This window comes from Nicotiana tabacum, chromosome 12, assembly GCF_000715075.1.
Source record: "Nicotiana tabacum cultivar K326 chromosome 12, ASM71507v2, whole genome shotgun sequence".
NCBI classification, from domain to species: domain Eukaryota; kingdom Viridiplantae; phylum Streptophyta; class Magnoliopsida; order Solanales; family Solanaceae; genus Nicotiana; species Nicotiana tabacum.
Genome location: NC_134091.1, coordinates 116,430,298 through 116,502,386, shown reverse-complemented (window position 1 = coordinate 116,502,386; position 72,089 = coordinate 116,430,298). Strand labels below are relative to the sequence as shown.

The window sequence follows — 72,089 nt, the reverse complement described above, 5'->3', positions numbered from 1 at the left end:
GAAAATCACCCAATGGAGCTAATAGAACTGACGAAACTCAATTCTAGAGTCGTCTTCCCACAATTCCGACTACGGTCAAACTCCTAAGACTTAAGCTTCTGTATTAGGTACTAAGTGTCCCAAAACACTCCAAAACCAAAAATAAGACCTCCCGGCAAGGCACATAAGCAGAAAAAGATACGGGAAAAGTAGTAAATGGGGTATCGGGTCTAATACACTCAAAACGACCGACCAAGTTGTTAAATCCCCCCCTCTTAAGACTATCATTCGTTCTCGAACGAGCATAGAGACATACCTGAAGTGGTGAAAAGATGAGGATAACGGTTGCGCATATCATGCTCGGTCTCCCAAGTCGCCTCCTCGACCGACTGACCTCTCCAATGAATCTTTCCAACTGGACTGAGCTGAAATCCAACACGCGAGACGATCGTCGTGATACTTCCAGAGCATAGAAACATGGAATATTGGGTGAACTCCTGCTAGACTGGGAGGCAAGGCAAGCTCATAAGCAACCTCCCCAACACGTCGCAATACCTCAAATGGACCGATAAACCTCAGGCTAAGCTTGCCCTTCTTTCCGAACCTCATGACCCCCTTTATGGGTGACACCCAGAGCAAGACCCGCTCTCCAACCATGAATGCAACATCGCGAACCTTCCGACCCGCATAACTCTTCTGTCTGGACTGGGCTGTGCGTAGTCTATCCCGAATCACCTTAACCTTTTCCAGAGCCTCCTGAACCAAGTCTGTACCCAATAATCTAACGTTGCCCGGCTCGAGCCAACCCACTGGAAACCTACACCGCCTACCATACAGAGCCTCATACGGTGCCATTTGGATGCTCGACTGATAACTGTTGCTGTAGGCAAGCTCCGCTAGTGGCAAGAACTGATCCCACGAATCCCCAAACTCCATCACACACGTACGAAGCATATTCTCTAATATCTGAATAGTGCGCTCGGGCTGTCCATCCGTCTGAGGGTGAAATGTTGTGCTTAGCTCCACTCGAGTACGCAACTCATGTTGTACGGCCCTCCAGAATCGCGATGTAAACTGCGTACCCCGGTCAGAGATGATAGATACCGGTACGCCATGAAGCCTAACGATCTCATAAATATACACTCGAGCCAGCTGCTTGGAACAATAAGTAGTCATCACAGGAATGAAATGAGTTGACTTGGTCAGTCGGTCCACAATAACCCAAACAATATCGAACTTCCGCTAAGTCCGTGGAAGCCCAACAACGAAATCCATAGTGATCCGCTCTCATTTCCACTCAGGAATCTCTAACTTCTGAAGCAACCTCCCTGATCGTTGATGCTCATACTTCACTTGCTAGCAATTTAGGTACCGAGCTACATACCGCGAACCGTGAGCCTCCTAGAGAATCAGCCCACGGAACCCATCTACATTGGGCACACAGAGCCTGCCCCGCATCCTCAATGCACCATCATCCCCAATAGTGACATTCTTAGCATCACCATGCTGAACCATGTCCTTACGGACAAGCAAATGGGGTTCATCACACTGACGCTCCCTGATACGACAATAAAGAGAAGACCGAGAGACCACACAAGCCAATACTCGACTCGACTAAGAAATATCTAATCTAACAAACTAGCTAGCTAAGGCCTGAACATCCAATGCCAATGGCCTCTCTACTACTGGAAGATATTCTATGCTCCCCAAACTCTCTACCAGGTGACTCAAGGCATTGGCCATCACATTGGCCTTCCCGGGATGGTACAAAATGGTGATATCATAGTCCTTAAGAAGCTCCAACCACCTCCGCTGATGCAAGTTAAGATCCTTTTGTTTGAACAGATGCTGCAAACTCCGATGATCTGTGTAAATCTCACAATGGACCTCGTACAAATAGTTTCGCCAAATCTTCAAGGCATGAACAATAGCTGCTAACTCAAGGTCGTGGACAAGATAGTTCTTCTCATGGGGCTTCAACTAGCGCGAAGCATAAGCAATCACTCTACCCTCCTGCATCAAAACATACCTAATACTGATTCGCGAGGCATCACAATACACTGTGTAAGAGCCAGAAGCTGATGATAGAATTAGAACTGGAGTCGTGGTCATAGAGATCTTGAGTTTCTAAAAGCTCTCCTCGCACTCCTCCGACCACCTGAAAAGAGTACCCTTTTTGGGTCAATGTAGTCAAGGGTGATGCAATGGATGAGAAGCCTTCCACAAAACGATGGTAATGACCAGCCAAATCGAGAAAACTCTGAATTTCCATGGCTGAGGACAGTCTGGGCCAACTTTGAACCGCCTCTATATTCTTCGGGTCTACCTGCATACCCTTACTGGACACCACATGTCCCAATAACGCCACTGAACTGAGCCAAAACTCACACTTGGAGAACTTTGCATAAAGCTTCTCCTCCCTCAATCGCTATAACACAATCCTCATATGCTGGGCATGCTATTCCTGGCTGTGAGATTACACCAGGATGTCATCAATGAATACAATAATGAACGAGTCAAGATAAGGCTAAAACATCATATGCATGGACGCTGCTGCGGCGTTGATCAACCCAAAAGACATCACAAGGAACTTATAATGGCCATATCGAGTCTCAAATCTTCAGTTGGTGATACCCTAACCTCAAATCAATCTTGGAGAACACTATCGCTCCCTGAAATTGGTCAAACAAATCATCAATACGCCGCAATAGATACTTGTTCTTGATTGTGACCTTGTTCAACAGCCTGTAATCAATGCACATTCTGATAGTACCATCTTTCTTCTTTACAAATAGAACTGATGCACCCCAAGGTGACACACTAAGCCGGATAAACCCCTTATCAAGGAGTTCCTGAAGCTGCTCCTTCATTTCCTTAAACTTCGCTGGTGCCATACGACACGGTGGAATAGAAATGGGCTGAGTGCCCGACAATAAATCAATACCGAAATCAATATCCTTGTCGGGCTGCATGCCCGACAGGTCTGCAGGAAACACATTCGGGAAAATTTGCACCACCGGAACAGAATCAATTGTAGGATGTCTCTGCACTAACATCCCTCACAAAGGCCCGATAAGATAGACAACCCTTCTCAACCATCCGCTGATCCTTCAAGTATGAAATCACTCTACTAGGAACATGGTATATAGAGCCACTCCACTCCACCCTCGGCAACCCCGGCATCGCCAATGTCACAATCTTAGTATGACAATCTTGAACAACATGACATGGAGACAACCAATCCATACCCAATATGACGTCAAAATCGACCATACTAAGCAACAAGAGATTTACTATGGTCTCCAGACTCCCAATAGTCATCACATATGACCGATATACACGGTCCACAATGACAGTATCACCCACCAACTTAGACACATGAATAGGTGAAACTAGAGGCTCTCGGTGCATATCTAGATAATGAGCGAAATACTAGGACACATATGAATAAGTGGAACTAGGGTCAAAAAATACAGAGGCATCTCTATGGCAAATTGAGACAGTACCTGTAATCATAGCATCCGAGGCAATGTAATATAGTCTGGCAGGAAGAGCATAGAAATGGGTCTGGCCACCCCACGATCGGCCTCTCCCTCTCGGGCGGCCCCTAACTGACTAGGCTCCACCCTGAGCTGGCTAAACGGGTGGTGAAGAAATTGGTGTTGACGTCATAGACTGGATCCTCTACTGAACTGGACCTCCCACTAGGCGGGGACACTACCTCCTTACGTGACCAAACTCTCCACACTCATAGCAACTCCCCGGTGCTGGTGTTGGGGACTGAAGGGAGCCCCGGGCACCGAGATAACTGGTATAAGGACCTAGCATAGACGGGAACTGATCCGATGGAGCACGAGACGAACTTTGAGCTGGGAGAGCACTGAGATATGAATGGCCTTGCTGAGAACTGTGTGAACTATGGCCAGATGATGCACCACAGTGAACTAGGCGAGCCGTTTGAGCATGTCTGAAAGGACATCCTCTACCGTGGTGGAACTGACCCCCAGAAGGAATACCGCTAAATCCACCCTGACCATGAGGCCTCTTGGCCTCCCTCTCGACCCTTTCCTGGCTGCGAACCATCTCAATCTGACGAGCAATGTTGAAAACCTCATCAAAAGTAACACCAGACACACTCTCTCTAGTCATAAGCAATCGCAGCTGAAAAGTGAGGCCAACTATGGACCTCCTAATCCTCTCCCTGTCTGTGGGAACCAACCAAATAGCATGACTAGCCAACTCTAAAAATCTCATCTCATACTGCATCACGAATATATCACCCTGACAAAGCTGCTCGAGCTGCCTGCACAACTCCTCTCTATGGGACTTTGGCATGAACTTCTCCAGGAATAGACCGGAGAATTGTTGCCATGTAAGTGGTGCTACGCCGAACGGCCTATGCCTCTCGTAAGCCACCCACCAACTGAAGGTAGCCATAGAGAACTAAAAAGTAGTGAATAAGACCCCACTGGCCTCTAGAATACATGTTGTACGGAGTATCCTCTGACACCTGTCCAAGTAGCCCTGTGCATCCTCTCCCTCGGCACCACTGAAAGATGGAGGCTGGAGTCTCCCAAACCTCTCCAATCGATGTTGCTCATCATCAGGCATGACAGGAACCACATAGTCCTGAGCAGCTACAACCGGCTGGGCTGGTGGTGCCCCCGGTGTCTGGAATCCCTGTACCACCTGCATTGATGTGCGAGCGGCGGGAGTCTGAGAACCTCCCCTGGCATGAGAAGTGGTTGTTGTGTCTTGAGCTGAGACCTCCTAAGGAAGACTGATACACGCAGTCCGGATCTGAGCTAAGGCCTTCTGAAGGACTGCAATCACAATAGGCACAGGTGGTGCCTGAGCCGGTCCCACAGGCTCATCCACATCTGGAGCCTACTCCTGAACTAAGGCAACTGGTGGATCTACAGGTGCTGCCTTAGCTGCGGTGCGAGCTGCACCTCTAACCCTACCGCGGCCTCTACCACGACCTTGGCCTCTCGCGGCCCTGACTGGTGGTACTGGTGGTTGTCCATCGTGCCCTATAGTATGCGTCCTCACCATCTGTGAGAGAATTAGAACAACAGAAATTTAGTTACCACAATCAAAAGATTCGCACGACATGAATTCAAGAATGTGAAATTTCCTAAGGGTTCGGTAGCCTCTCGAAGATAAGTACAGATGCCTGTACTGATCCGCAAGACTCTACTAAACCTGCTTGTGGCTCGTGAGACCTATGTAACCTAGTCTCTGATACCAACTTATCACGACTCAAAACCTAACCCGTCGTGATAGCGCCTATCATGATACTAGGAAAGACGACGTTTCCAAACACTCTAAACATTTAACATAAATGAATCAAGACATTTAAAATAATCGGAGTTTTTCATAAAAATGGGGTAAAACCTAAAGCATAATTGCGGAAAACAATAGCCCGACATCGGGGTGTCACTAAGTACATGAACATCTATACCCGGAGCAGTTTAATACAATATCTAAGGAATAAGAACTGAAATGCGACTAAGATAATGAAGGAGAGGCAAGGCATGCGAATTCCATGCAGCTACCTCGATAGTCTCCAGAATCGGCTGCTCAAATATCAACACCCGCTACGACCGGGGAACACCTGGATATGCACACGAAGTGCAGGGTGTAGCGTGAGTACAACCAACTCAGTAAGTAACAAAAATAAATAAAGGAATGAGAAGGTAGTGACAAGCTATACAAATACAGATCATTTTCAACAATTTCAGCAAAGAATAAACATGCTTTCAAATATGGCAGTTTAAGTCAAATCAGTTTTATACAGTTAAAGTGCAGGTAATCCACATATAGAATCTTTCATAAATTTCACAACAATGACATATAGCAACTAAGTGCATCAACAAATGAAAAACAAGTACAGCCTCTCATGGCAACGGTCGCTCAACTCGTCACAACAGCTCAATCAGTCGGCTCTCAGCCCTCATTACTCACACTCAATAGGTACCTATGCTCACTGGGGGTGTGCATACTTCGGTGGGCTCCTTTCAACCTAAGCACTATATCGTTGCGGTGTGCAGCCTGACCTAATCATATAAGTAACATAAGGCTCGTTGCGGTATGCAACCCGATCCATATACCCTCACATAGCTCAAAGCTCGGCACTCAGGCCCTATCTCAGTAATAACATCTCCAGCACTCTCGGGCTTTCAGAAATCATACAAATCAGCCAAAAGAGATAATATCAAGTATCAACAAGAAAACAAAGGAAACAGAGATATGACTCGCAAGTAGCAGAGTTCAAGATAACAAATAGTAATTAATTCAACAAGTACTCGACCGCTGCGGGACCCAACAGTGATAACATATGGCCTAAGCATGATTTCTAACATGAATGGCAGTCAAATTTCTAGAAGACAGAGGGAACATGTAATTAACAATAAGCTATTGGACTTTACAGTCTCACAGGACGGACCAAGTTCCAATCCCCCACGGTGCATGCCCACACGCCCGTCACCTAGCATGTGCATCACCTCCAAAATAATCACATCATATCAAAATCTGGGGTTTCATACCCTCAGGGCTAGGTTTAAAATTGTTACTTACCTCAAACAACGCAAAATCCTACTCTGCAATGCCTTTCCCCCTCGAATAAATCTCCAAACGCCCCGAATCTAGCCACAAGCAGTACGATATAAGTAATATAGGCTAAAATAATCAATTCCATAAGAAAAACACGAAATTATATGCCAAAATCCGAAATAGGCTCAAACAGCCCTCGCGCCCACGTCTCGAAATCCGAAAAGTCACAAAATATGAACACCCATCCACGCACGAGTCCAACCATACAAGAATTACTCGAATCCAACCTCAAATCATCTTTCAAAACTCGAAATTTAAGACTGAAGTTTCTACCATTTTTTCCAAATTTACAACTCAAATCCCTAATTAGGTGATGAAAATAGCAATAGATTCATGAAATATAGTCCAATTCGAATTGGAATCATTTACCCCAACAAACTCCTTGAAGAAACCTCGAAAAATAGCCTCACACCGAGCTCTCAAGTCCCAAAATCGAAATGGGAATCAAACCCTCGAAATCCCATTTTATGCCCAATTCTTCCGCATCTGCGGACATACTGTCGCACCTATGAGTGCGCACCTGCGGACAAAGGTCTACTCCTACGATTTTCCTCTCCATCTCACTCTCCACATCTGCGGAGCTTCGAGCGCATCCGCGGGCTCGTAGATGCGGAAATGCCCTCGCACCTACAAACCCCGGCCATCTCCTCAACTCCCGCTTATGTGCTTCTTCATCCACACGTGCGAGTATGCACCTGCGGTCTCCCCACCGCAGGTGCGAAACCACCAGATATCAGAAGGCTTCAACCATTTGGCTAAGTCCAAATTCAAACCGTTAAGCATCTGAAAGACATCCGAGCCCCCCGGAACCTCAACTAAATATACCAACAAGTCCTTAAATACCATACAAACTTAGTCGAGCCCTCAAAACATGTCAAACAACAACCAAAAACACGAATCACCCTCTAATCCAAACTTAATGAACTTCGAAATTTTCAAATTCTACGAACGATGCCGAATCATACTAAACCACGTCCGATTGACCTCATATTTTGCACACAAGTCATATTCAACATTACAGACCTACTCCAACTTCCGGAATCGGAATCCGACCCCGATATCAAAAAGTCAATCCCCCGGTCAAACTTCCCAAAAAAAATCGACTTTCGCCATTTCAAGCCTAAATTAGCTACAAACCTCAGATTCAAAGTTCAGATACGCTCTAAGTCGAAAATCACTCAACGAAGCTAACAGAACCAACGAAACTCCATTACAGAGTCGTCTTCACACAATTCTGACTACGATCAATCTCCTAAAACTTAAGCTTCTGTTTTAAGGACTAAGTGTCCCAAAACACTCCGAAACCAAAAATAAGACCTCCCACCAAGTCACATAAGTAGAAACAGATACGGGGAAAGTAGTAAATAGGGGATCGGGGCTAATACACTCAAAACGACCGGCCTGGTCGTTACAGCCTCCCACATCAGCAAATTCATTTTGGGGATTTTCAGACTGTTGTCTACCTTTATACCTTTATCGGATACAATATTCCCCAAGAGTGCTACATACTTCAACCAAAACTCATATTTAGAAAACTTAGCATACAACCTACAATCACGTAGGATTTGGAGTACAGTTTACAGGTGGTCTGGATGCTCCTCCTCTGAACGTGAATAAACCAGAATATCATCAATAAATACTATCACGAATAGATCTAAAAATGGACGGAATAGGTTATTCATCAAGCCCATAAATTCGGTGGATGCATTAAAGGACATGACAAGGAACTCAAAGTGTCCATATCGGGTCCTAAAGGCTGTCTTCAGAATATCATTCTCCCAAACACTGACCTGATGGTACCCCGACCTCAAAACTGTCTTTGAAAAGCATCTAGCCCTCATGCTACAGATCAAACAAGTCATCGATCCTGGGCAGTGGATACTTATTCTTAATAGTTACCTTCTTCAACTGCCTATAATCGATACACATCCTCAGCGAGCTATCTTTCTCCGCACAAACAGTACTGGTGAACCCCAAGGTGAGGTACTGGGCATGATGAAACCTTTCTCTAGAAAATCTTTTAAATGCTGCTTCAACTCCTTCAATTCGGCAAGTTCCATTCTATATAGAGGGATGGATATTGGCTAAGTTCCTGGAAGTAAATAATTGCTAAAATAAATCTCTCGCTTTGGAGGAATACCTGGAAGCTCATCTGGAAACACATCTACGTACTCTCTGACTACTAGAATAGACTGAAGTGTAGGTATCTCAGTATCTGCATCTCTAACTCACACAATATGATAAATGAACCCTTTCGCAATCATTTTCCTCGGCTTCGGATAGTAAATAAATCTACCTCTGGGTGTCGCTGTATTACCTACCCATTCAAGGACTGGCTCACCCAGAAAATGAAATCTGGTTGCCTTTGCTCGGCAATCAATTATGGCATAGCAAGGTGCCATCAAGTCCATGCCCATGATAGCATCAAAATCCATTATCTCTAGCTCAACTAGGTCGGCTGAGGTCTGACGACTCCAAACTGTCACCGTACAACCTCAGTAAACCTTTCTAGCAATAATCGGTTCTCTGACCGGTGTAGTTACCGCAAAAGGATCACTTAGTATTTCAGGCATTATACCAATCTTCCCAGCGACAGATGGGGTAATATACGATAAAGTAGATCCTGGATCTATCAAGTCATAAGCATCGTGAGAACAAATGGTCAATATACCTTTCACAATGTCCGGTGAAGACTCCTGGTCCTGTCGACCCGCTAAAGCATAAATACTGTACTGATTACCACCTGAACTGGAACATATACCTCTGCCTCGACCCTTACCAGCCGAAGATTGAGACTCGTGCCCGGAAAGATGCACGGACATATATGATCCTGATATTGAACTTGTTGGTTGTGTCATACCCCCAAAATCTTTATTTGGGCAATCTCGCATCATATGCCCTGGATGCCCACATGTATAACAAGCGTTGGGACCTGCTCGACATTGTCCCAAGTGTCCTCTACCACAGATGTCACACCGCGGCAGAAATGACCATGTCTGCCCTGTACCTAGTTGTCGCTACAAACCCGATGCCGGTGAGCTCTTACTTGGTCCTGACTGAGTATAGCGGTCATACCTATAACCTTGTAACTGAGGTGGTGGAGGCCTCAGTGGTCGTCTGAAGTACTGGGCCTATAACTACCCTAAGACTGCTCTTGAGACCTGGAAAATCTCATCCTCTTACGCTGATCTTGCTCAGTCCTCTCTGTACCCTGTTGCTGACACCTACCCCTTTCTCATATTCTGGGTGAATGCCTAAATCCGGGAGATATCCAAACTATCCTGCAATGCAGCAGTGGAACATGCCTTGGTCAACTCTAGTGCCTTCCCAGCTATAAAGTTGTGGATCATGTCTCGCATTGTAGCAACTATGAATGTAGCATATCTAGCCAATGAGTCAAAATGGAGACTATACTCTCGAACACTCATACTGCTCTGCTTGAGGGCTAGAAACTGATCGACACGAGCCTGTCGGCTTAACTGCCTCTTTCTCCGAAAGATCCTGTGAAGCTGATCTATGAAATCTTGTGGGTCCTCCCTCTGATCTGTCCCCGTGAACTCTATGGGACTCAAAGCAATAAACTCTCGGACCCTTGAACTCCCAGACCCCTCAGAAGATCCTGCACTAGCTGATGCCCTAGCCTGTTGCTGGGTAGCTACCAACTGTATCAACAAATGCACCACACTCCTCAAGTCCTGATCGATGGAAGTGGAGGGGGAACTAGAGGTGCGGTATCCCTAGGAATATCCTCAGGTGGTGGAGCCGGTAATGGCTGAGTAGGGGTCTCGCCCTCGGCCTCAGACTGGGCCCCATCTACTGGGGGTACCCTGCTGGTCCCCTCACCTGCTGCTATATCTCTCCTCTGGCTAGCCATAGTCTTCCTAGTCACCGTCATCTGTGCATGCAAATACCAACACATAAGTTTAATTCAAATTTCCTATAACTCAGTTCTATGGCACGATTTAGATTTCAAAGAAGGGTAACCAACTCCTAAATGCCCTGTAGTTCCCTGCTTATATAATGTGGTGCACAACACATCTATAAACAAGACCCTACTAGACACGGCTTGTAGACTCCCTATGATAGAACTGCTCTGATACCAAGTTTGTCACTCCCTGAACCTGGGGGCGATACCGGTACCCGGTGCCTCACTTAACCTAGCATACCAACTTGTGACTGAGGGATTCTGAATATACAATGTCATACTTTGGCCATGAGGCCAAATTTCAAGATAATTTGCGAAGAAAAATACAAAACAGAACGGAAACTAGCTTTGACTAAACATCAATATAAAGTTGGGCCGACATTGACAAACCAACAAAATATACATACAAATTCTGCAACCCCCAATATGTTGCACTAAATGACAGGATATATCTACAAGCCTCTACTGATGGATGTACTGTGAACGGAGCAGGGCCCCGAACTACCCATAACATATATACATATATACATAATATATACACAAAACCCTAGACCCGGCAACTTCGAAGGACGTGGAGCTTACCGATCAAGTTGAACTCGAGAAACACCTACTGAGGAGGTCTACCTGCCTGTCTATCTAAACTTGCACGCATGAAATGCAGCATCCCCAGAAAAGAGACGTCAGTACGAAATAATGTACCGAGTATGTAAGACAATAAAATAACTTAAAGCTGAAACTGAACTGATAATATAATAACTGAAAGTAACTGGGAGTCAAAGATGATCTGGAGATATACTTACCTACTGATACTGACTCAACTCTCTCAATATAGTAAGTTAAAATAAATGTCCGGCCCTATAAGGCTCGGTACGTGTAACTTCTCAGCCATAGTAGGCTCGCTCATAGGCGCTCGGCCATACTAGGCTAGGTATCTCGGCCATTCTGGGCTCGCTCATAGGTGCCCGGCCATAGTAGGCCCGGTATATGACTTACCATCTGATCAGAGGTTGCCCAATAGGGGCCAGCCCATCCATTATAGCTAGATGGTGTTGAAAAGATTGTAATACTATATATATATATATATATAGACCCTCTGCCCTCTTGACTGAAAGAAGACAATACTTAACTGAATATAAAATCCCGATATGGGAGAATACTATAACTTATGAAACTAGGATAATGTACATAAGTTCAGGAATACGAACTTCTCTTTATGCCTCGTTCTCAAACTCATGTAGTTACGGGATCATGCCAAAATGAAGAAAGGTTTAGCCTTAACATACCTTATCACAATCTTTCCAATCACCAAGTTGAACTCGCCTCTTCGCACCATAATATGAAACAGTGATAATAATGCTATCATTAAGTTACTAAGGGTACAACTATCGCACAATGAACGACAAGCTTATTTTGTATTAAAACGGGCAACATCTCCCCTATAATCCTTACTTCCTCCAAATTCAAAAAAACAACAACACAAGAACACAACAATATCAACATATATACATTATTTGCCAATCTTATATGCACCACAAAATACTAGAAAACAACCCAACACACCCCAATCTCTTCATACACGAAATGACCACCGTCGTAGTGTCAAAAACCCAAAAGTATTTCGACGAACAACCAACCCACTACACTGCATTTATGTGGTGTTTCTCCACACCCTTCCTCCTACAAAACGCAATAAAATAGTAGTAAAACATACAATCTAACAACAACACAAAACAGTCAACAAAACAGTCCGCTTTAAGTGAATAACTCGAACTCATGACTTCCTATCACTATCCCGTGAGTTCTTACAATTATAGAACAACTTTCCATACATATCCAGCATAAAAAATGGATAGAAGAGAGCAGTAAACTTAACTTATTTGTTGAATCAATCATATCCTATCTTGGTTCTTCAAACACTAGGTTTTACCTCCAACTAGAACTTTAAAAATAGAGAAATTCAATTAGGGTGTAACAAACCGTAACTCTAAGTATATTGGGAGAAAATCGCAGTTACATTTGACCCAAATTTCATTAAAACTAAAGAACGTAACTTGTGATAACTTTCATCGATTTTTGTTCCACAACTTGCTTGACTTTAAAACATAACACACGGCTATCATATGACTAACATAACTCATAACATAACCTCCTTATCATGTTAACACCCTAGTCTTACCCCAAAGGTACGGGTTATAACATTCCTAACTTGTCGACTTTTGACAAAATAATATTTTCTTCAATTTCTTAGCTTCTGAACCTTCCATCCCTCTTTAAACTTGTCGTTCATGATCTTCAATATTTGTAACCTTCGAGGTAACATGGTAACTTACTTTATATACTTCCAAAGATTATCTCATTTTTGGTCTTGCATTAGTTTGCTTACAACGCACTTTTACATACAAAAATATGGGGTGTAATATATGAGGACGTGGAATAGGTATACCCTGAAGTCTCCAAAAGCAGCAACTCAAATCAACTATAGCGTCCGGAACAGGCAGACATACCTGGATCTGCACAAAACGATGTGTAGAAGTGGTGATGAGGCCAGGTCAAGACACCTACTAGGATATAAATTAACGGTATGAAAATATAACCTGGAAAAATAATGGAAGGCTGAGAAATAATTGATACTAAACAAGTGAATAGCATGAACTAATACCGGAATTGTAAGCATGGGAATAACATAGAGAAATTTATTAAACAGAACCACAATGACCATAATGGAAATAACATAGAGGTACCGCCCCCGTGTACAATAAGTATCAGAACTGAAGGTACCGCATGTATATATCTAGAATCACAATCTAGGTACCGCCTCGTATATACATATATATATATATATATATATATATATATATATATATATATATATATATATATATATATATACACACACACACACACACACACACACACACACACACACATATATATATATCAAGAATCACAATCTTTCCTTATACTAACACGTGTGCCCTACATTTAAATAGTTTTGAAAACATTTTTTTCCGAAATAGCTACACGCACTTTAGTCCACCTTATGATGCCGCGTGTCTTCACGTTGTTCCTCTACAAGGAACACGCTCATAAGTCTAACCTTATGCTGCCGCATACACATTAACCCCTAGCCTTATACCGCTGCATGCGCGTCAATATCACATCACAATAACAACTCGCAACACAAGTGCCAATATATCATAACTTGCCAACAATCAACAATATCAATGTTTCTACAATAATAGTACATGGCTCCGCCACAACGTGTAAAAGAATATCAACAACAACAATGAATGAAAAATTCTCAACAAGAAAAATGTCTCAACAATAACAATTTTGCCTCAACGTGATAACGACTTTCACGACTTCAACACTAATAACTCAACAATAAGAGATATAAAGTAAAAGCATGATCTTAAAAGAGAATAATTCACATTGGAAGAGATAACGTGCATAATGACTTCAATTAATGAAATTCAACAATGAAAGATATAAAAAGAACAACTTCAACTAATGATAATCAATAATGAAAGAGATAACATGAAAAATAACTTCAAATAATGATAATCAACAATGAAAGAGATAACATGTAACAATAATAGAGGCAACAAATTCAACTAAAGCATGAGAGAAATTTATCAGTTAGGATGTAGATCAAGTATTAAAGAAATCATTTTAGGTATGTAAGGAAAAACTAACACCAGTAAGAATATATTGACCATGAGGATATAGAACATGATACGACAATTCAATTAAAGCATAGAAAGAGTCTAAGTAGCCTAAACTGATCAAATTCCACGTACAACTCGTGTACCCACTCATCACCTTGCGTACACGTCTTTCACATAGCACACAAGACATATCAATTCCAAATCCTAAGGGGTAGTACCCCCACACAAAGTTAGGCAATATACTCGCCTCAACTAGGCCAATTAAACTCTCGGAAATAGATTTTCCCCTAAATATTGCCTCCACACGGCTCAAATCTAACAAAAATTGACTTAATATTATCAAAGAATGCAATAGAATTCAAAACTAATAGATAAAGCTACGATCTTTACACATTTCCCAAAAAGTAAACAAAAGTCAACCCGGGGCTCGCTCGATCAAAACCCGGGTCCAATGGTAGATTCTATCTACCCATGACGCCACGAGTTCATATATGTGATGAGTTTCAAAATCCGAGTCCAACTGGACTCTAAAAACTCAAATTCTTACTTTTCAAAAGTTTCACAAATTTTCACTTTAATTCATGTGATTTTGATGTAAAAATCTAAAAAATATCGATGGAGAATGAATAGAATAACTTACCCAAAGTTTGTTAAAAGATGAGAGTTCTAGAGTCTAGAGTTCTAAAATGAGAGAATGTGTTAAAAGATCCTGTCTCCCAGCCCTTTGTCCTAGCTGCAGTTTTCGCATTTGCAACACAGGGTTCGCATTTTCGAACCCTCACATTGCGAACCATAAAAGCCCCATGCATCATCTCAATTTCCTTGAGGTCTCCCAAAGCAGCAACTCAAATCAACTCCAGCGTCCGGCACGGGTAGACATACCTGGATCTACACAAAAATATGTGCAGAAGTGTAGTATGAGTATACCACAAAGGTACCAAGTAAGTATCAAGCTTAACCTCGGTAGAGTAGTGATGAGGCCAGGTCAAGACACCTACTAGAATATAAATAAACAGTTTGAAAATATAACCAGGATAAATAATGGAAGGCGGAGAAATAACTAAAAAAAAAACAAGTGAATAGCATAAACTAATACCAGAATTGTAAGCATGGAAATAACATAGAGAAATCAATTGAGAACCACAATGACCATATACAGACAATAACTGGTAGAACAAGAAAGAACAAAATAACAAGAAGTGTTCCCACCAATACTCTTTCCAATGTGAGATTAAAAACAAGAATCATGACGAGGTACCACCTCGTGTACAATAAGAATCATAACCGAGGTACCGCCTCTTGTATATATCCAGAATCACAATCTTGGTTCCGTCTTGTATATATATACCAAGAATCACAATATAGGTACCGCCTCGTGTATATATCAAGAATCACAATCTTTCCTTATACTACCGCGTGAGCCTTACATTTAAATAGATTTGAAAACATTTATGCCCGAAATAGCTACACGCACTTTAGTCCACCTTATGACGTCGTGTGTCTTCACGTTGTTCCCCTTCAAGGAACACACTCATAAGTCCCACCTTATGCCGCCGCATACACATTAACCCCTAGACTTATACCACTGTATGCGCGTCAATATCACATCACAATAACAACTCGTACCACAAGTGCCAATATATCACAACTTGCCAACAATACAACAACAACAACAACAACAACAACAACAACAACAACAACAACAACCTAGTAAAATCCCACTAATGGGTCTGGGGAGGGTAGTGTGTACGCATACCTTACCCCTACCCCGAAGGAGTAGAGAGGTTGTTTCCAAAAGACCCTCGGCTCAAAAAAAATAAAAAATAAGAAGACAAAATGACAAAAAGGAGACAATATTAGTATCACAACAACAATCATAGGATAAATAGGAACACCATGAAATCTAGAAGAAAGATGCAAAGCAAAGGGAGACAATATTAGTAAATATTAGTATCACCAAAACAATCATAAGAAAAATAGGAACATCATGAAATCTAGAAAAAAAATGCAAAGCAAAAGCGATAGCTAGTAAATAGGACATGCTCTGAAAAGCAAAATAGTAAGCCACAACATTGCCACTAGCTATCTTAGACAAAAACCCTACATGGCTAGTCCCACAATGGTACGAAGTAAGGCACGACTCAACTACCTCCTAACCTACAACCCTAATACTCGACCTCCACATCTTCCTATCAAGTGTCATGTCCTCGGAAATCTGGAGCCTCGCCATATCCTGCCTGATCACCTCTCCCCAATACTTCTTAGGTCGCCCTCTACCTCTTCTCGTGCCATCCACAACCAGCTGCTCATACCTCTGTACCGAAGCATCTGGGCTTCTCCTCTGAACATGTCCGAACCATCTAAGCCTCGCTTCCCGCATCTTGTCATCAATGGGAGCCACATGCACCTTCTCCCAGATATCATCATTCCTAACCTTATCTATCCTAGTGTGCCCGCATAACTACCGCAACATCCTCATTTCTGCTACTTTCATCTTCTGGATATGTGAGTTCTTAACGGGCCAACACTCAACCCCATACATCATGGCCGGTCTAACCACCGCTTTATAAAACATACCTTTCAGTATCGGTGGCACTCTCTTGTCACACAGGACTCCAGATGCTAACCTCCACTTCATCCATCCTACCCTAATACGGTGTGTGACATCCTCGCAGATTTCCCCTCCCCCTGGATAACCGAACCAAGGTACTTGAAGATGCCTCTACTCGGGATGACCTGCGAATCAAGCCTCACATCCACGCCCTCTTCCCCTGGCTCAGCGCTGAACTTACACTCCAGGTATTCCGTCTTCGTCCTGCTCAGCTTGAAACCCTTAGACTCAAGAGCCTGTCTCCAAACCTCCAGCCTCTCGTTAACACAGTCTCGCGACTCATCAATCAAAACTATGTCATCGGCGAATAGCATGCACCATGGCACATCCCCTTGAATATGGTGTGTTAACGCGTCCATCACCAGGGCGAATAAGAACGGACTGAGCGCAGAACCTTGGTATAACCCCATTACAACTGGAAAATGCTCAGAGTTGCCTCCTACTGTCCTAACCCGAGTCTTAGCCCCATCATATATGTCTTTAATTGCCATAATGTAGGGGACCGACACACCTTTTGCCTCCAGGCATCTCTAGAGAATTTCTCTAGGAACCTTGTTATAAGCTTTCTCTAGGTCAGTAAACACCATGTGCAGATCCTTCTTCCTCTCTTTGTATAGTTCCACCAACCTTCTAACAAGGTGTATAGCTTCTATAGTCGAACGACCCGGCATGAACCCGAAGTGGTTGTCGGATACAGACACTGTCACCCTCAGCCTCGCTTCAACCACCCTCTCCCACACTTTCATGGTATGACTCAGTAATTTAATACCCCTATAATTGTTACAACTCTGGATATTACCTTTGTTCTTATACAATGGAACCACCATACTCCACCTCCACTCATCCGGCATCCTCTTCCCATTAAAAATAATATTAAACAACCTAATCAACCACTCCAAACCTTCTCTCCGTACACACTTCCAAAATTCCACCAGAATCTCGTCTGGCCCGGTCGCTCTGCCCCTACCCATCTTACGCATAGCTCCAACGACCTCCTCAACCTCGATACGCCTGCAGTACCCAAAGTCACAGTGACTCTCAGAATGCTCCAATTCACCTAGCACAATATCTCGATCCCCTTCTTCATTCAGAAGTTTATGAAAGTAAGTCTGCCATCTACTCTTAATCTGGGCATCTTCCATCAATACTCTACCATCTTCGTACTTGATGCATCTCACTTGGTCCAAATCCCGAGCCTTCCTCTCTCTCAACTTGGCTAGCCGGAATAACTTCTTCTCCCCACTTTTTTTTTCAATTCCTCGTACATACGACCATAAGCCGCAGCCTTAGCCTCTGTGACCGCCAACTTAGCCTCCTTCCTAGTTGCCTTATACCTCTCTATGCACACTCGCCTATCATCCTCAACTATGCTACCCAATAACTTCAGGCACGCCGCCTTCTTTGCTTCCACTTTACCTTGGACCACTTCACTCCACCACCAGTCTCCTTTGTGCCCACCAGATACGCCCGTCGAGACCCCTAACACCTCTCTCGCAGCCTCCCTAATATAGTCTGATGTCGCTGACCACATAGTGCTCGCGTCACCACTGCTCCTCCAAGCTCCCAAAGCCGACAATCGCCCCTCCAATGCTTGGGCTTTGTCCTTAGTTAAGGCTCCCCACCTGATTCTCGGTCTTCCTCGAGTAGACCTTTTCCTCCTCTTTAACGTAATACCAACGTCCATCACCAAGAGCCTATGCTGCGTCGCGAGTATCTCACCCGGAATCACCTTGCAATCCTTGCAAAACCCTCTGTCACACCTCTTGAGGAGGAGATAGTCAATCTGAGTCTTCGCCACCGCATTTTGAAAAATAACCAAATGCCCCTCCCTCTTCCGAAATCTAGAGTTCGCAATCACCAACCCAATAGCATTAGCGAAGTCCAACAACGATGTACCTCCTCAGTTCCTCTCCCCAAAATCGAAGCCTCCATGCACCTCGCCATTACCACCTGCGGTCGACCCAATATGCCCATTGAAATCCCCTCCTATGAATAGCTTCTCAGCAGGCAGAACCTGGCGCACTATCTCATCTAACCCTTCCTAGAAGCGCCGTTTAACCTCCTCATCTAGGCCCACATGCGGCGCCTAGGCGCTAACAATGTTTAGGGTGCACTCTCCAACCACCAACTTAATAATAATCAATCTATCATTCACTCATCTAACCTCAACTACAGACTCTCTAAGTTCCCTATCCACCAAGCTGCCCACTCCATTCTTACCTTTCTGGACTCCTGAGTACCAAAGTTTATACCCGTCCACGTCCCTCGCCCTCGACCCTACCCACCTTGTCTCCTGGACACACGCTATATTGACCCTCCTCTTCTGGAGGATCTTCACCAACTCTATAGATTTACCCGTCAATGTACCTACGTTCCATGACCCAATTCTCAACCTACAGACACCCTTGTTCCCTTTACCTCCCTTGCCTCCCGCCCACCCCCTAAACCCTGCCCTACCTCCCGCCCTATTCCCCCCGAGGACATGACCTCACTCGACCATCCCAGACCACAGCCACTACACCTACAGCAGAGTAAGGGGAATCACTATCACACAAGGCAACAAACTAAACCAGAAGAATATAAGTTGTAACAACAGGCACACTAATACGGTAAATAAACTAGTACGAGGTAAGATGCCAGCAATTTAACTCACACAAGGAAAACGGGAGGTACCAATTCCCGCGAGCAGAATAGAAAATTCAAAGCAAGAACAATAGAACCTGAAGTCACCACGAGTGCCGAGAAAGGTGTTGTGCACAACAGCTATGTTTTGGAAGTTCCCACCTGCTTTGCCCGAGGCTCGCCGAAAAATTGTCTCAGCCGCCACCGCCGCTAGGCTAGATCAGTGCGCCAGAAAATAAGGGATGGGGGTGGAAGAGATGAGGTATAAGGGAGAGAAAGAAAGGAGAAGAAGAAAAGGGAAATATAAAAAGGAGGCAGATCTAGTCCGGTGGTCGCCGGAAGTCCGAGGAAATTTGAAGGGGAAATAACTGTAGTAGTGAATAAAGCCGGAGCTTGATGGGTAAGTTGAATTCGAAATCTGTTTTGGGCTTCTGATTCTGTAAGCTATGCTTTCCAGAAAATAAACTGCTATTGGAATTTCAAAGAGAAGAGAAACGTCGCCTGCGACAGCAACGCCAATAGAATCCTCCAAGTAAAAATTGAGCAGGAAAATAAGGGATTAAATGTTAAAATCTTATTACTTAAGTTGAAATAAATCATCCACAACTTGCCAACAATCAACAATATAAATGTTTCCACAATAATAGTACATGGCTCCACCACAACGTGTAAAAGAATATCAACAACAATAATGAATGCAAAATGATCAACAAGGAAAATGTATCAACAATAACAATTTTGCCTCAACGTGATAACGGCTTTCACCACTTCAACACCAATAACTCAACAATAAGAGAGATAAAGTATAACCACGATCTTAAAAGAGAATAACTCATATTGGAAGAGATAACGTGTAACAATGACTTCAATTAATGAAAATTGACAATGAAAGAGATAACAAGAACAACAAATTCAAGTAATGATAATCAATAATGAAAGCGATAACATGAACAATAACTTCAAATAATGATAATCAATAATGAAAGAGATAACATGTAACAATAATACAACAACAACAATAACCCAGTGAAATCCCACTAGTGGGGTCTGGGGAGGGTAGTGTGTACGGAGACCTTACCCCAACCCCTAAGAGGTAGAGAGGCTATTTCCGAAAGACCCTTAGCTCAAGAGGACAAAAAGACAAAAGGAGACAATATCAGTATTACCACAGAAATCATAGGAAAAATAGGACTAACATTAAATCCAGAAGAAAGATTCAAAGCATAAACGATAGCTAGTAAATATGTTCGGCACTGAAACGCAAAATAGTAAGTCACAACATTGCCACTAGCTAGCTTAGACAAAAACCCTACCAAACTAGTCTCACAACGGAATGAAGTAAGGCAAGACTCAACTACTCCTAACCTACAACCCTAATACTCGACCTCCACATATTCCTATCGAGTGCCATGTCCTCGAAAATCTGAAGCCTCGCCATGTCTTGCCTGATCACCTCTCCCTGATACTTCTTCGATCGCCCTCTACCTCCTCTCGTTCCCTCCACAACCAGTCGCTCACACCTCCTTACCGGGGCATTTGGGCTCCTCCTCTGTACATGCCCGAACCATCTGAGCCTCGCTTCCCGTATCTTGTCATCAATGGAAGCCACGCGCACCTTCTCCCGAATATCATCATTCTTGATCTTATCCATCCTAGTGTGCCCGCACATCCACCTCAACATCCTCATCTCTGCTACTTTCATCTTATGGATATGTGAGTTCTTAACAGCCCAACACTCAGCCTCGTACATCATGTCCCGTCTAACCACCTCTTTATATAACTTACTTTTGAGTATCGGTGGCACTCTCTTGTCACATAGGACTCTATATGCTAACCTCTACTTCATCCATCTTACCCCAATTCGGTGTGTGACATCCTTGTCAATATCCCATCCCCCCTAGATAACCGACCCAACGTACTTGAAGCTGCCTCTACTTGGGATGACCTATGAGTCAAGCCTCTCATCCACTCCCACTTCCACCGACTCAGCGCTGAAGTTACACTCTAGGTATTCCATCTTCGTCCTGCTCATCTTGAAACCCTTAGACGGAAGATCCTGTCTCCAAACCTCCAGCCTCTCGTTAACACCGGCTCGGGTTTCATCAATGAGAACTATGTCATTGGCGAATAACATGCACCATGGCACCTCCCCTTGAATATGGTGTGTTAACACGTCCCACACTAGGGCGAATAGGAATGGACTAAGCGCAGAGCCTTGGTCTAGCCCCATAACAACCGGAAAATTCTCAGAGTCGCCTCCTACTGTCCTTACCCTTGTCTTAGCCCCATCATACATGTCCTTAATCACCATAATGTAAGAAACCAACACACATTTTGCCTCCAAGCATCTCGAGAGAATTTCTCTAGGAACCTTGTCATATGATTTCTCTAGGTCAATAAAAACCATGTGCAGGTCCTTCTTCCTATCTCTGTACTATTCCACCAACTGCTTAACAAGGTGTATAGATTCTATAGTAGAACGACCTGGCATGAACCCAAACTGGTTATCGGAAACAGACACCGACATCCTGACCCTCGCTTCAACAACCCTCTCCCACACTTTCATGGTATGACTCAGTAATTTGATACCTCTATAATTGTTACAACTCTGGATATCACCTTTGTTCTTATACAAAGGAACCACCATACTCGACCTCCACTCATCCAGCATCCTCTTCGCCTTAAAAATAACATTGAACAACCCAGTCAACCACTCAAAACTTGCTCTCTCCACAAAATCAATAATGAAAGAGATAACATGAACAATAACTTCAAATAATGATAATCAACAATGAAAAAAATAACATGTAACAATAATAGAGGCAACAAGTTCAACTAAAGCATGGGAGAAATTTATCAATTAGGATGTAGATCAAGTATTAACGAAATCATTTCAGGTATGTAAGGATAGACTAACACCAGTAAGAAAAGATTGACTATGAGGATTTAGAACATGAAACGACAATTCAATTAAAGCATAGAAAGTGTCTAAGTAGCCTAAACCAGTCAAATTCAACGTACAACTCGTGTACCCACTCATCACCTTGCGTACATGGCTTTCACATAGCACAAAAGACATAATCAATCCCAAATCCTAAGGGGTAGTACCCCCACACAAAGTTAGGCAAGATACTTACCTCAACTAGGCCAATTCAACTCTCGAAAATAGCTTTTCCCCAAAACATCTCCTCCACACGGCTCAAATCTAACCAAAATTGACTTAATATCATCAATCAATGCAAGAGAATTTGAAAACAATAGATAAAGCTATGGTTTTTACACTTTTCCCAAAAAGTCAACAAAAGTCAACCCGAAGCTCGCTCGGTCAAAATCCGGGTCTAATAGTAGATTCTAACTACCCATGACCCCACTGGTTCATATATGTGATTAGTTTCAAAATTCGAGTCCAAATCGACTCTCAAAACTCAAATTCTTACTTTTCAAAAGTTTCACAAATCTTCACTTTAATTCACGAGATTTTGATGTACAAATCTATGAAATATTGATGGAATATTATAAGAATCACTTACCCAAAGTTTGTAGCTGAACATCCCCTATCTAAATCGCCTCCTATCGAGTCTAGAGTTCTAAAATGAGAGAATGTATTAAAAAATCCAATCTCCCAGTCCTTTTTCCTAGTTATAGTTGTCACATTTTCGACGCAGGGTTCGCATTTTTGAACCCTCTCAATTGCAGACCAGGGCTCGTATTGCGAACCCTAACAGCCTCATGCATCATCGCAATTGCGACAAAAGGCTTCGCAATTGCGAAGCTGGACATGATCGCAAAATCGAACCATTATTCGCAAATCCGAACCTAGATAAAATCCTATTGACTTCGCAAATGAAAATGAGTAGTCTCAATTGAGACATCTAATCCCCTACTGCTACCTTCACAATTATGAGGCTGGTGCTCGTAATTTCTATACCTAGGCACGAGCAGTTCAATTTCAATTCAATCCATTTCGTAACATGTCTGAAACTCAACCGATCCCTAGGGGCTCCAAACCAAACATCCACTCAAGTATAAAAACATCATACATACTTATTCACGTGATCAAAACACAAAAATAACATCAAAAATTATGAATCAAACACTAAAATACATGAATTTCAAAGTAAATTTCGACAATCTCTAGAATTACAACTAAATGTATGAATCCTATAAAATCAACTCCGAATGGTATCAAATTTTGCAAAAAAGTCCTAAATAGCATAACAGACCTATTTCATGTCCCAAAATCGAATTTCGAGCTCTATATCTAAAAGTTATTCTACGGTCAAACGTTTTAACTTCAAATTGCCAAATTTTGGCAAATTGACACAAATCAACCTACGGACTTTCGAAATCAATTCCGGGTATACGCCTATGTCCAAAATCATGATACGAAGCTATCATAGCTATCAAAATACAGTTCCGGGGTTGTTTTCAAAAAAGTCAAAGTTTGGTCAACATTTATAATTAAAACTTCTAAGTCAAGAATCAAAGGGGCCAAATCAACCCAAAAGTTTCCCGGAACGAAAATAACGAACCTCGCCAGTTATAAAACCATACACGCACATGTGTGAAGCATAAAAAGGGGTATCATGCTCAACTGTACGAAATGACCAGTCAGGTTGTTACATTCTCCCCTCTTAAATCAATAATGAAAGAGATAACATGAACAATAACTTCAAATAATGATAATCAACAATGAAAAAAATAACATGTAACAATAATAGAGGCAACAAGTTCAACTAAAGCATGGGAGAAATTTATCAATTAGGATGTAGATCAAGTATTAACGAAATTATTTCAGGTATATAAGGATAGACTAACACCAGTAAGAAAAGATTGACTATGAGGATTTAGAACATGAAACGACAATTCAATTAAGGCATAGAAAGTGTCTAAGTAGCCTAAACCAGTCAAATTCAATGTACAACTCGTGTACCCACTCATCACCTTGCGTACATGGCTTTCACATAGCACAAAAGACATAATCAATCCCAGATCCTAAGGGGTAGTACCCCCACACAAAGTTAGGCAAGATACTTACCTCAACTAGGCCAATTCAATCTCGAAAATAGCTTTTCCCCAAAACATCTCCTCCACACGGCTCAAATCTAACCAAAATTGACTTAATATCATCAATCAATGCAAGAGAAATTGAAAATAATAGATAAAGCTATGGTTTTTACACTTTTCCCAAAAAGTCAACAAAAGTCAATCCGAAGCTCGCTCGGTCAAAACCCGGGTCTAATAGTAGATTCTAACTACCCATGACCCCACTGGTTCATATATGTGATTAGTTTCAAAATTCGAGTCCAAATAGACTCTCAAAACTCAAATTCTTACTTTTCAAAAGTTTCACAAATCTTCACTTTAATTCACGAGATTTTGATGTACAAATCTATGAAATATTGATGGAATATTATAAGAATCACTTACCCAAAGTTTGTAGCTGAACATCCCCTCTCTAAATCGCCTCCTATCGAGTCTAGAGTTCTAAAATGAGAGAATATATTGAAAAATCCAATCTCCCAGTCCTTTTTCCTAGTTATAGTTGTCACATTTGCGACGCAGGGTTCGCATTTTCGAACCCTCTCAATTGCAGACCAGGGCTCGTATTGCAAACCCTAACAGCCTCATGCATCATCGCAATTGCGACAAAAGGCTTCGCAATTGCGAAGCTGGACATGATCGCAAAATCGAACCATTATTCGCAAATTCGAACCTAGATAAAATCCTATTGACTTCGCAAATGAAAATGAGTAGTCTCAATTGAGACATCTAATCCCCCACTGCTACCTTCACAATTATGAGGCTGGTGCTCGCAATTGCTATACCTAGGCACCAGTAGTTCAATTTCAATTCAATCCATTTCGTAATATGTCTGAAACTTAACCGATCCCTAGGGGCTCCAAACCAAACATCCACTCAAGTATAAAAACATCATACATACTTATTCACGTGATCAAAACACAAAAATAACATCAAAAATTATGAATCAAACACTAAAATACATGAATTTCAAAGTAAATTTCGACAATCTCTAGAATTACAACTAAATGTATAAATCCTATAAAATTAACTCCGAATGGTATCAAATTTTGCAAAAAAGTCCTAAATAGCATAACAGACCTATTTCATGTCCCAAAATCAAATTTCGAGCTCTATATCTAAAAGTTATTCTACGGTCAAACGTTTTAACTTCAAATTGCCAAATTTTGGCAAATTGACACAAATCAACCTACGGACTTTCGAAATCTATTCCGGGTATACGCCTATGTCCAACATCATGATACGAAGCTATCATAGCTTTCAAAACAAAGTTCCGGGGTTGTTTTCAAAAAAGTCAAAGTTTGGTCAATATTTATAATTAAAACTTCTAAGTCAAGAATCAAAGGGGCCAAATCAACCCAAAAGTTTCCCGGAACGAAAATAACGAACCTCACAAGTTATAAAACCATACACGTACATGTGTGAAGCATAAAAAGGGGTATCGTGCTCAACTGTACGAAATGACCAGTCAGGTTGTTACATTCTCCCCTACAAAATCAATAATGAAAGAGATAACATGAACAATAACTTCAAATAATGATAATCAACAATGAAAAAAATAACATGTAACAATAATAGAGGCAACAAGTTCAACTAAAGCATGGGAGAAATTTATCAATTAGGATGTAGATCAAGTATTAACGAAATCATTTCAGGTATGTAAGGATAGACTAACACCAGTAAGAAAAGATTGACTATGAGGATTTAGAACATGAAACGACAATTCAATTAAAGCATAGAAAGTGTCTAAGTAGCCTAAACCAGTTAAATTCAACGTACAACTCGTGTACCCACTCATCACCTTGCGTACATGGCTTTCACATAGCACAAAAGACATAATCAATCCCAAATCCTAAGGGGTAGTACCCCCAAACAAAGTTAGGCAAGATACTTACCTCAACTAGGCCAATTCAACTCTCGAAAATAGCTTTTCCCCAAAACATCTCCTCCACACGGCTCAAATCTAACCAAAATTGACTTAATATCATCAATCAATGCAAGAGCATTTGAAAACAATAGATAAAGCTATGGTTTTTACACTTTTCCCAAAAAGTCAACAAAAGTCAACCCGAAGCTCGCTCGGTCAAAACCCGGGTCTAATAGTAGATTCTAACTACCCATGACCCCACTGGTTCATATATGTGATTAGTTTCAAAATTCGAGTCCAAATCGACTCTCAAAACTCAAATTCTTACTTTTCAAAAGTTTCACAAATCTTCACTTTAATTCACGAGATTTTGATGTACAAATCTATGAAATATTGATGGAATATTATAAGAATCACTTACCCAAAGTTTGTAGCTGAACATCCCCTCTCTAAATCGCCTCCCATCGAGTCTAGAGTTCTAAAATGAGAGAATGTATTGAAAAATCCAATCTCCCAGTCCTTTTTCCTAGTTACAGTTGTCACATTTGCGACGCAGGGTTCGCATTTTTGAACCCTCTCAATTGCAGACCAGGGCTCGTATTGCGAACCCTAACAGACTCATGCATCATCGCAATTACCTTGATCTCTCCAAAAGCAGCAACTGAAATCAATTCTAGCCTCCGGCACATGCAAACATACCTGGATTTGCACAAAAAGATGTGCTGAAGTATAGTATGAGTACACCAAAAATATACCAAGTAATTATCAAGTCTAAACTTGGTAGGGTAGTGATGAAGCCAGGTCAAGACACCTACTATGATATAAATAAATAGTTTGAAAATATAACCAGGATAAATAATGGACGGTGGAGAAATAACTATTACAAAACAAGTGAATATCATGAACCAATACCGGAATTGTAAGCATGGAAATAACATAGAGAAATCAATAGATAACCACAATGACCATATACAGACAATAACCGGTAGAACGAGGAAGAACAAAACAACAAGAAGTGTTCCCACCAATACTCTTTGCAACGTGAGATTAAAAACAAGAATCACGACGAGGTACCGCCTCGTGTATATATCCAGAGTCACAATCTAGGTACCGCCTCGTATATATATATATCAAGAATCACAATCCAAGTACCGCCTCGTAAATAAATCAAGAATCACAATCTTTCCTTATACTACCGCGTGAGCCTTACATTTAAATAGTTTTGAAAACATTTTTGCCCGAAATAGCTACACGCACTTTAACCCACGTTATGACACCGCGTGTCTTCACATTGATCCCCTACAAGGAACATGCACATAAGGCCAACTTTATGCCGCCGCATACATATTAACCCCTAGCCTTATACCGCTGCATGTGCGTCAATATCACATCACAATAACAACTCGCACCACAAGTGCCAATATATCACAACTTGCCAATAATCAACAATATCAATGTTTCCACAATAATAGTACATGGGTCCACCACAACGTGTACGAGAATATTAACAACAACAATGAATTCAAAATGCTCAACAAGGAAGATGTTTTAACAATAATAATTTTTCCTCAAAGTGATAATGACTTTCACCACTTGAACACCAATAACCCAAAAATAAGATAGATAAAGTATAACCACGATATTAAAAGAGAATAACTCACAATGAAAGTGATAACAAGAACAACAACTTCAAGTAAGGATAATCAATAATGAAAGAGATAACATGAACAATAACTTCAAAAAAGGATAATCAACAATGAAAGAGATAATATGTAACAATAATAGAGGCACCAAGTTCAACTAAAGCATGAGAGCAATTTATCAATTAGGATATAGATCAAGCATTAACAAAATCATTTTAGGTATGTAAGGATAGACTAACACCAGTAAAAATAGATTTACAATGAGGATTTAGAACATGATACAATAATTCAATTAAAGCATAGAAAGAATCTAAGTAGCCTAAACCGGTCAAATTCCATGTACAACTCATGTACTCACTCATCACCTTGCATATACTGTTTTCACATAGCTCAAAAGATACAATCAATCCTAAATCCTAAGGGGTAGTACTCCCCTCCCCCTCCCCCCCCCTACACACACACAAAGATAAGCAACATACTTACCTCTACTAGGCCAATTCAACTCTCTAAAATAGCTATTCCCCTAAAATCACCTCCACATGGCTCAAATCTAACCAAAATTGACTTAATATCATCAAACAATGCAAGAGAATTCGAAAACAATAGATAAAGCTATGGTCTTTACACTTTTTTCAAAAAGTCAACAAAAGTCAAAACCGAGTTTAATGGTAAATTTCGACTACCCATGACCCCACGAGTTCTTATATGTGATTAGTTTCAAAATCCAAGGATTTGGATGTTAAAATCTTAGAAATTTTAATGGAAGATGATTAGAAATAGATTAGAATAACTTACCCAAAGTTTGTAGGTGAAACTTCCCTCTCCAAAACGCATCCTATCTCCCAGCCCTTTGTACCAGCTGTAGTTGTCACATTTGCGACACAGGGTTCGCATTTGCGAACCCTCTCAATTGCGGACCAAGGCTCGCATTTGCGAACCCTCTCAAATGCGGACCAGCGCTCGCATTTGCGAACCTTGACAGCCTCATGCATCATCACAATTTCGACAAAGGCTTCGCAATTGCGAAGCTGGACATGATCGCAAAAGCAAACAATTGTTCGTAAATGCGAACCTAGAGAAAATGCTACTAACTTCACAATTGTGGAGGGGTAGTTGAAACTGCGTCTTCTGAGCCCCCACTGTCACCTTCACAATTGCTAGGCTGCTTTTTGCAATTGTGATAACTTGGCACCGGGAATACTAGCAGTTCCATTTCAGTTCAATCCGTTCTGAAACATGTCCAAAACTCATCCAAGGCCTCAGGGCTCCAAATAAAATAGCCACACAAGTCTAAAAACATCATACGAACTCTATTGCGCTATCAGAACACAAAAATAACATCTAAAACTACGAATCAAACACTAAAATTCATGAATTTTAAAGTAAAATTTAAGAATCTCTAGAATTACAACTAAACGTCTGAATCATATCAAATCATCTCCAAATGGTATCAAATTTTTTAGACAAGTCCTAAATAGCATAACAGACCTACTATATGTCCCAAAATCAAAACTCCAAGCTCGATAACTAAAATTCAACCTACGGTCAAACTTTTTAACTTCAAATTGCCAAATTTTTGCAAATCAACCTACGGACTTCCGAAATCCATTTCGCGAATAGGACCAAGTTCGAAATCACGATACAAAGCTATCAGAGCCATCAAAATACAGTTCTGGGATAGTCTTCACATAATTCAAAGTTTGGTCAATATTTTTAATTTAAACTTCGAAGTCAAGAATCAAAGGATCAAAATCAACACAAAAATGTCTGCACTTATGATACTCCCCACCGATGTAGAGGGAGTGTGGAGGATAGGTTGAGATGGGGACTCCTTAGGAGCAGGTTGTGGAGATAGCTTGGCGGATTGAGGGTATCCGAAACCAGGGCCGATTGTATACGATGGGGAAGAAGAGGCCTTGTCATTATGGAGGATACATCGATGCCACATCTGGGGGCAGGGGGCAGTTCATGATGGGTCAGTCTAGCAGGCCCACTTATTCAACATGACCACCTTCTCAGGATGCACCAGTGCGGCCCTATTTCAACACCATTCCATAGAGTTCCTGCCATCCACCAGTTATTCAGGGTTCTTTTAGTGTGTATTTAGGTCCCAGAGTTAGACTCAGAGTTAGACATATTCTACATCAAGAGGTTTCTTTGAGTGCTAGAAGGTTGGTCACTTGAGGAGATTTTGCCCCAGGCTTTGGGGAAAGGCAGTATAACAGGGCCATCAACCCATAAACATTGTACCTGTTGTTGCACCAGTCGTCCGTCCTGCTAGCATCAGAAGGCATGTGGGTAGGGGTCACCCTAAAGATGGAGGCTAGTCAGGTGGAGCTCCAGCTAGGTTCTATGCTTTTCCAGCCAGACCAGATAGAGTAGCCTGGGATGCTGTGAAGATCGATATTATCTCTATCTACGGTAGGGATGCTTCAGTACTATTTGATCTATGGTTTACACATTCATATGTTTCTTCTCTATTTTCTCATTATCTAGATGTCTCTCGTGAGTCCTTGGGTGCTCCTATATATGTGTCAATGCGAGTGGGCAATTCTGTTATAGTGGATCGGGTTTACCGATCCTGTATTGTGACGTTCTATAGTTATGAGACCCGAGCTGATCTTTTGTTGGTAGATATGACCGACATTGAGGTCATACTGGGCATGGACCGGTTGTCTCCATACTATGACATTCTTCATTTCCATGCCATGACTCTTACCTTAGCTATGCCATAGTTGCCTAGATTTGAGTGGGGGGTTCATCTATCAGTACATCTAGTTGGGTTATCTCTTTCCTAAAGGCTCGACAGATGGTCGAGAAGTGTTGTTTGACTTATCTGGCTTATGTTTGGGATACTCCTCCAAATATTCCTACGATTGATTCAGTGCTCGTGGTGCGAGACTTCTCCAATGTATTTCCTTCTGATCTATCAGGCATGCCACCGGATCATGATATCGGTTTCAGTATTGATTTGGTACCAGGTACCCAACCTATCTCTATTCCACTGTACCGCATGACTCCGAAAGAGTTTAAAGAGTTGAAGGAATAGCTTGGGGAGTTGCTCACGATGGGGTTCATCAGAATGAGTGTGTTGCCTTGGTGGTGTACTAGTATTGTTGGCTAACGGACAATTAAGAACAAGTACTCTTTGCCGTGTATTGATAATTTTGTTTGACCAGTTGTAGGGTGCCAGGGTTTTCTCTAAGATCGACTTGAGATCTGGGTATCATCAGCTGATCCGAAGATGGATTTCTGGACTAGATATGGGCACTATGAATTTCTAATAATGTCTTTCGGCTTGACCAATGCTCTGGCGGCGTTTATGGATTTGATGAACCAGGTGTTCAGGCCATATCTTGACTCATTTGTCATTGTTTTCATAAATTACATATTGATCTACTTGCGTAGTATGGAGGAGCACAAACTGTAAGGCCCTGTCAAAAATTTCCTAATGATTTAAGATTTTAAAGTGCGCCAACGGTATTTGGGAATAACGTGTTCGAGTATTAAAGGAGACCCATGGGATAGAACCACATTATTTTGAAATAAAAATATATGTTTAAGTTTAGTTGGAACATACTAACGAGTTTTGTGAATGGAAAGAATTTGTGTGAAACAAGTTGGATACATTAAGTGGAAAGGATGTCTCCATTCGCATAAGATCCTACTTCAAATACATGCTGCTACCAAACTATAACGACTTAGGAGTAGATCTACCTGTCACATTAAAGCCCTTTGAGTATAGTTTCAAACTCATAAAACCGTTTGTCATTTGGATGCCCGGACATGAAGTTATGAGCAAATTCCTAAAGGCTAGCAGAATGTGATTCTACGGTTAATTCTGCGAACCGCAAAAGTGGTCTGCAGACCGCAGAATGGTCGCAGAGGGGTCCAGTGTAGCTTAGTTCTGGGCATTAGTTTCGCAATCCATTTTACGGACCGCATACCTGTTCTGCGATCAGTTATGTGACCGCGGATCTAACTTTGGAGGGTCTATTTTTCTATTTTTATAACCCAACCCCATTTTGATAAATAGCCTTAGGGGCTCATTTTGAAGGCAAAACCCAGATATTTTTAGAGAGAAGTGAGAGTGTTCTAGAGATAGGAAGTAGCTCGAGTGCTTTGTTCATCAAGATCTTGTCCAAGATTTGAAATCCAAAAAGGAAATCTCACAAGATCTTCACTCAAGAGGTAAGGATCTAACCCTAGTCTTCAATTTCGGGTTTGGGGTAAAAGATGGGTGATTGGGAGTATGATTCTTGATGAGAGTATTATGTAAACATGAATGTACCAATAAGATTTGTGGGAATATTGTTGAGCCCACTTGGTTAAAGATTGGGTTGTGAGGTCAAAGAAATCTTGTGGAAGAACCTTGTAACCAATTTGCACATTAAGTGTTTGATAAAATTCTCAAATGTGTTTAGACCATGAATATCTTCCTAATTTGTGTTCAATTGTATTATCTCTCAAAATAGATTGAAGTTGCTAGGATTTCCGGAACGTTGTAGTATTTTAAGGAAATCTCAAAGCGAGGTATGTTGGCTAAACTACTCTCTTATGATCGAATTCCATAATGTTCCCGTAAGTTTCAAGTATTGTTGGCTCGAGTTCCTAATTCCTATGTTATGGGTTATCCCGTATGAACTTGACTATTTTGAATGAGCCTTATGTCGAAATATATATGTTCAAAGTGTTGATTGTGTATTAAAATGTTATGGCTTTGAGTTGTGTTTCAAATGAAAGCTAGTATGTCAAATTGTGTGAGAAAAACCCGATATGCCTAAGACTCTTAATTGCTCATATGGGTACCTAAAGTCTTGATTGGAAATGTGTTTTTATTGATAATCTATGAAGATGATTATTGGAAATGCCAAACTGATTGATATTTATGATGATTATACATGATAGGGAAGAAATGAAAGCGTGGAATATCCAATACGGCCATCGTGCCTTGAATATACTAGTGGAGATTCATTCAATGTGAAAGATGATGAGGTAAATACATTTGTACCTATGTTATCTTTGTGTGAAAAAATAAAAATAATATTTTTGGGAAGTATCATTAGCAAACCGAGGAAGGGTGGGTTGTAACAACCCACACCTAAAACTACACGTGCCGGTGTAGGAATGGATTGTGATTATTCCCCTTATTTGGGATGCGATTGATGAGTTGATATTATTCCCCTTAATTGGGATGAAAGTGGTAATAATTGTGGATTGAAAAAGTCAACCCACACGGTATATGTGGTAAGGCGGCCTAGCTAATTGAGTGGAGATCAGACACCATGTTGCGCACATGGCGGTTCTACTCTTGGTAACACTTTTATTTCGCATCACATGTCGAACCACGGTGTTATATCAGTGTTAATGATCTACTAACCAATAATATATATTAATTTCATATTTGGAAAATTGTTATGTTTTAATTAGATATTCGGATATGGTTGATTATGACTTGTTGTTTCTATGGCTTTCCATTTCTTTTATTGGCATTCTATTTTGAAAGAGGATAGTTAGCTTTAGATACTAGTACTATTCCATATGTAATACGTCTCTTTTGTCGGGGGTGCTACATCTTCAATGGATGCAGGTGATTCATCAACGGGCAACTTTGGTCCTCGTTAGCAGTTACTCCCTATTCAACAGGATTGGATGAGCCATACTCTATTTCAGGACAGATATCATTTGATGTTGTACTTTGTGTTTTGAGGTATAGCTGGGGCATTGTTGCCGGCATTTTCATATTACTCTTCTGTTGTACTTCGGGGCTCCGTAGACAGGTTGTGGGTGGTGTTTGATGTGGGGACTTGAACTAAAAATGTTGTTATTTGGCAAGCATGCTTTTCATTATATCTATAAACTTGTAATATTTTCCAAGTTATGAATGAAGCTGCTAATGGAAATGAAATGGGAGTTTTTTAATGAAATCATTTCAGTGTTTTATTAATGGAGTGCATCTCCTCTTTGTTCATGGTTCAGTTTGGGTAGAAGAAAATCAAACAAGCTTGCTCGACCTAGTTCACTCGGCTGAGTGCTAGTCGTGCTCCCAAAAGTCGGGGCATGACAAACTTGGTATCGGAGACTAAGGTTTTACAGTGTTCTAGGATGTATCGGAGCAGTGTCTAGTAGAGTCCTTCTTATTAGTGTGTTTTCGACCACATATATAATGAGGCTGCTACTTGGACATTTAGGAAATTTCACACTTCTTTGATACTCCATATCGTGCGATAGAGCCCAAGATAGGGAGCTTATTTTCTTGTCATGTCTCATTTTCCATATGAGTAACCCACGGGTTCGAGACAGCAAGGAGGGAATGAAAGAACCAGTTACTAGGGGAGGCGTCCTTGTCCCTATTAATATCACTACACCACCAGATCATATAGTGAGGGCACCTAAAAAAAAAGAGGATTATTGGCATCAATAAGACGGAATGTTTGATATGAAAGAATATCCACTCGAGTTTATGTTGGATGATTCTTGAAATATGTTATGGTTGTGGAAAGAGGGGGCACAAGAAGAATAAATTCCCCTAGGTTGGATACACCCATCCCGGTTAGCCCGATATGCTGGAGGGAACACTTGGCGTCGTGTTGTTAGTATGCTCAGGAGCATTCTAGGGGTGGTAGGCCTGGGAAATTCCAAAGACCCATGAAGCAAACCGGTACAGTGATTGTTACTCCCGCCATGAAGGCCTTGAGGAAAGATAGAGGGATTCTTATGACTTATGCAAAAAGGGTAATTATTAGGTCAGTGAGGTGAGTCAATTTAGTGGACCTCATCCTCGTTGCGTGATGTGCAGGAGATTTCATTCGGGGTTATGTCACTATGGTACCAAAGTATGTTACGAATGTGGAGCCGAGGGGCATCAGTCGAGGCACTGCCCCGTCAATCTAAAGTTACCAAGTAAGTGTCACGCCCCGAACCTGGGTGGCGAGACTGGCACCCGATGCCTCACCTATCCTTGCATACCAACTTGCAACTAAGGGAATCTGAACATATAATGTCATATTTTGGCCATGGGCCACATTGCAAGACAATTTGCGAAGAAAAATATAAAAACTGAATGGACACCAAAGCTAACTAAACATCAATATAAAGCTGGGCTGGCAAGGCCATCATAACTACTACGGCTGAGAAACCAAAAATATATACATACAAGACTTACAAGCCCAACATACTGCACTAACTGACAGGATATGTCTACAAGCCTCTACTAATGGATGTACCGTGATAAAGCTTAAATTGGGCAACACCTACTGAGGAAGTCTACCCGCATGTTTGTCTAAACCTGCATGCATGAAATGCAGCGTCCCGAGAGAAAGGGACATCAGTACGAAATAATGTACCGAGTATGTAAGGTAACAGAATAACTGAAAGCTGGAACTGACCTGATAATATAATAACTGGAAGTAACTAGGAGTCAGATAATCTGAAGATATGCTTACCTGTTGATACTGACTCAAATCTCTCAATATAGTAAGTAAAATAATTGTCCGGCCCTATAAGGCTCGGTATATATATATATATACAACTTCTCTGCCGTAGTAGGCTCGCTCATAGGTGCTAGGCCATACTAGGCTCTATATCTTAGCCAACTGGGCTCGCTCATAGGCGCTCGGCCACAGTAGGCTCGATATATAACTTACCATCTGATCAGAGGTTACCCAATATGGGCTTGCCCATCGATTATAGCTCGATGGTAATGAAAATACTATAATACTGTATATATAGGCTCTCTGCTCTTTTGACTGGAAGAAGATAATAATCAATTAAATATGAAGTCCTGATAAGGAGAATACTATAATTTATGATACTAGGATAATGTATATAAATTCGGGAGTATGAACTTCTCTTTATACTTCGTTATCAAACACATGTAATTACGAGATCATGCCAAAATGAAGGAAGGGCTTATCCTTAACATACCTGGAGTAGGAAAAACTCTGTATGATATTCTTAAGAAGAATTGCACCGTGCTCCCTTAAAATAGCAAAATCTCATTGCCATAACATTACGTAGTCTCGTATGAATGTTTTTTGAAGAACTCATGTTACATGTATATACATGTTCTTGTATGAACTTGCTGAAGCAAACTCACGTTAATATATCTTACTTTATAAAAGAGTCATATGAATCTTGCTTGAGATTTTCCTTCCGTAAGTATCTCACTTAAAGATATATGAAAGTCCTTTTCATATACGATTTGTGGGCCCCATTTGCATAATGACTAAGCCACCCAAAATTCACCTAACTTTGCCATTTTGCAACATAATTCATGAGTCACTAATTATAGTGATGGGCTGCCATGTTGGGGAAGGATCTAATCTTATCCAATTTCTATAATTAATCACCCAACAATTCCTTAATTAACTAGGTAATCCCCATTATCCAATAATTAATAAATTACCCACATAGTTAAGAATTATCTCAACTTACTTAAAATACTACTTACTTTTAATATACCTTATACACCATACAGTGGTCATGTAGTTCCTTGTATGGCACTAGTCCATAAGTACCAGGTATTATAGCTCGGACTGTATTTTATCCCCAAGTTACCAAACTTTGACGAAACTCATTTTCTTCGATTCGCTTACTCTCTCTTCTTCACGAATTTAATTATTACTTGTTTGAAATAGCGTAATACTTATAATCTCAAAATAATCTCATTCCCGAGCTTACGTCGATTAACTTACGACGAAACTTTAATGTACGAAAATGCGGGATGTAACAGTAAGTCACTACTTCTTATATCATTCTGAACACCGCATAATGTTCCTTGTTGTATATGAACATACATATTGAAGATCCTACATAAATATGGTCTCAACCAAAACGTTGAATCACAAAACATTCATGTACCTATTCTTTGAATGAGACGCAGTATTTGTGAAGCCTCTTGATCATAATTCTCTTATTTACGACCTCTTGAGGAATTAAGTTCTATAATTTTGTCCTTGAATTATGTTATAACTCTACGATTAATACATCCCACTTACTTTCCTAAAATCTCAACAAGGGACTATACCTAATGAATATCTTACAGAACCTTTTGATTCAAATGGATAACATCTGCTCACTTATGCTTATGCATGCACAGTCATAAAAATTACTTATGTGGTATCAAATCCAATGTAGCTGCCTAGAGTTGAGATCCTTCTTGAGCCACTCTTTTTCTCTCCGTTGTATGTGTCTCCTATGGTTAGAACAGTCACTTTACTCCTTTGTGAATATTATCATGAATCCTTTTCACCGTCTAGTAACATAAGAGCATATCTTAGCACCTATCATATGTGTACCTGTCAATTGAAAATGGTCACTTGTCCGCACAACATTTTTGGGGAATTTGAGCTTTTCACGAATTTGTCACAGGAAGATTCTTTGATTCTCCCATCTCAGTATGGCTTTCATGTCCACCTAGAGCATGCCTCAGTGAGTAACTCACTTTGTTCCTAGTATTGTAGTTGCCAGTGAAGTGGCCTGATATGGCAACTTGAGAGTTATTATGGTAGAAAAATGTCTAGCTCATAGCAAAGTGTTCATTCTCTCTAACCAATACATGATTTCACCCCAACATTTAATATGTACTAGCTACATGGTTTCATTTGTGTGTGGTTGAAAGTTAAGCAGACTTACCGCAACTTTTATCTCCCCACCTCAGGTGGATGTTTAAATTCTAGCACATATCATGAGAATATTGATTAGAAAGACAAGTTTGTTGTATCTCTAGTCCTCTCATATAGGATCAACTATTGTGAAGGGTTAAGTCGTTAGAATGATAATAAGCTCATAAATTTTCAACTTATTTTTCATCCTCATGGACTTGTGGCATAGATTCCTCGTGCTAGTTACCGTTAAGAGCATAATGCAACTTCATGTATTTTGAAATCCATATCACATTCAGGGTGCTATAATATTATCATATAGAGTTAAACTGATTTTCCCTACATTCCAAGAGGCGACTAGTGTCACGTACTTGGCTATTTCTCTTTCGAGCCTACTATTGCAAAACAAGGCACATATGGAGTGAAACAATTGTTGTTGTCCTTTTTATGACTCATAGTCTTCCAAGAATAACTGATGCTAATGTCTCTATCCTCCCGATCATGTATCCCATATGTCACGTGTCTAAAAGGACTCACTTCTTTTACATCTCCGGATCATGTACATGTTTCCACGTTATCAATGTGTACTAGGAAACTCTATGCCTTATTTGTCAAATTGATGATGTCATCACAATGATTAATCATGTCAGCACTATTGGTAGTAACCTTCATGTCTCTTAGGACATATCTTGCTGAAATACCCTTCTCAGTACGTTGATGGATTCTTGAATAATTACAGCAAAATCTCGAACCTTGTTGATCCTATTTGTAGCAAATCTATCGAGAGTTGTAGGTTCAAACACATCAAAGAAGGAGCATCATCCCGTGATCAAATATATTGGATAGGAAATTTTATGGTCATATTCAAGCTAGCACATCTTAGAGTTATTGTTGCAGGTAGCCAAAAGTGTAGTTTGGGTGGTCGGCTTAGGGATTTAGAGTTAAAGAAAGTGAACGGGTTATTCTTAAGATTTTCTCTATGAATATATTGGAAGAACTGTTAAGGAAGATAAATTATGTATAGTCACATTAGGCCTTATGAAATATTAAAGGAGATATGCCAAACTATGAGTATGATAATTCCCATCATTTTCCTCCGTATACCCGGTGTTTCATGTGTATATGTCTAAGAAGGTAGTTGGAAATCCATTGTCTATCTTTCCGGTGAAATCTAGTGAAGGTGAAGTTATTGGATAATTGGCCTATGAGAGGTACTCAATTTTTATCCTTGTTAGATAAGTTAGGAAGTTGAGATTGCGTCCGTTGTGTGTTATGGTGAAGTTTGAGAGTTGAGGAGGCCACCTCGAAGGCCGAAAGTGTTAAGGAAAGAAAATGTTCTCACTTGATTGTATAGTCAAACAATTGTGGATCGAAAGGTACTTTCTATGTGTTATGAATTAAATATGTGCAGCTCATGTTCAGATATCACTTTTGGTAATATAATGCCTGTAATGTAAAGACTGGTTTTATTGATGTATATTGTGATGCTTGTTGAGTTGCGGACGTAATATTAGTACTGGTTTTTGGGATTCTCTGGCAATAGGCCCAATTACAGGGGAGACTCTGGCAAATATTTTGGAAATATAAGGAGTTAGTCAAAATTTGGAACTGCTGGTGTGTGAAGTAGCAATTGGGTCACGTAGGATGCAAACATCGGATCCTGACCCTCATTTGAGGATGAATGATCCTAAGCGGGGGAGAATGTAAGACCCCATTAAAAATTTCCTAATGATTTAGGATTTTAATGTACGCCAATGATATTTTGGAATAACCTAATCGAGTATTAAAGGAGACCCATGGGATAGAACCACATTATTTTGAAATGAAAATATATGTTTAAGGTGTGTTGGAACATACTAAGGAGTTTTGTGAATGGCAAGAATTTGTGTGGAACAAGTTGGATACATTAAGTGAAAAGGATGTCTCAATTCGCACAAGATCCTACTTCAAATGCATACTTCTACCAAAATTAAAGCCCCTTGATTCTAGTTTCCAATGGATCAAACCGTTCATCATTTGGACATTCGTACAAGAAGTTAAGACCAAATTCCCAAAGTTTGGCAGAATTTGATTCTGTGGTCAATTCTGTGACCGCAGAATCATTCTGCAAACCGCAAAAGTGGTATGCGAATCGCAGAATGGTGGCAGACCGGGCCAGTGCAGCCCAGTTCTGGGCATCAGTTTCGCTTTCCATTTTGTAGACCACATACCTGTTCTGCGACCACAGACCTGAGTTCGGAGGGTCCGTTTTTTTATTTTTATAACCCGACCCCATTTTGATAAATAGCCTTTGGGGATTGTTTTAAAGGCAAAACCCTAATATTTTTAGAGAGAGGTCAGAATGTTCTAGAGATAAGAAGTAGCTCAAGTGCTTTGTGCATCAAGATCTTGTCCAAGCTTTGAAATCCAATAAGGAAATCTCACAAGATCTTCACTCAAGAGGTAAGGATCTAACCCTAGTCTTCAATTTCGAGTCTGGGGTAAAAGATGGGTGATTGGGAGTATGATTCTTGGGTGAGAGTATTATGTATACATGCATGTACCAATATGGTTTGTGGGAATATTATTAAGCCCACTTGGGTAAAGATTGGGTTGTGAGGTCAAAGAAATCTTGTGGAAGAACCTTGTAACCAATTTGCACATCAACTGTTTGATAAAATTCTCAAATGTGTTTAGACCATGAATATCTTCCTAATTTGTGTTCACTTGTGTTATGTCTCAAAATAGATTGAAGTTGCTAGGATTTCTAGAACGTTGTTGTATTTTAAGGAAATCTCAAAGCGAGGTATGTTGGCTAAACTACTCTCTTATGATCGAATTCCATAATGTTCCCGTAAGTTTTAAGTATTGTTGGCTCGAGTTCCTAATTCCTATGTTATGGGTTATCCCGTATAAACTTGACTATTTTGAATGAGCCTTATGTCGAAATATATATGTTCAAAGTGTTGATTGTGTATTAAAATGTTATGGCTTTGAGTTGTGTTTCAAATGAAAGCTAGTATGCCAAATTGGGTGAGAAAAACTCGATATGCCTAAGACTCTTAATTGTTCATATGGGTGCCTAAAGTCTTGATTGGAAATGTCTTGTTGTCGATAATCTATAAAGATGCTTGAAAATGAATAAGTGAATTGAGGACATAGAGTGTGGCCAACGTGCCAAGAATGAAAGTTATATGTTTGGGTAGTGGTGCCAATGAAATAAGATGATGTGAGAAAGTTTATGAAATGAGCTTTGATTCAACTGTTCCAAATTTATTTCAAAAATAGAATTGCCTAATAGTTTATGTACTCAAGTCATGCACATATGTGGCTGTTTAAACTAATGCTATGCTTGGTTAGTATTTTCAATGTGTTTTGCATTCTTACATATTCTTGAGTGAAAGTTGTGTATTGCCCTTTTTGGAAAAAGTATTTCAAGAATAAATGGTGTGTTACTTGTTTATGATTTTAACTTGCGCATCGATTGCCAATCAGTTTACTCCATTCTTGGAAAGAAATCTATTGTGCTTAAATTCATCATTTCTAATGAACTTGAAATAGTGATTTTCGTAATATTATATATGTTGATATTTATGATGATGATACATGAGAGGGAAGCAATGGAAGTGTGGAATATCAAATACGGCCAATGTACCTTGAATAAAGAATATTGTGAATGGCCAAAAGAGCCAAGGGAATATTGTTGTTGTTATTAGTTGAAAATACTAGTGGAGATTCATATAATGTGAAAAATGATAAGTTAAACACATTTGTACCTATGTTACCTTTATGTGCAAAAACAAAAATAATATTTTTGGGAAGTATCATTAGCAAACTGAGGAAGGGTGGGTTCTAACAACTCACACCTTAAACTACACGTTTTACTGTACGAGTGGATTGTGATTATTCCCTTTATTTGGGATGAGATTGATGGGTTGATATTATTCCCCTTAATTGGGATGAAACTGGTAATAATTGTTGATTGGAAAAGTCAACCCACACGGCATTTGTGGGAAGATTGCCTAGCTGATCAGGTGGAGATCGGACGCCATGTTGCACACATAGTGGTACTATTCTTGGTAACACTTTTCTTTCACACCACATGTCGAACCACTTTGTTCATAGGGAGATGGCCTATCCAAGCGGGCGTGATCAGACTCCGTGCTACAAACATGGTGGTATATCGGTGCTAATGATCTCCTAACCAATAATATATATTAATTTCCTATTTGAAAAATTGTTATGTCTAAACTAGACATTTGGATATGGTTGATTGTGACTTGCTTTCCCTTTCTTATGTAGGCATTCTATTTTGAAAGAGGACAGTTAGCTTTACATACTAGTACTATTCTGTATGTACTAACGTCCCTTTTGCCGGGGGCATTGCATCTTCAATAGATGCAAGTGGTTCATCAGCGGGCAACTTTGGTCCTCGTTAGCAGCTACTCCCTATTCAGCAGGTTTTTGTGAGCCCTACTCTATTTCGGGCCGAATATCATTAGATGTTGTACTTTGTGTTTTGAGGTATAGTCGGAGCCCTGTTGCCGACATTTCCATATTACTCTTCTGCTGTACTTAGGGGATCCATATACAGGTTGGGGGTGGTGCTTGATTTGGGGAATTGAACTAGAAATGTTTGTATTTGGAAAACATGTTTTTCATTATATATATAAATTTGTAATATTTTGGAAGTTATGAATGAATCTGCTAATGGAAATTAATGGAGTGCATATCCTCTTTATTCATGGTTGTGCTTGGGTAGAAAGAAATCTTATAGGCTTTCTCGGTCGGGTTCACTCGGTCGAGTGCCGGTCGCGCTCCCCGAAGTCGGGGCGTGACACGAACAACATTTGAGAGTTGTGATTTAGACCTTGTGGGAACATAAGCTATATTCTAAGTTCTCCAAGTGTTAGTTCTGGTTAGATTCTGTGGCATTCTTGGGACATGTTGTATCAGGTGAGGCTATTAAAGTAGATTCTACGAAGATCGAGGTAGTCCAGAGTTGGCCTCGTCCTACCATATCGACTGAGATTTGGAGCTTCTTGGGGTTAGAAGGTTATTATCGCCGGTTTGTGTAGGGCATCTCATCTATTGTGGCACCTTTGACTAGATTGACCCCGAAGGATGATCCATTCCGATGGTCCGATGATTTTGAGGCAAGCTTTTAGAAGCTCAAGACCACATTGACTACAATACCAGTGTTAGTGTTATCCTCCGGTTTAGGGATTGATACTGTGTATTGCAATGCTTCATGCATTGTCTTGGGTTGTGTATTGATGCAGGAATGGCGAGTTATTGCATATGATTTACGTCAGCTGAAACCCCACGAGAAGAATTACCACGTACATGATTTGGAGTTGCCTGCAATAGTTCATGCTCTTGAGATTTGGCGGCATTATTTTTATGGGGTGTCTTGTGAGGTTTACATCGATCATTGCATCTTGTAACATTTGTTTAAGAAGAGGGATCTTAATTTGAGGCAGCGCAGGTGGCTTGAGTTACTGAAGGACTATGATATTACCATCCTTTACCATCTGGGCAAGGCGAATGTGGTTGCAGATACCTTGAGCAAAAAGGCCGATAGTATGGATAGTTTGGAATTCATTTTAGGAGTGGAGAAGCCATTGGCTTTGTACATTCAGTTCTTCGCTAACAAACTTGTGAGGTTGGATATTTCAGAGCCCATTCGGGTTCTTGCATGTTTTGTGGCTCAATCTTCATTATTTCAGCAGATCAAGGCTCGTTAGTACGATTATCCGCAGTTGCTAGTTCTTAGAGAGATGGTACTACAGGGTGGTGCCAAGGATGTTTCTATCGGTGAAGATGGTGTTATGCGACTCCAGGGTCACCTATGTGTTCCCAATATCAATGTCTTGAGGGAGAAGATTCTAGATGAGGCACACAGTTCTTGATATTCTATCCATCTAGGTGCTACAAAGATGTATCGCAAACTGAGGCATCATTATTGGTGGTAGTGGATTAAGAAGGACATAGTTGAGTATGTACCCAGATGTCTAAATTGCCAGTAGGTTAAGTATGAGCATTATAGGTCGGGTGGCCTACTCCAACAGATGGTTATACCAAAGTGGAAATGAGCGCGCATCACTATAAACTTTGTAGTTGGGTTGTCGCGTACGTTGAGGTGGTTTGATTTCATTTGGGTCAATATCGATAGGCTGACCAAGTCAGCACACTTTATTCCGGTGGTGACCACGTACTCTTTAGAGAGATTGGCCTAGAATTACATTCAGGAGATTGTCTGGTTGCATGGTTTACCTGTTTCCATCATAACAGATAGAGGCCCTCAGTTTACTTCACATTTTTAGAGAGCAGTACAAAGCGAGTTGGGCACCAGGGTAGAGCTCAGCACAGCCTTTCATTCACAGACCGGCAGGCAGTCGGAGCGAACAATTCAGATTTTGGGGGATATGCTTAGAGCGTGCGTGATTGACTTCGGAGGGAAGTGAGATCGATTCTTGCCTTTGGCCGAATTTTCTTATAGTAACAGTTATCAGTCTAGCATCGAGATGGCTCCATTTGATGCTTTACATGGCTGGCGATGTTGTTCGTCCATTGGATGGTTTGAGCCTAGTGAGGCTAAGTTATATGGCACTTATTTAGTGAAGGATGTCTTGGAGAAGGTAAAGTTGATTCAGGAGCGACTCCGCATAGCACAGTCCAGATAGAAGAGTTACGCGGATCAGAAAGCGTTTGCTTCATCATTTATGGTCGAGGAGATGGTTCGCTTGAAAGTCTCGCCGATAAAGGGTATCATGAGGCCTGGGAAGAAGGTAAGTTAAGCCCAAGCTTTATTGGCCCATTTGATATGTTGAGGCGAGTTAGGGAGCTTGCTTGTGAGCTTGCCTTTCCTCCCAGCCTATTGAGAGTTCATCCGGTTTTCCATGTGTCTATGCTTTGTAAGTACCATGTTGACAGATTGCATGTGTTAGATTACAGCACGGTTCAGCTAGATGAGAGCTTGGGTTGTGAGGAGGAGCTAGTTTCCATTGTTTCCAGGTAGGTTTGCCAATTGAGGTCTAAGAAGATTTTTGCGCTAAATGTCCAGTGGAGGGCTCAACTAGTGGAGGAAGCGACTTGGGAGACCGAGGACGACATGAGGAGCAGATATCCACACGTATTCAGCACTCCATGTATGACTCTAGACCCGTTCGAGAATGAAAGTTTGTTTAAAGAGGTGAAGAATGTAATGACCCGACCGGTCATTTTGCCTTCTTGATCCCTGTACCCCTAATTAACACTCCACATATGTGCTTTTACTTTTTTATGACTTGCGGAGATGGTTGGTCTAGGTTTGGAAGGGTTCGGGTTGAAATCAGAACACTTAGTTCCTTAATAGAGGCCAAAGATTGCCAAGTTTGACTTGAGTCAATATTTTTAGTAAACAACCTCAAAACCAGGATTAGATGGTTCCAGTATGTTCTTATGATGATTTTGTACTTGGGCATATGTTCGGATCGGGTTTAAGGTGCTCCTGGAGCATTTCGGCGCTTAATGTTAAAGTTGACACATTGAAGGTTTTCTAGTTCTTTAAATTTGGTTCTGAGTAGACTTGGGTGTTATCGTAGTCCGTTTGGGATTTGGAGCCTAGGAATAGGTCTGTATAGTGATTTATGACTTGTACAAAAACTTGGTGTCATTCCGAGTGGTCTAAGTATGATTTTACATGTTCGGAGCTTGTCGAAAAGTTTGAAGTTCATAAGTTGATTCAATTTGGTTTTGGGGTGTCATTCTTGGTTTTGATGTTGTTTTACGCTTTCCGGGGGTTTGAGCAGATCCATATTATGTTTATGGACTTGTTGGTGCAGTTGAGAAGGGTCCCGGGTAGCTCGAGTATGTTTCGAACCGCCCGGAGCTAAGTCCAAAATTGATGCATTGCTGGTTCTTGTTTCCTTCTTCAAGAACGCGGAGGTCCTCACGCGTTCGCGATGAAGGATTTGGGAAGTGGGGTGATTTGTTCTTCACGTTTACGATTAGGCGGTCATGTTCGCGGAAGTCTGAGTCCCTAGGCCTACGTGTTTGTGAAGGACCTCTCGCGTTTACGTAGAAAAAAGGGACTTGGGAGTGGTCAGCACCCATTACCCTTCGCGTTCACGAAAATCTAACCTCGTTCGTAATGCTCAGCCTGGGCAAGACTTCCTGATTGCGAGATTGCCCTCGCATTCGCGATGAAGGGTCCTTGTCTTGGGCAAGCTTTAACTTCACAATCGTGAGGTTTTGTCTGCGATGGCGAAGAAGGATCGATGGGCAGTGTCTTGATTAAAAGTAGGGGCTTAGGCTTATTTTTCCCATTTCTTATTGTGTTGGCCGAATTTGGAACTTCTTGGAGAGGGGTTTTCATCAAGCACTATAAGTTTAGTGATTCATACCTAATGTAAGTTAAATATATAGATTATGGGTAGATTTTAACATGTAAAATATGGAAGGTTTAGGAGTCTAGGTTTTGATAAAAATGGGATTAGACCGCGAAAATGATTATGGAATTGAGTAGAGATTATATATCTGTGTTCGTGAGGTAGTGGGTAACATTTATTTACAAAATTTCCGGAATCCGAGTATGTGGGCCTGAGGATAAATTTTAGGAATCTTTCAAATAGGGTTTGGGTAATTACTCTAATAGTTAAATTATGAACTTTTGAGCAAATATTGATTAGTTTGCACAATCTTTGGCTAGTTTCAGATTGGTCAGCATCGACTTGAGGCTTTTAGTGTGATTTGTGGACCGGAAAGTGGATTTGGAAATGAGTTAAGTCTCTTGCATAACCTTGTGATAGAGAATTAACTCCATAGGTGTTTAAATTATTATTTGCTACTAATTATGGGTGCTACATTACGCCGAAGTGACGAGAGTCCGTACGTAGCTAAAATTCATGTTATGTCCGTATAGACATATGACTTTATCATACAATACTTACACTATATGAACTCAACTTGTTAGTTTAATTACTTGTATTAATAAGTAAAATTTGATTAAAAATTATGTTAAACTGAGCTTCATTACATAAAGATTTGGCGGAATGATTAATTATTGATGGACAATTCATATTCCTTTATGGGCTTACCTTGGGTTGTAAACACGAAATTAGTAGTCCGAATGGTTTCCCTATTCATGTGGATCGGACGGAACGCCTCGACAATAATTATATATAATGTGATGCATCTATGGATCGGTGGGGCGTACGACCTCGGTAGTGTATGTACATGATTACTATGGATCGGACCGTACGACCTCGGCATAACTCGTGCATGTTGTCGCTAGGAGTCCGATTATACTGAATATATCCTTCATGACTTGAGAAATTGTAATTACATGTTAGCCCTTACTTGTTGAGATTAACATGTGATATTTTGGGACTTTTAAATTGTTATTTTGTTAAAGAATCATGTAATTATTGCCTTTTATTCCATTATTCATGTTGTATTTCATGCCAATTTATAATTTTTGCACTTAATGTATATTGACCATTAGTAAGTGTCGATGTCGACCCCTCGTCACTACTTGTTCGAGGTTAGGCTAGATATTTACTAGGTACATATTTTTTACGTACTCACGCTACACTTCTGCACAAATTGTGCAGGTTCTGAGGCAGGTACATCTGGTGTTCGTCGAGGCGTGCATCCGCATTACCCGGAGGCCTAGCGGTGAGCTACTTCCCATTCCCCGTTCTACAACACCCGGAGTCTCCTCTTGTTGTATTTATTATTTCTGTCTATTTTGTTTCAGACAACAGTTGTAGGGAGTTTTGTAAATTCTACTACATGCCCGTTCACTCGTGACACCGGGTTTTGGGAAATTTTAGTAGATATTCATGATTTTTTATTGTTAAATTCACTACTTTACTCTTATGTTTAGTTTATGCTTTACATTACTACAATCACCTAGTATTCGTTTCGCTATAAAATAAAATCAATAACTTTAAAAATATTAAAATGAACAATTAAATGAATAGTTCACTGTTGGCTTACCTAGCGGCGACATTGGGCGTCATCACGGCCTATAGTGAGAATTGGATCATGACAGAACTAGAAAATATGTCACATAAATTGGGACAGATTGAGCAGTAACGTTCAACCAATAGGCTATTAAAACAAAAGAAATGAGCAATTTATTCATATAGAGCTGACACATTCGAAGAAATTTGATTACCCCCTATACAACAACCGGATAAGATTTAAAATTTGTGTCTTAAGGATATATTATCTTAGCTAATCTTGGTTTTGCTTGAGCAAGAAGTGGCAACGTACAAAAGAGATCACTCTTCGACGCCTCAATTAAGTCATTGCGTGGTGAATTTGGTGGTAAACTCCAAGTAAACCCGTGAAAAAGCCTAGCAAGTAACATGGTAGTAATGGTAGAACCAAGTTTCACACCAAGTCACCCTCGTCGTCCAATATTAAATGATAACAAGATAACAAGTGTAACTCTGAATCATTGTAAACTACATTTTTTTCCTTGAATTGGCGCTCAGGCTTAAACTTCATCGGCTCCTCCCAAACTTTAGGATTCCGACCAAGTCCAAGACGACTTAATAGCACTACACTCCCTTTGGGGATGAAGTACTTTTCACTAGTAATAATATCAGAAACAGAGACATGAGGAACGTTAAAAGGCAATATGGGGTGGGGACGAAAGGCCTCTTTTATGCAAGCTTTGACATAATTTAGCCGTGCCAAGTCTGATTCCTGAACCAATTTATTGCTCCCAACGACAGTGTTGAGTTCTTCAATGACCCTTTGCATCAACTGTGGTTGGTTCAACATTTATGCAAGTGTCCATTCAGCTGCAATTGAGGGATTATCCATTGTTGCCAACATGAGTTCCTGTATATTAACCGTTTGTAACAAATCATGCATATCAACACCATTTCACACAATAGTTTTTTTAATTTTAAGGTAATTATTTATATGGTAGGTTGAAGGGAATGGGAATGTTTAAATTTTAAATATATATGTCATTTTAATTAAATTAGGGGGTCACGCAAATCAACAATGTCATTCACATGGTTTAGGGGATAGAAAGTATACTTACAAGGATTTGTGCTTTAATCTCTTTAACATTCAGAAATGGATTTCCATTAGCATCTTTGAGCATTATAAGAACACCAAGGATGGCTTCTTCCAAATCTGAACCCTCTTATGAATTTAGGTATCAATGTGTTTTGTTGCTGTGGCAAAGGCTTTCTTGATAATTGCCTTGTGACCATCCAAATCAAACACACTTAACAATGGCAAGTAATCCGAGATACCAAAAGAATGGAGGTATTCAAGAAGTTTGAAGACTGCATCAACTTGCTCCTCAGCTTCTTTTCCAAATAATCTCTTGCTGAAAATCATATTCCAAATAACATTCCCACAATAATCGTTGCCTCTCATGTGCTCTCACCAACATCTCTTCAATGGCTTAGTCATAAAAGGGATGAAGACGCTAACCACCTTCTTCGATATGTTTACAATGAATGCAGCAACCAACCGGTAATTAACTCAAGGAGAGTGACAAGATATTATTGTGGGAATGTTATTTGGAATATGATTTTCAGCAAGAGATTATTTGGAAAAGAAGCTGAGGAGCAAGTTGATGCAGTCTTCAAACTTCTTGAATACCTCCATTCTTTTGGTATCTCGGATTACTTGCCATTGTTAAGTGTGTTTGATTTGGAGGGTCACAAGGCAAGTATCAAGAAAGCCTTTGCCACAGCAACAAAACACATTGATACCTAAATTCATAAGAGGATTCAGATTTGGAAGAATGGCAACAAAACTATGGAAAAAGACATCCTTGATGTTCTTATAATGCTCAAAGATGCTAATGGAAATCCATTTCTGAATGTTAAAGAGATTAAAGCACAAATCCTTGTAAGTATACTTTCTATCCCCTAAACCATGTGAATGACATTGTTGATTTGCGTGACCCCCTAATTTAATTAAAATGACATATATATTTAAAATTTAAACATTCCCATTCCCTTCATCTAATTCGAATCTGCCTCGTGTAGGCCTACCAATGTTTCCAATTCTAAGAATTGAATTGAGACGTGTAACCCCTTAGTAGGTTAATATCTTTATCCAGTCACCTGACAATTATAATCACATACCTAAATAACTCTTGCAAATCTGTACTTGAGAAAATATCTTGGGAGGAATCCTAATTCTTATGGAGAAAAATAAAATTGAAATATCTTGATGATAATATTAGTAATAAACTAATATTCATGTAGTAGAATACCATGCTAAGGGTACTAAACAGAGGAAGATTTAGGATTTAAATTCTATTTGTTCAATATTTAAGGTTGTTAGCATTGAAGTCATTATATTTTTAAAATTACGAGTTCATACTTATTTTTTTTTACCATTTTAATAAATCTTTACACAAAATTTTTACTCCGCTTGAAAATCTATGGGTTCAATTGAACCTGTAGCTATAATGGTACATCCACGTATTGAATGAACCACGAATACAAATACGAATACAAATAAATGCTATTATTCTTTGTGTTTGGTTTTCATATATAAGAAAGATAAGAGGAAAATATAAAGGTATTGAAGCTTTAAAGCGTATACAGTCAAACTTCTCTATAATAATATCATTTTTTTTTTATACCAAGAAAGACTATTAAGGTCTTCCAAAAAGTGAATATAATAGATTTACAAAGTGTAGAAGACCCAATAAACACATAGTTTTGGAACTTTTGATGTTATTAGATGAGGTGCTTGATTACATATTTGTCATTGTTGTTAGAGCAGTTAAATAACATGAGTCAAACTTTTCTATTTCTGTACCTCAAATTGTAGTATTTAATTATATAACCATAAAGCACTAAACATGCAAAAATTGGGAAGGCATATGGAATCTTTGGTAATTACTATTTACTAGTAATTCTGGCCAATGCCGAACAATTATTTAGGAGAATAATTGAAGAGTGAGTGCATGAGAACAGAACTAGCCATAGGGTTGGCTAGAATTTGGGAAGGAAAAATTGAAGCATCTTGTACACAGGAAAATAAAAGTAGTGCAAGTAGAAGGGGTATTATTTTGCAAAAAGTTTAAGTTGTCTGTGTACGACGACGTAAAATATTTGTATACTATCAGGTTAAGTTTATTGCCGCAACAAGTAGCCAAGGGTGTGGTCTTTATGCCCAGTGGTCAATGAAATTTATGTAAATCATGGAGACTACGTTTCAAATATCAGAGATAAACTTTAGGTGATTTCGTCCCATATACCTATGTGCGGGGCAGAATTACTCGATACATGTATCGGTGGGAATCCTTTATGTTGTCACTGTATATATAACTTGAACCCTTTATAAAAAAACATTATAGTAAAGAGAAAATAATTAAGACTTGTTATCATCTTGACAGCAGATCAATATGATGTCTTTAATATTGTTTAAGAATGTGAACTCAAAGAAAATATAAAAAACATACACATACAAACAGTGTTTTTGTATGAAGAGTAATAGTCTGAACTCGGGGTCGTTTGGTAGGATGTATAAGAATAGTGCCGAATAAGGTGCATTAGTGATACAAAGATTAGTAATACATGGGTTAGTAATACAAGTATTAGTTACGCAGAGATTATTTCTTATCTACTCTTTGGTGTGGTGTACTAAAAATTAAAATGCATTGCATAATTTTTAAGAAAATTAGTTATTTACAAAAATGCCCTGCATTTTCTTTAGCTTTAAGGAACTTTAAGAATAATTTTATCTTCATCCATGCTAATGCATGCATTAATAGTGTAACGACACGGCCGGTCGTTTTAAGTGTATTAGCCATGATCCCCTATTTAGTGCTTTCCCCGTAATTGTTTCTGTTTATGTGGCTTGCCGGGAGGTCTTGTTTTTTGTTTCGGAGTATTTTGGTACACTTAGTCCCTAAAACGGAAGCTTAAGTCTTAGGATTTTGAACGTAGTTGGAATTGTGTGAAGACGACTCCGGAATGGAGTTTCGTCGATTCTGTTAGCTCCGTTGGGTGATTTTGGACTTAGGAGCGTGTCTAAACTGTGAATTTGAGGTCCGTAGCTAATTTAGGCTTGAAATGACGAAATTCAAATTTTTGGGAAGTTTGACCGGGAGTTGTCTCTTTGATATTGGGGGTGGATTGGAATTTCGGAAGTTGGAGTTCGTGGTGTCATTTATGACTTGTGTGCAAAATTTAGTGTCAAACGGACGTGATTTGATAGGTTTTGACGTCGTTTGTAGAATTTGGAAATTTCAAAGATTATTAAGCTTGAATCCGTGTGTAGTTCGTATTTTTTGGTGTTGTTTCGAAGTGATTAGAGGATTGACTAAGTTTATAGCGGGTTATAAGACTTGTTGGTATGTTTGGTTGAGGTCCCGGGGACCTCGGGTCGATTTCGGGTGGTTAAAGGATCAAAGTATGATATTGAAGAATAGTTGGAGTGTTGTTCCTGCTGGTGTAATCGCACCTGCGAGTGGGGAACCGCACGTGCGAACACGCAGATGCAAATAGGAGGCCGCAGATAAGGGAAGGCTAGGAAGGGCGGGGGAGCAAGTGCAAGAAAGGATGCGCATCTGCGAGTCCGCAGATGCGAAAAAGGAAAAGTTTGACATTTCCGCACAAGCGGACGAAATGCCGCAGGAGCGACTCTGCAGGTGCGAGACTTGGAGCGCAGGTGCGAGCCCGGTGTTTGTAATGGATTCCGCAGGTGCGGATGTTTCTGCACAAGAGCGGTTCCACAGGTGCTGAAATAGGGCTGCAAGTGCGAAAAGCCTGGGCAGAAGGTTTAAAATCAAGGGTTCACGATTTTTGTCTTGTTTCAACATTTTCGACTCGGACTTAGGAGATTTTGGAGAAGTTTTTCGAGGTGATTATTTAGGTAATCTTCTTGTAATCATTTTGGATCATAAAAGTTATTTCCCCACTGATTTTCCCACCTAATTAGTAAGAATTGAAAGGGAAATTTGGAGGGGGGAGGGGGGGCTAGGGCTTGCAAATTGGAGAGTGAGTTTAGGGGATTTTAATGGCCATTGGATCTCGAATTTTGATAAATTTGGTATGGTTAGACTCGTGAGTGAATGGGCTTTCGGGTGTTGTGACTTTTGTTGGATTTCGAGACGTGGGCCTAGAGTCCTGTTTTAGCCGATTTCGGAATTATGGCTATGATTTAGTACTTTTCTTGTGGAATTGATCCCTTTAGCCTATATGTATTGTATTGTTTTACTTGCGGCTAGATTCAGGACGTTTGGAGACTGATTTGAGAGGCAAAGGCATTTCGAAGTAGAGATTTGCTCTGTTTGAGGTAAGTAACGCTTTCAAACTTGGTTCTGAGGGTTCGAAACCTTGAACTATGTGTTATGTGATTGGTATTGAAGTGGCGCACATGCCAAGTGACGGGCGTGCGGGCGTGCCCTATGGGAATTATGGCCTGATTTATTCCATGGCACTGTATAGTGACTTTATCATGTTGATATCCATGTTTTCATCATATGATAAAGAAATTGAGCTGTCATTCATGCTAGATAACATGTTTAGGCTTCATGTCAGTACTATTGGGACCCCAGTGGTCATTTCTTGCTGTCATCTCACTGATTTCATGGATATTACATACTCATTCATGTTCATACATTTTTTATCATATCTCAGACTCAGTTGTTATTTATTGATAAATTATATCATTGTTTCGGGCTAGTTTTCATGATATTGTGAGCCCGTGAGTGAGACTAGAGAGATTGATGACTGAGTGAGGCTGAGAGCCTGATTATGAGTGACAGTTATGGGATCGGTTTTCACGCCGCAGTGGTTATACTGATTTTATGATAGCACTTGGGCCGTAGGAGCCCCTCCGGAGTCTGTACACCCCCTAGTGAGCACTCTTGATATTATTGAGGGATGTATCTTCACTGGTCATGAATCTTGTCCGAAGTACTTGATACCTGGAGATGGATCTTCTCCACATGGATGGATTGGCCTTCCTCGGTACTGGGTGACTTATAGTCAGTGATGTATATGTTCCAGGATGGATCTTGCCTGGGATGTATGGGCCATATACATTACCGAGTGGTTGAGCATTCGAGAATGTGAGCACATGAGGCTGACAACATGGTGAATCACATACAGCATGTGCATTGGCATGTAGAGATAGCAGAGTTATATTCTTTACATTGTTCGGATCTGCTTCACTTTACTATTTTCAGCTGCCTATTTAATTTGAAAGCATGCCTATGTTTCTGTACAGTTTTCTATTTTGTTTGTACCAGTTGAGTTCGTCACTACCTTTCAGTCCAAAGTTTGGACTTGTTACTTACTAAGTTGGATGTACTCATGTTACTCCCTGCACCTCGTATGTAGATCCAGATAATTTTGGTCCCGTCGGCGGTTACTGATTGCGGCTTTAGAGTTCGGAGACTACCAAGGTAGTTGCACGGAGTTCGCAAGCCTTGACTCTCCTTATTTATCACTAATTATATTTTTAGTTTATTTCTCCAGACACTGTAGTGGACTGTATTCTCATTTAGACGCTCATGTACTCTGTGACATCCCTGTTTTTGGGATGGATTGTATCGTATTTTGGATACTTCAATTTTCAAAAAAGGCTTTCCTAAATTATTAAATTGCTTTCGTCTTTATGTTCAAAGATTTTTTCTATGTTAAGATGTTGAGCTGTGGCTTGCCTAGTTCCATGATAGGCGCCATCACGACGGCTAGATTTTGGGTCGTGGAAAGTTTGTATCAAAGGCTAGGTTACATAGGTCTCACAGGTCATGAGCAAGTTTAGTAGAGTCTTGTAGATCGGTGCGGAGATGTTTGGACTTATCTTCGAGAGGCTGCCGAAACCTTAGGAAACTTCACATTCTTTAATTCTTGTCGTGCGAATCTGTTGATTCTGGTAACCAAATTTCTGTTGTTCTATTCTCTCACAATTGGTGAGGACGCATACTACGGGGTAGGAAGGACAGCCACCTGTACCACAAGTTAGGACCGCGAGAGGCCAAAGTCGCGGTAGGGGCAGAGGTGTAGCTCGCACTGCAGCTAGGGCAGCACCTGCAAATTTCCCAGTTGCCCCAGTTCAGGAGCAGGCCCCAGTTGTGGATGATCCTATGGGACCAGCTTAGGCACCACCTGTGCCCATTGTGATTCCAGCCCTTCAGGATTCCTTAGCTCAAATTTTGACCATGTGCACAAGTCTGGCTCAGGCAGTCTCTGTTCTGTCCGCAACAACCACTTCTCAGGCCGGATGAGGTGCTCAGACTCTTGCCGCCTGCACACCAGAGCAGGTGGTACAGGGACTCCAGACACCAGGGGCACCACCAGCCCAACCGGTTGCAGCTGCTTAAGACTATTTGGTTCATCTTTTGCCCAATGATGAGCAACGTTGATTGGAGAGGTTTGGGAAACACCAACCTCTATCTTTCAATGGTACCGAGGGAGAGGATGCACGTGGTTTCTTGGACATATGTATGAGGATCCTCCGTAAACAGGTATTTTGGAGACCAGTGGGGACTCGTTCACTACTTTTCAGTTTACTGGAGCTACCCTTACCTTGTGTGAGGCATATGAGAGGTGTAGGCCGGTTGCTGCAGCGCCACTTACATGGCAGGAGTTCTCCATTCTCTTCTTGGAGAAGTATGTGTCGCAGTTTCTCAGAGAGGAGCTGCACAAACAGTTCGAGAGGTTGTGTTACGATGATATGATTGTGATGCAGTACGAGATAAGGTTTTCTGAGTTGGCCCTTCATGCGGTTTGGCTAGTTCCCACTAATAGAGAGAGAGGATCAGAAGGTTCAATATTAGGCTCACATTTCAGCTGCGGGTGCTCATGACTAGAGAGATGGTGCCTGGTGCTATGTTTGATGAGGTTGTCGACATTGCTCGGGAGATAAAGTCGGTTCGCAACTAGGGGCGGGTTGAGAGGGAGGCTAAAAGGTTTCATGGATCAGGCATTTTTGGTAGTGCATCATTTGGCCATGGTTCTTTCAGTTCTCATTAGGTTCACTCATATCTTAGTGCCCTTCTAGCTCAGAGTTTGATTCATTCCCCATCAGCTCAGGGCTCATCTATGTCGGGACCTTCGAGCAGTTATCCCGGTGCTCGGGGCTCCCTTGAGTCCTCACCGCCATTTGATGAGAGTGGTTGCGTTAAGTGCGGAGATTTGGGTCATATCAAGAGGCATTATCCCCGCCTTTCTGGAGGTTTATCTCACTAGAGGAGTCATCCTTTGACTTCGGCACCTGTAACTTCACCCCCTGCCTAGCCAGTTCGGGGTGGAGCTCAGTCAACTTGGGGTCGCCCTAGAGGGGAAGGCCGATCAGGTGGCGGTCAGGCCTGTTTCTATGCACTCCCTGCCAGACCAGATGCAATTGCTTCGGATGCTACGATTACAGGTATTGTCTTAGTTTTCCATAAATATGCCTCTGTATTATTTGACCTTGGTTCCACTTATTCATATGTGTCATCGTATTTTGCTCATTATCTATATATGCCCCGTGAGTCTCTAGTTTCACATGTTCATGTGTCTACCCCGGTGGGAGATACTGTCATTGTAGACCGTGTATATCTGTCATGTGTGGTGACTATTGGGAGGTTGAAGACTAGAGTAGATCTCTTATTGCTTAGTATGGTCAATTCAGATGTTATCTTGGGTATGGTGAGTTATCAGATGTTTAGTTATATGTCTTTGAGCCAAGTGGGGGTAGTCTACTATCTATGATTTGATTGCAAGATTTTGTACGGGATTGGTTTTTGGGCTGAGGCATACTTGTTGATTGGTTAAGACTTGCAGAGGTTGATATCGGGGATGACTTAAGTAAGAAAATTTCTTGAATGAGCGTTATATTCACACTTTATGAAAAATCATGAAATGATTAAATTGTTATTTTGAAGGATGTAGTGCACACGGAGTGTGAATTTGATCGGTGGTGTTAAGGCAGGGTTACCCCTTCGAGCGTTGTTGTGCTAATAAGGCACGTGTCTTTCAGCCCATTTTGGCGGTGCAATATAGAATCTGAAATTATATTTAATGATGAGAAGGTTCTAATGGGTTCGAGATTTCTATATAAAAATCGAGAATTTTTTTGGATTTGTGCATGGATAGAATCTGAGATTACATTTAATGGTGCCAGGATTTGCGGTAATTCTATATGATCATGGATTCTACATTTTAGTATAAGAAAGGTAAGAAAAATAATTTTAAATTCACATAAGGTATTTTTAGAGTGAGCGTTACAAATGTTTTGGTGGCAATATTCTTGGGCTTTAGTGACCTGCGTGCCTTGGGCGAGTTAGAGGAAATTAGTTCTGATATCTTGATTAGGCGCAAATGGATTTCAAAGTGTTCTTGATGGTTTCTACCATGGTTTGAACCAGATATTTCTACCAGTGTGGGGAACGTGTTGTGTATTGTGATTTCCTCCTAGAAGGAAGCAAAGGAAGGTTTATAACTATCCGGGTATGTAAATTGATGGTGACTTAAAGTTGATAGTGAGATTCTTGTGCTTGCCACATGATGGAATGGTAGATGTGGTGTGTTGTGCAAGATTCATGTACAAGGTGGCAGTTCATTCTTGAAGGAAAGTTCACGAATTATGGACAGAATGGTCAATGTTATATATTTAGATAAATGCTATAGTTGCTCGGTAATCCCTGAGAGGGGTGCACGGTTCAAAGGGACATTGTATTTTGATTTACGGATGTTCATTGGTATTGCAATACTCTCCTAGTTGATCGACTGCTGATATTCAAATTTGCTATGTGGCACGAAAGAATTTTAGGAGTATTCCTCGTGGGATTATCGTGTATGAGAGATGTGTTAGACATTCTAGCGGTGGAGTTGGGATCAGATATGGGATTCGTGTGTTCTATGGATTTGGGGAGTGGGAGTTCTCAAGAGCAGGTTGTTTTCATGGTTAGGAACTGTGAAGTCATGGCCGAAGCTAGCTGCTAGACCATAGTATGTGTTAGGATTCGGTCATTGTGGTCTTTCGGAGGGTTATTTATCCATGTTTGGGTGCCCGGAGTTGATTTGGGGGTCCATTGGTAGGCCCAATTAAGATGTGTATTCTACATCGATTCGGATTGGTTGGCTCTATACTGCTATTGTTGAAGGATGTGCCATTCAATTGTTATTGAGCTTATTCGTGTTTTGATATGTTCGGTGAGTTACTCTTCTATGCTACGAGGGGTTGTGATTCGTTGGTTGTATGCACCCATGGTGCAGTTCTATTGGGGCCTTATATCAGAAATTACGCGAGATGGGTATTTGGGTGATGCATGAGTGGTTGCGCATTGGTTATGTTCTTTTGGGTTTGTGTGGCATTGTGTCATTTGCTTCTCCATGGTTATAGTAATGCACTTTGAGTACTTGATGTCAGATTGCGTGTGGTTATTGATTTTGAGTATGGTGGCTGAGGTATTTCATATGGATCAGTGTTTGGCTGGGGTCGCGCATTGCGGCAGAGTTATGTTGAGATATGATCCTTGTGTTAGATTCGTGTGTTATGGTTCTACGGTGTGTGATGGGTTCTTAGCATTGCGTTGGGGTGGTACCCGTCGAGCTTAAAGGACGATTCTCTTGTTTCAGTCATTTTCGTGATTGACTACATTTGGAATGTTGCTTATTGGTGCACATATTTCACGGGTTGTGGCTTTAGATAGTATTGGTATGACATGTCAGTAGAATAGCTGGTATTTGACAAGATGAAGTTGTCGGATCTAAGATGGGTGCTATCAGATTTGGAAGGATAATATCGAAAGTCAGCTTAGAAAATTTCTATGGTTCTCGTCGAAGGAGAGGGAGCTCCACGACTGGTGGATATGATGAATGGTTATGAGTCTCTGCGTGTTTCTTTCATCATCGGTAGTGACGAAGTTTTTAGAATGGAGTCTTGTTTGATATGAGGTTTACTATTGGCATGGGGTTGTTTTGAGCAGCTACTGTGATTAAAAATTATTTCTTCGAGCATTTGAGCTATGTGGTATTTGAGTTTTGAGTATTCGAGTTATGGTTACCGTTTTTGGTACAACTTGTTCAGACTTATACAGTGTGTAGGTTGCGAGATTCAAATCTTATAAGAAATTACGGATGTTGGAAATTAGATTCTAAGGCTTGTGGGCTAGGTTGAATTAAGAAATTTAGGTTATGTGGTGTTATCAGACCTGTATGGGATAGGGTAATGTGGGATCACCCCCGGGTACGTGCGTGGTAAGATGGAATAGTGATTTTGATTGCGGGGAAACAACTCTTGGCACATTCGAGGACGAACGTATGCTTAAGTGGGGGAGGATGTAACGACCCGGCCGCTCATTTTTAGTGTACTAGCCCCGATACCCCATTTACTGCTTTCCCCATACCTGTTTCTGCTTATGTGGCTTGCCAGGAGGTCTTGTTTTTTGTTTCGGTGTGTTTTGGGACACTTATTCCCTAAAACGGAAGATTAAGTCTTAGGATTTTGACCGTAGTCGAAATTGTGTGAAGACGACTCCGGAATGGAGTTATGTCGGTTCTGTTAGCTCTGTTGGGTGATTTTGGACTAAGGAGCGTGTCCGGACTGTGAATTTGAGGTCCGTAGCTGATTTAGGCTTGAAATGGCGAAAGTTGAATTTTTGGGATGTTTGAGTAGGTTCGTGGTGTGATTTATGACTTGTGTGCAAAATTTGGGGTCAATCATATGTGATTTGATAGGTTTTGACGTCGTTTGTAGAATTTAGAAATTTCAAAGTTTATTAGGCTTGAATTCGTGTGTAATTCATGTTTTTGGTGTTGTTCGAAGTGATTAGAGGATTTGAATAAGTTCGTAGCAGGTTATAAGACTTGTTGGCATGTTTGGTTGAGGCCGCGGGGGCCTCGGGTTGATTTCGGGTGGTTAACGGATCAAAGTTTGATGTTGAAGGATAGCTGAAGTGTTGTTCCTGCTGGGGTAATCGCACCTGCGAGTGGGGAACCGTAGGTGCGGACACGTAGAAGCGAAGAGGAGGCCGCAGATGCGGGCAAGGCCGAGAAGGGCAGGGGGCGCAGGTGCGAGAAAAGAAAGCGCATCTGCGAGTCCGCATATGTGAGGATGGGCCACAGATGCGAAAAGGGAAAGTTTGGGCATTTCCGCAGAAGCGGACGAAGGGACGCAGGAGCGACTCTGCAGGTGCGAGACATGGAGCGCAGGTGTGAGCCCAGTGGTTTTAGTGGGTTCCGCAGGTGCGGATAATTTTGCGCATGAGCGGTTTCGCAGGTGCGGTAATAAGGCCATAGGTGTGAAAAGCCTGTGTCTTGTTTCAATATATTGGACTCGGACTTAGGTGATTTTGGAGAAGCTTTTCGAGGTGATTATTGAGGTAAGGTTCTTGTACTCATTTTGGATCATAAAACTTGTTTCCCCACTAATTTTCCACCTAATTAGTGAGATTTTGAAGTGAAATTTGGGGGTTTAGGGCTTGAAAATTAGAGAGTAAATTTTGGGGATTTAAATGGCCATTTTATGTCAGATTTCGATTAATTTGGCATGGTTAGACTTGTGAGTGAATGGGCTTTCGTATATTGTGACTTTTGTCGAATTTCGAGACGTGGGCCCGGAGGCTGGTTAGAGCCACTTTTGGATTTTTTTCTATGATTTAGTACTTTTCTTGTGGAATTGATCCCTTTAGCCTATATTGATTATATTGTATTACTTGTGGCTAGATTCAGGACGTTTGGAGACCGATTTTAGAGGCAAAGGCATTTTGACGTAGAGATTTGTTCGATTTGAGGCAGGTAACGCTTTCAAACTTGGTTCTGAGGGTTCGAAACCCCGAACTATGTGTTATGTGATTGGTATTGAGATGAAGGGCTTGCGAGCGTGCACCGTGGTAATTGTGGCCTATTTGATTCCATGGCACTGTATAGTGACTCTATCTTGTTGATATCCATGTTTTCATCATGTGATAAAGTAATTGAGCTATCAATCATACTAGATATCATGTTTAGAGTTTATACCAGTCGTTTCTTGCTGTCATCTCACCAATTTCATTGACATTACGTACTCAGTCGTGTTCATGCATTTTTTATCATATATCAATCTTAGTTGTTATTTATTGATACATCATATCATTGTTTCAGGCTAGTTTTTATGATATTGTGAGCCCGTGAGTGAGACTGGAGAGATTGATGACTAAGTGAGGCTGAGATCTTGATTATGAGTGACAGTTATGGGCTGTAGGAGCCCCTCCGAAGTCTGTACACAATCTTAGTGAGCGCGGTTGATATTATTGAGGGATGGATCTTCCCTGGACATGAATCTTGTCCGAAGTACTTGATACCTAGAGATGGATCTTCTCCACAGGGCTGGATTGGCCTTCCTCGGTACTGGGTGACTTATAGTCAGTGATGTATATGTTCCGGGATGGATCTTCACTAGGTCGTATGGGCCATATACAATACCGAGTGGTTGAGTATTCTAGAGTGCGAGCACATGAGGCTGACATCACGGTGCATCACATACAGTATGTGCATTGGCATATAGAGATAGCAGAGTTGTACTCTTTACACTGTTCGGATCTGCTTCACTTTACTGTTTTCAGCTACCTATTTAATTTGAAAGCATGCCTACGTTTCTGTAAAGTTATTTCTATTTTATCTGTACCGGTTGAGTTCGTCACTAACTTTCAGTCCAAAGTTTGTACTTATTACTTACTGAGTTGGATGTACTCACGTTACTCTCTGCACCTCGTGTGCAGATCCAGGCATTTTGGTCCCGGCAGCGGTTACTGATTGCGGCTTCAGAGTTCGGAGACTACCAAGGTAGTTGTACGGCGTTCGCATGCCTTGACTCTCCTTCTTTATCACTAGTTGTATTTTCAGTTTATTTCTCTAGACACTAGAGTGGACTGTATTCTGATTTAGACGCTCATGTACTCTGTGACACCCCGGTTTTTGGGATGGATTGAATCGTATTTTGGATATTTTTGTTTTCAAAAAAGGCTTTCATAAATTATTAAATTTCTTCCGTATTTATGTTCAAAGATTTATTTTCTGTGTTGAGATATTGAGTTGTGGCTTGCCTAGTTCCACGATAGGCATCATCACGACGGTTAGATTTGGGGTCGTGACAAATAGTCTTGATATTACTAATACCATGAGTTGCTATGTATTAGTTATATATATGATAATATGAAATAGGTCGTATAACTAATACTTGCATTAGTATATAGGTTGAAAAAGTGTACCAAATAAGGAATTAGTCATACCAAAAGCCAATGCATGCATTATCTTCTATATTGACTCCTACCAAATGACCCCGAATCTCATGCAGAGGTATAAATAGTGGATAGCATGCTATACATGCCTATGAACCTAAAGTGATTAGATACTCCAAAATGCCAAACCTTATTGTTGTACTTTATGTAGTCTCTATATTCTTATGCACTTTCTGTATCTCTATTAATACTTTTGTCTGGATAATATCCACTTCTATTATCCTTAAGATCACAAGCAAATGGAGTGTAAGAAACAAGAAAACTAATAAGCCATTGCTAACGAGGTTCGTGGACAAGCAAATAGGCCTCGATGAGAAAACAGAGTCTTGATTCATTAAGAACTCGCGAGCAAGCTCAGAAGAAGTGACAGGAATGATATGGACATTACCAAGACGAATGCAAGCGATTTCAGTATCCATTTCCTCCATAAGTTTGTGTATCCAATTAGATGCTGGCTTGCTATTTAGGAGCATTTGAGGAAGGCTAGCTGCCAATTATTTGGCATGGTTTTGGACCTGGAGGCAATGACTTATTAGTTTTCTTGTTTCTTACACTCCATTTGCTTGTGATCTTAAGGATAATAGAAGTGAATATTATCCAGAAAAAAGTATTAATAGAGATACAAAACGTGCAGATGAAAATGGAGGCTATATAAAGTACAACAATAAGGTTTGGCATTTTAGAGTATCTAATCATTTTAGGTACACAGGTATCCACTATTTATACCCTTAGTAGGATTGCATGCACTAGCTTTTGGTATTACTAATGCCTTATTTGGTATATGTTTTCAACCTATATATTACTAATGCAAATATTAGTTATACAGCCTATTTGGTATTATCCTATGTATAATTAATACATAGCAAACCATGGTATTAGCAATACCATGACTATTAACGCACGCATTAGCATGACTAAAGATAAAATTATCCTTAAAGTCCTTTAAAACTAAAAAATATGGAAATTTTTTTTGTAAACAACTAATTATCTTAAAAATTATGCAGTGCATTTTAATTTTTAATACATTACACCAAACAATAAATAAGAAATAATTTTAGCATAACTAATACTTGCATTACTAACACATGAATTACTAATCTCTCCATCACTTTTACACCTTATTCAGCACTATTCTTATACACCCTACCAAACGACTCTGACTATTGCCCTTCATGTAAAAACACTGTTTGTATGTGTATGTGTTTGATATTTTCTTTGAGTAACTATTCTTAACCAATATTAAAAATATCATGTTGATCTGCTGTCTACATGATAAGAAGTCTTAATTATTATGTTTTCACTATAATGTTTGTTTATATAGGGTTTAAGTTATATATACAGTGACAACATAAACATTTTCTACCAGCACAGATACCGGATAATTTCGCCCCACCATAACTTAGGCATACGAGAAGAAATTACCTAAAGTTTATCTCTGAGATTTGAACTGTGGTCTCCAAAATTTACACCAATTTCATTGACCATTGGGCCATAAAGGCCACACCCTTAGCTGCGTATTGTGGCAATAAACAGATAGTATAAAAATATTATACATCTGCACCCAGAACTTAAACTTTTTGAAATATAATTCCCCTTCAACATGTAGTGAATTTTATTTTCCCGTGTACAAAATGCATCAAATTTTTCTCTTCTTCCTTTTCAAATTCTAACTAACCATCAGGGGTGGAGGAAGGATGTTATCTACGGGTTCGGACGAACCCAGTAACTTTTTGCTTAGATTCTGTATTTATACTAGAAAATCTATTAGATATGTATAAATACTTAATTACGAACCAAGAATCTAACGAGAGGTTCATTTGTAAATTCAGAACCCATAAACTTTAAATCCTTGTTCCGCCTCTGCTAACCATGTGGCTAGTTCTGTTCGCATGCACTCGCGCTTGAATTATTCTCCTAAATAATCGCTCAGCATTGGACTAAATTACTAGTAATCACCAAATATTCTATATGCCTTCCCAATTTATGCCTGTTTAGTACTTTATGGTTATATAAATACTACAATTTGAGATACAGAAATAGAAAAGTTTGACTCATGTCATTTAACTTCTCTACCAACAATGATGACTATATAATCAAGCACCTCATCTAATGACATCACAAGTTCCAAAATTACGTTTTGTAACGAACCAATCAGTCGTTTTGAACTTTAGTATTTTGTTCGGTGGTTTGAGACTTTTAATAGCTTCCTATGATATATTATGACTTGCATGTATGGTCGGTTTTAGTTTTTGAGTGGTTTGGGGTTGATTTGGAAGAATGACTCTCGATTTGAAAACTTTAAGTTAGAAGAGTTGACCAAAATTTGACTTTTGGGTAAACACACTTGGAATCTAGTTTTTATGATTGTGATAGGTTCGTATGATGATTATGGACTTGTACGTATGTTTGGATTCTGTTTTGGAGGTTACTAGAAGGATTCGACACTATTCGTTGAAAGTTCGCAATTTGAAGAACATAAGAGTTCATAAGTTTGACCAAAAGTTGACTTTGATGTTATTGGATTCCAATTGGTATTCCGAGACTTTGGTTAGGGCTATATAGTTGAATTGAACTTGTGTGCAAAATTTGGAAGTAATCCGAAGTGTTTAAGTGTGATTTGGACACTCTTTTAAGGCTAAATTGGGTGATTCAAAAGGTTATCTTTGGTGTAATCTCGCAAGAATAATGTTAGAATTATCAAATGTGAGGCTCGGAGTCATCTAGGATCTGATTCGAGCTATAATAACTGCTATATTTTTATTTAATTATTCTGGAATTTAGTCACTTTTTCTCACTTAGTTTTGGAACTCGGATTTGGCCGATTTTGGAGAGAATTTTCGCCACATGATTTGGGGTAAGTGTTTTCTACTCGGTTTTGATTATATTCCATAATTCCATCTTCATTTTTGCCATTTGATTGATAATTTCAAAAGTGAAATTGGGGAGTTTTGTCTAAAGTTTTCTAAAGTGAATTTTTGAGTTATATACATCGATACGGAGTCAGTGTTGAGTAAAATTAGTATGGATGGATTCGTAATTGAATGGGTTATCGAATTTTGTGAGTTTTGTTGGGTTTCAAAGTGCGGGCCTGGGTTTGACGTTTTCGTTGACTTTGAGTAAATGCGTAATGATTCGAGCTTTATCATTTGGGTTTGCTTCCTATGACATTATTTGATGATGTTGAGTTGCTTTTGGCTAGTTTCGAGCCGTTCAGAGGATGATTTGAGCGGGATGGCTCTTCTAGTATATTGATTTGGCTTGTTTGAGGTAAGTATCTTGCCTAACTTTGTTGGGGAAACGTTTCCTACTAATTGATATTGTTTGTTACACGTGGGGGTGATGCATATATGAGGTGACAAGCGTATATGCATTTGCCAGGGTTATTCATACTCGGGGGTAAATTATACGATTAATTGTGCCTTGTAGAATTATGTGACCTTCTTGTTTCACGTCTTCATTGACTTCTAGATTACTATGAATATGTAATTAAATTCTAGAAACTATAATTTAGCTTATTATAATTTGATTAAAATTTGACGGACTTTTGTGAAATTATTGATGTGCTAAATCCGATCGTTATTATACTTAATCACAAATATATCGCTACGACCGTTATTCTTGAGATATTGGATTCTATACTTGTGTTGAAGATCATCTTTGAGACTTGTTGAGATACTTGAATAATAAGGTTCTTGAGGTTTATTAAATTGTTATTGGCTTGAAAGCGTTGATTGATGTTCATTTGGAATATTCGCTTAATCACTCTCCTTGATGATATTCATGCTTCCTACCCTGCTTGTTATTGATATATATGTGCTTAGTGAGGAAGAGTGTAAAGCACGAAGGGTGATGCCATGCCATTGCATATACATCATCGTGCGAGGAAGAGTGTAAATCATGAAGGGTGATGTCGTGCCATTGTATATACATTATCTTGTGAGGTAGAGTGTAAAGCATGAAGGGTGATGTCATGCCATATCATTTACATTATCATGTGAGGATGAGAGTAAAAACGCGAAGGGTGATGCCATGCCATTTCATTTACATTAACATATTTTTATATCATCATGTGTTCATGGCACGAAGGGTGTTTCCGTGCAGGCGAGGATGAGAGACATGCATTATGTGGTGATATATTTTCCTTGTGTATACATTCATGACTTTATGTTGAGTTGTTACTGTTGCACCTATATTTTCTATATGATTTGTCATTGTTGTTCTGTATTTATCCTCTATCTCAATTGTTGTTATGTTGTCCATGCATTCTATCTATTTAACTTGCAAATATCACGATTTCCTTCTTTTTTGTCATATCTACATCTATCTCGTTTCTCATTCGTTACACTTTCGTATTAGCCTTCTGCCATGTTAGTTACTAATGCCTTCTATTTATTTATCTTATAAAGATCATGCTTTCCTTCATGGCCGTTATATCTACATCTAAGCCTTCTACTATGTTAGGTAGTAAAACTTATGTTCCTCTATCTTAAATGCTATCATTACTTCTATGCCTTCTATCTAGTCTGTTATTGTTGCCCATATGCACTGCGTTGTTCGTTATTGCTTCATGTATATCTCCCACTTTATCACTATTGTTGTTGGCATTTCTTTTACCTAGTTGGTACTGTTATACGTATACTCAGTGAGGAAGAGATAAGTACACGGAGAGTGTTGCTGTCCCAATTGATTTGATCTATATTCATATATTTGGTGAGGATGAGATAAATGCACGAAGAGTATTGTCGTGCCATTTGATTTGACATCTTGAGTAAATTCTCACACCATGAAAGTTATGAATTTACTATCGTGATTTCTTTTAGTAATCATTAACTGTCTCACGGTTGTTTTCTTGTACTCTTGTCTATTATCTTCTAGAAGTGTTTCTATTAGTAATCTACATCACATTTTATACCAGTGAGTATCTTTTAACTAAAAAGTCTCGTCACTACTTCAATGAGGTTACATAATATACTTACTAGGTACATGACGAGCTCGAAACAAACATCTAAATTATGCTCGCTAATCAAATATAGTATACTATAATAATACTTTATCCACAGAGATTGGATTTAAATAGTATTCTCGTAGTTTCTAGCTTGGTTGCTATCCAAGATGATCAACAATTGAGATTTATATGATTTCTAACTAAAATTAACTAAGTGTCTAAAGCTATTGACTAATGACAATCGCGACAAGGAATAAGCAAAGAAGGTTATCAATGGGAGAAGATAGGGTTTTGATAGGATAGGTGCAAGAAAATTGTTTGGGATCTAACTCTATATAATTCACTTCTAATGTTCAAGTGAGTCTCTCGAATTCACTAGATTATTAGTTCAAACGTTCGGCATAAACTCCTCTCTCGATTAAGTCTTAACCTCACAAGATGAACCAATTTAAGCACGTGAAGATATGCAAGAATGTGTAGTGGATTGGTCTTTAGGAGAACCTCTCTCAATTATCCTCCTAACTAGCTTTAATCAATGATTCAACTAGCCTCTTTTGATTACTAAAAAAGAATTAATAAACTCAACCAATAATGTAATGCAAAGATATCACAAGTTATGCCTCTCTCGATTACATGAACAAGTGAATATGAATGCAAAAATTAAATCATCCAAAAATGCTTCAATACATAAAAATTAGAGTTATAATCCACAAACAATCATCAATACACCAAATCCATCAAACCTTAAAGAGAACTACTCCATAGATATGGAGCAATTCATCACAATTAAAATTAGAGTATAGAAAAACATAAATTTGATCCAAACTCGGGTCTTGAGTGAGGAAGGAATGATGATATCCTTGTGCTTTTGCTCCTTCAACTCCTCCTTAGCTTCCTTCGGTCAAAATTATGTCAAAGGTCGATAAAATAATGTTTTCCATGTATTTATACCAAGTGGGATCGGGTCCAGACGAAATCACCTTTTCCTAGCAGAAATAGGATATTTACTCTATAATAAATACACAGGCATGCCTCATGGGGTGACGCACCATGCGGGGCATTAGTGGAGAAATCCAGAAAGCTAACTTCTGACAGACAACAGGAATTTGTACAAGTGCGGTGTCCCACGCATCGCGACAATAGGGATTTCTTAAAGCACATATCAAACTTTTATTTTTGACGTCCAGACTTGGTCATCGACCCCCAAACACAATCCTGGCTTAATCCCTTAGGCTTTTACTCAGACTTCAAAGCTCCAAATAGCTCGAATTAACTTTATAACATCTACATAGCTCGAAATCACTCCTACAAGGCATAAAACACTCCATAAGTGCAAGACACTATCAATTAAAGCTCAAACATGAATAAAGTACAGTGAATTAGAGTGTAATAAGCGACTAAAATACGAGATTACATCTTTTTCTCCTTTTCTTTTGCACCACATTTACTACATCCATCTTAAACGTCATAGTCTCCTCGCCCACTCTAAGTATGAGTTTTCTCTCGTCTATATCGAATATAGCCCTACCAGTTGCTAAGAATGGTATTCCTAGGATGAGGGGGGCCTCCTTGTTCTCCTCCATATTCACCACTATAATATCCACAGGAAATATGAACTTATCCACCCGAACTAACATATTTTCCACTATCCCCTCAGGTATTATAGTCGTTTGGTCTGCCAGCTGCAAAGATATTGGCACCGATCTTATCTCTCCAATCTCCTTCTACAGTTTCTTGTAAATAGATAGAGACATTAAGTTAATTGAGGTACCGGAATTACATAAAGACTTATTAAACTTTATTGTTCCTAATGAGCAAGGTATAGTAAAACTTCCTGGATCTCCACACTTTTGTGGGAGTTTATTTTGCAATATCGCACTTCAATGCTCTATGAGATTGACTACTGAAGTCTCTTCTATCTTTATCTTCTTTGTAAGGATCTCCTTCAAGAATTTTGCGTAAAAAAGCATTTTTGAGAGCACTTATATGAATTGTAAGTTTACATGAACCTATTTCAGCACATCCAAAAATCTCTCAAACTGCTTGTCCAACTTTTCTCTATATAGCTTTTGAGGCAAAGGTAAAGCAGGCATATGCTAGCTCTCATCATGTTCCCCACTTCTCAAAGTTTCTACCTTCTTCTTTTTCTCAACTTTCATCTGGCCCTTATTATTTTTATCAACATCATTCTCCAGCTTCTCCCCACTTTCTTTTTCAAGTTTCACATCATTTTGGATCGGGGTGGGATCTTTTAACACTTTCCCACTTCTCAGAGTCACAGCATTCACTGTTTATTTGGAATTCCTCTAAGTATCAGCAGGGAGAGTTCCTGGGGCCCTCTCAGACAATATTGTTGTAATTTGTCCCATTTGTCTCTTTACGTTTCGAAAAGATATGCCCAACTCTTTGATAGCTGCTCCATGGGCGTCCGGCCTTTCATCTGTCTTGATAATGAAAGCCTTCATTCGATCCTCTAGACCAGGCTGGATAGGTTGATGAGGCTGAAATTGCTGCCTTTGCTGATTTTGGAATGCTGGAGCTCGTTGTCCCTAGGCCTAGAGTTATTTTGTTTCCAAGCATTTGCAGTACCCCCAGGTGAACTCCATAAAAATTAGGGATGCCTCTGACTCATTGCATTAAAATTGTTATTTCCCACAATATTCACTTTCTCAGTTGAGGCTTGACACTCATGAGTAGGTGTGCTTTTTCACATATATTACACGCTGTATGAGGTTCATTTTGTATTAAGACTAAGGTCAGTTTTCGTATTTCCTTAGCCATAGCATCAAGCTATACCTGCACAAATGTAGTAGCATCAACTTGGTGAACACCGATAGATTTTCTTCTTTCAGCACTCTCAGAGTGCCACTGATTTGCATTTTCAGACAACTCATCAAGAATTGTGACTATCTCCTCTGGAGTCTTCATCATCAAACGGCCTCCAGTTGTATTGCTCAATGTTCTACTTGAGGCCGATGTCAATCCATCCCAAAAGTCCTGGAGTTGCATCCAGAGTTGAATTCCACTATGTTGACACCTTTTAACAATCTCCTTAAACCTCTCCCATGCTTCAAAAATAATTTCAATATATTTCTGGCAAAAGTTATGGATTTCTCTTCTAAACATGCCCATTTTAGCTGAGGAGAAATATTTATCAAGGAATTTTCTGGTCATCTCCTCCCATGTTCTAATTGATCCCGTGGGCAAGCTTCGAAGCCACTATTTTGCATCCTCTTTGAGTGTGATGGGGAATGCTATTAAGTACACTGCATCTTGTGACACACCATTATATTGAAAGGTGTTCATAATCTCCTCAAAGTCCATCAGATGTGTATTTGGATCTTCGTTCATCTTCTCTCTGAAGACATGGCAGTTCTGAAAGGTTTGAAGCAGCCCTTGCTTCAATTCGAATTTGTTAACTGCAATTGGAGGTGGTCTAACACTTGATAATCCTTGATTGTAGACTGGTCTAGCATAATCGAACAGAGGTCTCCCAGGCATGGGAGCTATATTTTTGAAGTAGTCTGCAGTAAAGGGTTGATTCTGAGCAATTCTCTTACCCTACTCTTCTTCATAGATGATCAGTGCATCTCTAATAGCTGCTTCCTCAACATCTCGTGCAGCTTTTTCTCGTTGTTGGGCTGCCTCCCTTGCAGCCAAACCTACATTATCATCACCGTTTCCATCCATATTTTCTTTGGTTGAGGACTACCCAACATTTTCCGAAGTCTCGGTCAGATCTCTTTCCTTCCTTAGTTGTCGCAGTTGTTTTTCTATCTCTAGCTCGTATGGTAGCACTTCTTTCGCAGAAGCTCGAGTCATGAACCACTCTAAACATGTAACTTGCGCACAGTCAGTGAACACCAAACGTAAAAATAGAAAAAAATAAAATAAAATAAAATTTTCCTGAATAATCACTATAAACTATTTCAAACATTATTAATTGCAAATCCCCGGCAACGACGCCAAAATTTGACGAGCTCTAAACATACACCTAAATTATGCTCGCTTATCAAATATAGTATAGTATAATATCGTATCCAGTGGGATTAGATTTAAATATTATTCTCGTAGTTTCTAACTTGGTTGCTATCTAAGATGATCAACAATTGCGATTTATATGATTTCTAACTAAAATTAACTAATAGTCTAAAGCTATTGACTAATGACAATCACAACAAGGAATAAGCTAAGAAGGTTATCAATGGGAGAAGATAGGGTTTTCATATGATAGGTGCAAGATAAGTGTCTGGGATCTAACTCTAGATAATTCACTTCTAATTTTCAAGTGAGTCTCTCGAATTCACTCAATTAATAGTTCAAACGTTTAGCAAAAACTCCTCTCTCGATTAAGTCATAACCTCACAAGATGAACTAATTTAAGCACGTGAAGATATGCAAGAATGCATAGTGGATTGTTCTTTAGGAGAACCTCTCTCGATTATCCTCCTAACTAGCTTTAATCAATGATTCAACTAGCCTCTTTCGATTACTAAGAAGAATTAATAAACTCAACCAATAATGTAATGCAAAGATATCACAAGTTATGCCTCTCTCGATTACATGAACAAGTTAATATAGATGCAATAATTAAATCATCCAAAAATTCTTCAATACATAAAAACTAGAGTTATAATCCACAAACAATCATCAATACACCAAATCTATCAAATCCTAAAGAGAACTACTCCATAGATATGGAGCAATTCATCACAATTAAAATTAGAGTATAGAAAAAGATAAATTCGATCCAAACTCGGGTCTTGAGTGAGGAAGGAATGGTGAAATAATTTTTCTTTTGCTCCTCTAACTCCTCTTTATCTTACTTCGGTCTAAAGTATGCCAAAAGTCCAAAAAATTACGTTTTCCATGTATTTATACCAAGTAGGGTCGCGCCTAGACGTAATCACCTTTTCCTAGCCGAAATAGGATATTTACTCTGTAACAAAATACATAGGAGCGCCACATGGGGAGAAGCGTCATGCAGGGCATTAGTGGGGAAATCCAAAGAGCTAACATCTGACAGACAACATGAATTATTACAAGCGCGATGCCCCATGCACCACGCTATGGAGATTTCTTAGAGCATCGATCAAACTTCGATTTTTTACGTCCAGAGTTGGTCCTCGACCCCTGAACACGATCATGGCTTAATCCCTTTGGATTTTACTCAGACTTTAAAGCTCCAAATAGCTTGAATTAGCTCTACAACATCTACATAGCTCAAAATCACTCCTACAACGTATACAACACATAATAAGTGCAAAACACTATCAATTAAAGCTCAAACATGAATAAAGCACAGTAAATTAGAGTGCAATAAGCGATTAAAATACGAGATTGTAGCCTACCATCAGTACATATGGTTGGTTGTACTCATACTACACTTCT

At 40.0% G+C, this 72,089-nt stretch overlaps 1 long non-coding RNA gene and 1 other non-coding gene across 2 annotated transcripts; one reads left to right on the top strand and one right to left on the bottom strand.

Moving 5' to 3' along the window:
• Positions 1-47,969: 47,969 nt before the first annotated feature.
• On the bottom strand, positions 47,970-48,879 carry LOC107770209 (uncharacterized). The gene is made up of 2 exons (XR_001644558.2): positions 48,605-48,879; positions 47,970-48,396 (listed from the first exon to the last, which is right to left on the bottom strand). It is a non-coding gene; the product is annotated as an uncharacterized LOC107770209 (long non-coding RNA).
• Positions 48,880-69,717: 20,838 nt separating this feature from the next.
• LOC142167640 (small nucleolar RNA R71) lies at positions 69,718-69,824 on the top strand. The gene has a single exon (XR_012697730.1). It is a non-coding gene; the product is annotated as a small nucleolar RNA R71 (small nucleolar RNA).
• The last annotated feature ends 2,265 nt before the right edge of the window (positions 69,825-72,089 follow it).